Raw genomic sequence first — 72,089 nt, 5'->3', positions numbered from 1 at the left:
GGTTGATACCAAAGGTATCCCACATGAAACATTTTATGTCACTTTCCGAGTTAGGAGAATATGTGATGATCCCACCATTATTACCAGGTTTGAACTTTCCAATTATGATGCTGATGACGAGTCTACTCCAAAAAAGATTACATATTCTTATAATTATCCTTAGACTGTGTAAATTCATGTTTTATTCTTTGTTTCTTTTTATATTCTGTTTTGGTGAATTTTTCTTATGGTCTAATGTATCTTTAAACTCTTATGCAATGTGAATAGGAGCCTGATTTACACAAATCTGTCCCATTTAGAAAAGGGGATATTGGTATTAAGGAGGAGTCATCAAAGACTTGTATGAAAACTGAAAAAGTTGCTGGTGAGTGTTGTGGGATTTTATCTAAATCCCCAGTTCTTATAGATTTTCTTGCTAAAAAATAGCCTACTGTTTCTGGAGGGTCTGAGTTTGCTACCTTAATTAATGGTGATGATGGAAAAGATGAGAAAACACCCACCAATGATACTGTTAGTGATGATCTTTCTGCTGAACTGGATATATTGCTTAGCTCACCAGAAAAGGAAACTCAGGTTCTGTTATATAAATTTTTTTTGTCCTTCCTATGTATGCTGTTTCTAAATGGATTTTGAAATCTTGAGTGACTTTCATAGGTTTTATTATTTTGTTTGTCATAGGAGGTGTTGTCCCATGTTCTCCATGCACGTTGCCAATATGGAGAAAAGCTTACTCATGACAAAGATGTTGTCACCTCCAAGGGCAAGAGAAATTTGAATCCCCAATTTGAAGAAGAGGCTACTGTTGCAGATGGGCGTGGGTCCAAGGTTGCCAAGGTTAATGGAGTGTGATTGAAGGTGTCGAATTGAGCTGCTGTGTGTAGGTGTAGGTATTTTATATAGTATATTTACAAGTGATTAAGAAGGCTTATGATTCCAAATAGATCAAAATGTAATCATGCTGGCTGGATGCTGTTTTGATTTGACTTTTTTGGATTGTGTCTAACAAATAGGATTGTCAGATATAGGGGTTTTCCTTTTGTGTTGGGTCCGGTTATGTGTCAAGTATGTGTATTCTCAACCCCTTTTTTTGTAATAGTGACTTTGCTAGGGATTGGACACATTTTTAATGTTGTAGCCTGTTTAGGTTACATACTAGGATAGGTTGTCAGATGTTGGGATCCTCCTTATCATAGGAGAGATAGCCATATGTAATTGTTCATATCACTATCAATATTTTCATGAAATGCAGCAGTTTTTAATTTTTATTTGTTCATCGTTGTATAACTTTATCTTTTCATGTCAATTAGTTATTGGTGTTGATTAGAATACTTTATTTTGTTTGCTTTTCTCCCTTATCAAAGCTGTGTATGGTTATGTAAGTTCTTTCTTTGTGTGTTTAGCTTTTATAAAGTTAACTTCAACACTTATTCCCCCCAAAAAAGATAGAAAATTTGTCGGTGAATAGATTGACAATTTGTTTTTCTATCGACCCCCTTTTTTTAATACATGTTTTCTCATGGTACTTAACAATGTTGATGCCTTTTTTGCAATGAATTAGGGGTAGTTTTTGTGGTTTGTGTTTCAAACTCTTTTTTTTAAGTACGTGTAACAAAGATGTCTCAGAATTCTGTTTTTGCTAGAGAATATAAGAGAAATTCTTTGAAAATAAAGCGAACAGAAAGTCACAATCGAAATGCAAGAGGTCGGTATTGATTTTACTTTTGTGATATTTTTATTATTTTGGTTGAATTTTCAATGATTTTATAGGCATTGGAGTCTTTGTAGTTTTGTTCCTTTTCTAATGTTTTAGAGGTGCTCCATTTCGCGACGCCTGTTGTTTCTTTGAATGATTATTCGGGTAATTTTTGTTGCTTTATCTATATTTTTGCAGTTAATCCTTATGTTTGTAATAATTTATCTGTTTATTTTATATGTTTCCAATGTTTTGTGTTCATTTTTATATTTTAGAAAATTTAGTTGACGTGTCCCAGAATGTTTACCAGAGTTCAACTTTTATTTTGTCAGGTACAATAATATCTTTAAGTATTCTATCCCTGTCCAATTTTGTTTTTGTTAAATTATATTTTAAGGTCTTTTGGTTTATATGTAATAACACATTCGTTTGTTGATTTACTATTGTTTTTTTGCAGTTTTATACCTCATTATCCATCTCGATTTCTCGGTTTTGGATAGCAGATGTTGTCAACGCGGTTCAAGAGATATATGTGGGCTATGGTTCCATTCTACCCCTGTTCAATCTATTTCTTGATTCCTTCTCCAGTTTCAATTTCTTTTTTTTTTTTTTGTTAATTGTTGCTATTTTCTGGATTTATCATTTAATTTTGGGTTGTTTGGTTTCTGATTTAATCATGGTGATTGTTACTTTTTTTGGTAAATCAATGGTTCTCTCCTATGTTTGTGTTGTTGGTGTTTCTGTGAAATAATTTACTTCTTGGGGAGGGGGGTTTGCTAATTATAAATTATATAATTTTCTTTCTGCTGTTGGACTGAAGTTAACTGTAGTGTTTGGTATAGTTGACTGATGAAATTCTCTTTTTGCTTTATTGTGAATTGTCAAATCAACTATATGTGGTAGGTATTTGGTAATTTGCAACAGGTCTCTTCCCATATTGTTTTTGCTCTTTTCCCATGAGTATTTGGTAACTTGTGATATCTTCCTAAATGATGTGTGTAGCCATATCAATCTATATATGCCTATTAGTCTATCTCTGTCCTATATGTGAAGCTTACATTGTAAGGTTTAGTTTTTCTTAAATTTGGGAGTTTATAACTCCAACTCATGTGTTTATCTTCTCATCTTAGTTCTGAGTTCTTCTGTGTATATTTTCTAATTTTGGTGTTCTTATCTTTCATATTTTGGGAATGAATAACCGTGTTGATCTGGTGGACAAAATCACTCCGTGGAGAGAATCATGGAAAGTGCATGTTAAAGTTGTGAAGTTGTGGTACCACATGAATCCTGCTTTGGATCCTTCTCAAAATCTGTTGCATATGGTCTTAATGGATGAGAATGTGAGTTTTATTTTATGTTAGCATTTCCTTAGGTTGTTGCAAGTTTTTTTTTTAATATGCAGAAGGGAAGATTGGAAACAGATATGTTTTTGTTATTTTATTTTTTTTAATCAAGTGTTGTTATGCTGTTTTGGACACCTAAATAAATTAATAAATTCAAAATATGAATAATTTTTTTCAACTGCAGTTACACAAGATCCAGGCCACCATTAAAGATCAGCTTATATCAAAATTTGCCTTCTCTCTAAATGAAGGTGATGTGTACTTGATGACCCATTTTACAGTTGTACCGAACACCGGTTTGAACAGAGTGACAAAATATCGATTCAGACTTTTGTTCCAATACAACACCTCTGTTGTTTCTGTGGTATCTCCAAGGATACCTCGTTCCGGTCTGTGTTTAGCATCAATAGATGAAATTGATCAAATGACAAAGGACCATAATTTCCTCATTGGTTCGTACAAGTTTCTTGCTCTTCCCTTTTACTATCATAGTATTATGTTTTAACATGTGTGGTTTCTGATTCAAATTTGTATATGTTTCAATCTAATTATTAGACTTTGTTGGGATTATTACTGGTGTTCGAAAAGAAAGAGATGTGGCATCAGATGGGAAGCTGGTCAAAGCAGTGGTGCTAGAAGTCTTTGCTGATGGGTAATATCTCTCTCACTATCTCCTATATCAGTAGTTATCTTTTATTAATTCTATTTTTTTTCTTCCAGTCTTTATGTTTATAAGAATAAATATATAGTTTGATCATTTTGATCTTTTGAAACTTATCTGTTCAGCAAAAGGGTACAATACAATGTGTTTGGAGATGCTTGTGATCTGTTAGAATATGATAAGTTACAAAAATATGCAAGATCTCCCCTGGTTGTCCTCGAGTCTTTTAAAATCAAAGCAATTGAAGGTTAGTTTCACTCATATTCAGCGAATTTTTACTCTAACATTTAGCTTTCTGTTTTTTTAGCTTCTAATATAAATATGGTTTGAGGCTAATAGAATAGGATTGTTGCATGCAGTTGGGGTAATCCTATAGAATGTGATAAATGTCTCTAGGTTATTCATTAATCCTGACATTCCTGAGTCTGTTGAGTTCTTAAGCAGGTTGGTTGTGTTAAAAATATTGAAAACCTAGAAGCTACCATGCTTATTTTGTTGGTGTTCATGTATATGTTTTGTGTTATTAAGATTAGTTATTGTATGTTGTGTGTAGATTTTGTGTAGCCAGTTATGGATTCTCAAGACTTGTGACCAATGACCTTGGATACTTAGTTTCTAAAGTTGATGGTGATTATTTCAATCCCAAAGAGATCAGTAATATTCAAGATTTTCATTCAGATAATGGGGTACTATTTTAGATTGGCAAACTCTTCGTTTAATACTTAAACTTGAAATTCTTAAACATGTGTCTTGAGTTTTGTAATCTGGTTTGTTAATTATTATTGTATAGTATATCATTGTTTTTAAAATTTTACAGGATTCTCATTACTTTGTTATTGGGACAATTAAGGAAGTCATGGATGAACCAGATTGGTGGTACTACACATGTGTGTGTGGTCATGCCGTTGTTGAGCATGAGGATCTCTACCTTTTTGATGCTTGTGGTTCATGTGTTGAGCATGTTATGGTCAAGTGAGCTTCATATGTAACTTTATTTTGGAATACATTAATTAATAATCTTATGGATTTTTTGTTACTTCTTTGTTATGCGCCACTCTATGTGTTGTTAAGCAGATTTCTTGGTTTTAGTTATGATTCTTGGTTGTTAATTGTGTTAGATATGGGATTCGGGTAAAGATTCAGGCTGCTCGGTGTACTGTTTTGTTTATTTTGCTTGATAATGCGGCAACAAAACTATTTGGAAGAACCTGTTCTGAAGCATTTCTCATGATAGAAGAAGAGTTTCCTATTGATCCTAGTGTGCTTGCAGTATGAACTCTTTCATACTGAACCTTATTTAATCTTTATTATTTATATTTTGTGTTTAAGTTTATTGATTCTTTTATATTAAACTCCTAAGGTTTGTTGGTCATATTCTCCACAAATGTTTGATCATGCTGTTGGAGATGAGAAAGTTTTTAAGGTTGAAATTGATTCTGCAGTTGATTCAGAATACTCCAGTTGCTTTAAAATTGTAAACGTCTTTAGTCATAATCCGGAACCAGTTGCAGCCGATGATTATATCAATGTATGATTCCTCACATTATGTTACAACATGTTCATGCAATTGTTTTTTCTGAATCAATGGATTGCATACTTATTCTAACCAACTTATCCCAGGCAATGCTTCATGGTCCCATTTTTCCACCAATCTATGATAGCTACTTGTAGTATGCAACTGGCGAAGATTACAAGACTCAAGTAGTGTGTGATAATGCTATTCAATCAGAAACTATTGAAGATATTATCACTGATCTTATTTCACCGAACCGCTGTTATTCTGATGCTGAGAACTTTTTTTTTCCTCATTTGCAATAAAATCTCTTAGATCATTTATTTTTGTTAGTCTTGTTATATCATAGCTCGAAAAGTTAGTAAATAATAGTTTTGTAAATTATTTGAAATTTTAAATGCTGTAATCCTTTCTTCTTTGCTGTAGGGTGGTTTTGTTTTTATTCTGGGAACTATATCATCTGTCTTAAAGAATCATAAATGGTGGTTCTCAACTTGTTTATGTGGTTCGCTTATGTCAACTAATAAAAATATTTTATCATGTGATCTATGTCAGCTTTAATGCATTGATGCTGTCCGAAGGTGTTTTGTTCTTTCATTTTATTCTGTTTTCGTAACTATTTATTATTTCAATGTTAACTCAAATTTTCGTTGTTTTGTTATGCTTTGGAAGGTTCTGCTTGAAGGTTGTAGTGTCTCATTCAAATGGGAACAATATATTTGTTCTTAAAGATCGTGAAGTCGTCCAAATAATAAAGACAAGATGCTCGAGCTTTTTGGATAATCACCCAGAATTGAGTCAGGTTGTCATCCAATTGTTGTTTTAATTAGTAAAGAGATATAGATATAGTAACTTTGTTTCTTTTGAAATTACTAGAGAAAACATAAATTATTATTGACGTATTTGTTAAGTATTTTGTTTTGTTTTGTTTTGTTTTGGGTTTTTAGGGATCTTATTGCAAAGTTGTTCCATTGAAACTCATTTCAAGTCTTTTGCACAAAAAAGTTGTATTCATGGTTGATGCTAGGCCTGTGGGTTATGAGATGAATCGATCCGTGTATATTGTTCAACAAATCTGGGATGATGCCTCTGTTATTAATGTTTTTGAGGCTGCTGCTGAGATGAATGACCATAAGGTTTGTTGTATATTTTTTATAATTTGTTCAATTATTAATGTTTAAAAATATCAATAACTAAGAGGATTTCAATTTTCTTCAGATTCATGTTCTGGTTGATTCTATGCCTGAAGTTGAAGATGCTTTCAGCCAATGTAGAAGCGATCATGAGGTTGTGGAGGATCTGCATGCTTTTTAATTTAATGTGTTCACATACTACGTTGAATTGTTGTTTGATTTGTGATACTTAGTGTCTGTTGAATTCTAATATGGATATAATTGTGATATTTATGTATTTAATGAAAGTTCTTTTTAATTACAAGAAAAGAAAATCTTTGTTTATTTGTTCAATTTCAAATGAACTGGCTCAATAATTAATTAATTATTACCGTGTTTATAAAAAGAAGAAAAAATTATAATCGGCCAAAAAGATATAGACGTTGGTTAATAAAATATTTTACATTTACATTTTTAAATGTATTCAAGCTAAAGTTAAATTTAATTGTTATTAAAAAATATATATCTTGTCTTCATTTAAAAATGAGATAATACTCAATTTGGTCCCTGAACTTATATGTAAGTCTCAATTTAGTTCTTGAAGTTTCAATTGTCTCTATTTAGTCCCCAAACTTTGCGAACATAACTCATATTAGTTCTTGAAACAATTTTCAACGTACAAATGTTAACGGAACACTGTCGTGACAATCGAATGCCACAGTAAACTTTGTAAAATGATGTCGTTTTGGTTTTGGCACTCAAATAACCCAAAAACAACATCCTAAATGGTGTTTATTAAAATTTTACCTAACAAAATAAGTAATAGGATGCTGTTTTTGAGCTATTTAAATGTCAAAACCAAAACTGCATTATTTTACAAGTTTTAACGTGACATGTGATAGTCTACAACAGCGCTCTATTAACGTTTTTATGCTAAAAGTGGTCTCAGGGACTAATATGAGGCACGTTTATAAACTTCGGGGATTAAATAGAGGCAATTGAAACCTCAAGGACTAAATTGAGACTCATGTGTAAGTTTAGGGACCAAATTGGATATTATCTCTTTAAAAATTTATAACATTTCAAATTGAAATATAAATATGGAAGCCGGTTAACTCCAAATACAGAATTGATTTTGTAGAAGAACTCTGGTGTTCATGAAAGGATTTTTTTGTTGATAACGCAGTCAAAAGACAAAAATATATTGTAGTTACAACAAGTTTATTAAATTTTATTTTAAATTATCCTTAACGTGTATGTAATAGCATTAAAAATTAAAATACATTTATATTTAAAGAATTATTTGTATTTTTTTGTCAATTTATTAAAAAAATAATTAAACTTTAAATTTATTGGTGTACTCTTTTCATGCTCACCTAAAAGATCTTATATAATGTTTATTGAATTGTGGTGTAAATTTTTTTTCCATGGTATTTGAACGAAAAAAAAAAAAGAAAATCTTATTTTAATAAAAAAACTCATAATATATCTTTAAAACAAAATAATAAATTTTAAATATTTTTTTATAATAATATATAAATCTAATTAGTATACATATATATACAATTTTAATTAATTTGCTTAGTGAGGTGAACGTCATATCGTTATCATAGGGTAGCGGTGTCAGTGGCGTGGTCGTGATGGTAGGGTGTTTTTGCATCAGCCGTCTCATCAATCATTAAAGCTATAACACAAAATAATATATATTTTAAATATTCTTTTATATAACATAAAAACTTCTATTATTGTATTTACATTTAATATTATAATTTTATTTTAGACAAAATAAAATTTATTTAAATTTTCATATTATATACCTAATATATATTTAATATTAATTTTTTATTAAGATTCTAATATCTCTTTCTTTCATAATTTAGTACGTATATTTTCAACTTTTCTTTCGTATATTATTTATTTTATTTTTAAAGACCAGTAATTTCTTTTATTGTATAGATATGTTAATTTTAATATTTCTATAGTATTTTATTTTTGTTTTGGAGCTCAAGCTAATATCTAAAATTTATAAAAGAATTTAAAACATAAAAAAATGGTCCATCTAATTAACAAGTTAGGTTTTTAAACCCATACCATTCAAATAAGATATAATAAATAAATAGTTCAGACTTAACAAATTAACAAAATAGACAGCACTCCATACTTAACAAGGAGTGTTTAAGAATGAACTTTCATTGTAACTCATTTTATTTGCTTTTAATTACAATAGTATTGGATTAATAAAACAGCATTATAATAATCTTCCAATGTTTAGTATTGGTTTATTTTGGTTTCATTTCTTTGTTCGGTGCTCAATGGGTTGGAACATCAATAGTCATCTTCCTCATAACTCTCCTTCCTTACCGAGACCTCAGCCCTAGCTTTCTCTTTTCTTCTTTTGCTAGCTGTTGCCACTCTCGCGTTCCTGCATTTTCCTTCTCTGTGGTTGTTCTGACCCCGATTGGTTGCTCAGCATCCTCAACCCATTTTCTTTATCCCCATGTGGTTCGTGTTTCTAGGTCGTTTATTGGATTATCCGAGTTTTCTCTCCGTCGGAAAACTGTGCATCAAGGTTACCCACTTCGGTCGATATTTACGGTCCCAAAGTTCCCGTGGGAACAGTATTCCTATGATCATCGTGCTCTATGTGATTTGTTTCCTTTTGTTTAAAATAGAATTCTAATTTCCTAATTTTTATATTGTAATCTCTTGGTAGATGAAGATGTATAAGAGATGAATTGAGAATGGAGGTGGTTTTGGATTTGAAATTGCAACCGGGTTCCACTGAAAATGGAGATGGGGTCTGAAAATTTGCAACAAAGTTAAGTTAAATAATTTTTATTCTGAGCTATTTGTGTAGAAACTATGTTCATTTGTGATCGTTTTTTTTATTTTTCTTACCAGCTGTTTTGGGTCATTTGTTTTCTTTGTGAGTGTGTTCAGGTATTGAACGACAAAAAGGATTCAAGTGGGAAGCATGCAAGGGAGTATACCGTTTATACAGGGGTTGTTGGGACAATATACTTCTTTTCATTTGTAGGATTTTTTTCGTGTTTGATCTCAGGAAAATGGTGTCCTTAAAATCTATGGTGATAAGAATCAAACTAGGATGTCAACATTTATTCAATTGAAATTTCTCCAAACCCTTTTGTTATTGGTAACTCTACTATATTTAAAAGATAACATTTTGAAAAAGGGATATTGTTTTTTAAGTTCAATTTTGTTTCAGGTTAAAAACAAAATTATCGACCACAAAACAAGTGATTTGTTGATTTTGAATTAGTCTGGGTTGGTTTGAAATTTATCTTTTTTTGGGTGTAGTTTTTACTTTCTTTTTCAGTTCTCTTGGAGTTTCAGCTGAACTGTTGGGCATGGTTGATAAAAGTTTGTAGCTTTTATTTTATTGTTATTTGGGTGAATCTTGAGCATGTGTTCTATCTCACCACTCATATTGGTGGGGAACAGTATAATTATATAGTCAAAGATATCATGAATCAATATGTATGGTTAGTTTATAGATAGTAGATAGATAGATAGATGTTTATAGATTCATAGATAGGTTGATATGACATAGCTATATATAGAGGAATGAGTATATGTAATTTAATTAAGTATGGACACATTGAAAGTCATATGTCAATCAATCAATCAATCTATGCAAGGACTTCAACAGAAACGTATTCTACAAGCTTTGCGTTACAGGGTTGCTCATTTCTTTACTATAAGTAGTGATGAGCTGATGGAGTATTGTGCTGATCTCTCAGAAGGTATCACTTGTTCCTTACTTGGTTTTCTTCTCTTGCATTCCCTTCCATTGAGATAAGACTCAGATCCGACACAGTTTTCTCTTGCCAACATTTTGCTTTCTATTTTTTTATCTACATTCTTTCATCTCTACTATTTATAAGATAAGATGAGTGTTGCTATTGATGCTCTTGGAAAAATCACTCCATGGAAGGAAGCATGGAGTATTGAGGCTAAGATCTTGACCATTTGGGAAGATGCTACGATTGTTAATGAAAATATGCAGAAACTCTTACACATGGTCTTGATGGATAAGCAGGTGAATATGTGTGTGTGTGTGTGTGTGTGTGTGTGTGTGTGTGTGTGTGCGTGTGCACGCCCGTATGTTCTATCAAAAACTCATGTTTTAGTTAACTAAATTCTGTTTTTTAAAATTCTATATGTGATAATTTTTAGCATCTAATGTCTGATGGTATAATATTCATAAAGGCTGAGTTTTTTTTCCTATTTTTTTTCAGCACCACAAAATCCAAGCAACTGTTGAGGATGATATGATTGCAAGTTTTATTGATCAGTTAAAAGAAGGAGAAGTGTTCATTATTTCCGATTTCAAAGTGATACCTAATCGTGGATTGGTCAGGGTTACAAGACATCGATTTCGCATCCTTTTCAAGTGTAGTACCTCTGTTGTTGCTGCTGCTAGTACAGTCATACCCAACCCTGGTTTAAGTGTAACTTCTATGGACCAGATTCTTCAGAAGTGCGTTGATTATGAGTACTTAGTAGGTAAGTTTCACTTTTTGGAATAGGAACAATTATAAAGGTGTTTTAAACTGAAATTAATAAAAATTCAAATAAATGGCTCATGGTATTCTATCTGATGGTTTAATATTGTCTTCTATAATGTTACTAAACAGATTTTGTTGGGGTCCTTTGTGGATTGAAAAAGAGAAGGGATGTTGAGTGTAATGGAAAGATATTGAAAGTTCTGACCCTTGAAGTTTTTGCTGATGGGTATCGATTGTGTTTATGTTTCTCATCCTTTTTTTTAAATTACCTTGTGTTTGTTTTTCTTGTTTTTTTACTCCTCTTGAATTATTCTATTCTTGTCCATCCTTTCTTATAATCATTACCCAGGAAGAAAATCTCCTGCAATTTTGTTGGTGATTGTCCTACTCTTATAGACATGAATAGTTTAAAAAGTTACCAGAGACCACCTGTTGTAATTCTGTAATCTTTCAAGATCAAAGTCAATAGAGGTGAAGAGTTGTCCATGTTGCACATGTCACAGTTTGATTTGTTTAAATATTTTTTTTTATACCAATGAATACTTTCTTTATGAATTAATTTCTTCTTATTGACTTTTCTGATTTGTAGATAAAGTCAGTCTCCAAAATGTCATCAATATTTCCCGAGTTTTGATCAACCTTGATATGCAGGAAACTGTGAATTTTCTGAATCAGTTAGTTTTATTCAGTTCTCTTTAAGTTTTGCCTCTCTAAACTCGAACTTTGTGCCTCTCTCTCTATCACTCACTCTCTCTCTATCTCTTTCTGTTTCTCTCTTTCTCTTTGTGTCACTCTATAACTCTCTTCTTGAAATTCTTTTATCCTAATATTAATTTTTTTTTCATTTTAAATAGATATGGTATTGCGAGTAACCATTTCAGTAGACTCTATAGTAATGAGGTTGGGGATTTAGTATGTGTAATTGATGATGAATCTTTTGATTGGAAGCTAATACGCACTATTGATAATCTTAAGGCAAACAATGAGGTGCGCACTATTACTTTTTTAACATGTTTTAGTGTTATTTAAGAAGTACTCATGTTAATTGATTTTTGAAAATTGTAGACATCCCTTTCCGATTCAATTCATAATTTTTTTTTCTAATAGGATGGACAATTCTTTGTGGTTGGAAAAATTAAGGAGATTGTTGAAGATCCAGAGTGGTGGTTTTTTTTCTTGTGTTTGCGGTCATCCTATTGTAGGTGATGATAATGTGTTCCATTGTCAGTTGTGTAGCAGAGAGGTTCATCATTTTATGATAAGGTAAATTCAGGTTATGATTTATAAATTTGCTTTCATGTTTTTTGATTCAATAATATAACTTCCCTTCATGTATCAGCCTCTTCTTGGACTCAGAAATAGGTTAATCTCATATTTACTTTCTTTGTTATAGTTACAGGATTAAGATACTTGTTGAAGACGATACTTCTTCTGGAATGTTTGTCTTGTTGGACAACCCAGCCACTAAGCTATTAGGGAGAACATGTTCTGATGTGTTTTTGTTGTTAGAAGATGAAATCGATGTATAGTTTATCCACTTATATTTTATTACTATATACTCTATGAAGAAGTATTTCTTATATTTTATTTTTGTCCAATAATTAGTGATCACTTTTCAATATCTATGATAGAGAATTGAGCACCGATACTGTCCACGGTTTTTTCATAAACTCCTTGGAAAAGAAATTATTTTCAAAGTTCAAGCAAAGAGGATTACCACTCAGGGTTATTGTGGCACCTTTAAAGTCATCAATGTCATTAGTGATGCACAATTTTTCAACAAACTTCAGGCTGATCAGTGCGTCAAGGTTAGTGCTCTTTGTTTATGTTAGATATGGATGAATTGGAGGAATCATTTTTATATATAGTTTGTCGATCCCCATTTTCTAATTATTTGGCTCTTGTTTTGAATGGTTTCCTTTACATGCCAATATGATTATGCCTCATACTTTATAAAATTGGTTGTGTTTAATAATTAATGTTTTCTTTCCAAATTTTAAGGATGTTAGTTCTGATTCGGCCTTTAGCCCAATATTTGAAGACTTCTCTCGGTATGGACAGCTTAGACGTTATGAGAACCAACTCATATCTGGTGTTCCAATACAACTGCATAGCATTAAAGAGATGCTTGCTGACATTCTTTGTGCTAAGATATATTCTTCTGCATCAAAAAATGTTAGTATTTATGTTTTTGTTTTCAACCATCTGAACTGTGTTTCAAAATGTGTAGTATGATAAAAAAAATGTATCATAATATACCAATTATTGTTTCTCTATAGGATCAGATTTGTTTTTTAATTGGTGAGATTATTGATGTGCTGAAACATCAGAAGCTGTGGTACTACTGTTGTTTGTGTAATGTACCTATTTCTCATGTTGGGAATATATTTTATTGTTATTTGTGTAGAGTTGAGTGTGTTGATGCCATAGGAAGGTATCTATTTTTTCTCTCAAAGTTCTTGGTACCAGTTTTCTTTTTGCTTTATTGCATCTTCTGCACATGTTTCTAACCGTAAATTTTTTTCCTTTACATTATTTAGGCATTGGATAAAAATTATTGTTTCCCATTCAAATGGTAGCAATGTTTTCATACTTGAGGATGATGAGGTGATGCAAGTACTCAAATAGAGTTGTTTAGACTTTTTGATAGACGAAAGAAAATCCTCCCAAGTAATCATTTTGGTTTTAATTTAATTTAGTTGTCCTTCTTTTCGGTTTAGTATTTATGGTTCAGGTATGTTGTACTTCTCTTTTTTTTTCTTAGTCAACCGATGATTACACTGTTTCGAATGGGATAATTTCTCAGTTGATGAACAAGAAAATTGTGTTCATAATGGATCCTAGACCTGTTGGATATGAATTGAACACATCTCTTCACGTTGTTCATGCAGTATGTGATGATGTTGAAATTGTGAAGTTTTTGGAGGACTCTAGCCATGATAATCAACAGCAGGTGATAAGATTGTTAAGTGATTCTGATGTTGAGTTACTCATTTTTTTTTCTAATCAGCTCAACCTGAATTGGCTATATTGTTCTGTGTTTTTCATGTGTCATGTGTTAATAATTACTTATGTTATTCCTTTGTTCTTCAATTTAGAAATTTGATCTGGATCCTTTTGTTCCTCATTTTCCTTTCAAATTTAAGAATCCAGTTCAGTTTCACTCTAATGCAAGCATTCAGTGTTCATCGAGCTCAAGTCCTACAGTGGGTCAGGCTTCACCCATTTCTATTCTCAACTGGAATTGTTGGGTATTTATTGACCTAATTCACTTTGATTCTTTATCTCTTTTTAAACTATTTGAACAGTGATAGATATATTCCTACATATGTATCGCTTAAATTTTTTTACTTTATTTGTTTAATATTTGTTTTATTACTCTTTAAAGTTTCATCATACCTGGTTTCTTTCTCATCTTTTTTTGTTTTTTATTTTTTATTTTTTTGTGGCTTCTTCATTCGTTGTTCTTATATTTTGTTGTGTTATTGTAGACTGTTAACCATGATTTTTATGCAAGAATCTCATCCTCACAAGGTTCGAATTTATTTGGGAATCATCAGCCTCTCACTATTAGGGAAGAGTTTCGGAGTGCTTTTGGACAATGTAAAAATACTGTTGAGGCTGTTGAAAGGATGGATGAGTGTAGTGGCTAATTATTTGTTACATTAGAATATATATAGATATCTATAATATAATTCCAACTCTGTAAATAATTGTCGGAACTTTGCTTAGTTGTGTTAAGTAGTTAGAAAATTGGTAAAATCTGTTGTCAACATATCTATTTTGGTATGTAATATCAAGTCATTTCTGGAGTTGTGATGTTTATGAAACTTATTGTTCCCTTTCATATATTTAAATTTCTATGTGTGGGTATGTTTCTCTGTGTTGTGGAATAAACCATGGTTATTATATACAGACATGTGGTTTGTTTGGTATATATATCCTTTTATATATTATATATATTATATATATATATATATATATATATATATATATATATATATATATGATATATTTTTTTCTTCTTATAAGTTATTTAAATGTATGCAATAATATAAATAATGAACCCCAAAATCATTGAAAAAATGTATTTCTTTTCAATTGTGTTATAATTTGTACTTATTTCTACTTCCCTTTTTTATACAGAGAAATTCTTTTTTTCTGTTAATAGAATGAAAATTGAAACATTCTAAATAACTATCACTCTTACATAAATTATTTTACTGAGTTTTAAAAAAGAAAAAAAATTATATCTATCAAAATATATGTGTGTGTTTTCTTGTTATTGTGACATATTCTTTTTATGATTTCTTTCTTCCTTTTTTTATTGAAAAAAATACATTTCCTCTTAATGTATAAATAATTAGTGAAAAAAATATTACTTTGTGCATTTATAAAGAACAAATATATATATATATATATATATATATATATATATATATATATATATATATATATATGCATACATATTAAAAAAATAATGAGTCAAATATATGTTAAACAAAATAGAGACACAATAAAAAAAATAAAAAATTAAAAGAAAGAAGAAGAAGGAAAAAGAGAAAAAAGATTTATAAAAAAATTAAAAAAAGGGATTTGAAACATTAAATTGTAAATTTAGTAATATACATCCCATTAATTTTTTTCATAAATTAAAAAATCATTTAACTTTTTTAATTTGGTCAAATTTAAAAAATGTGAAAAGTTTATATGTGAACAATCCTTTCTATTCCATTATACAAACTTTTTCGGTCATATATAATTTTTTCATACTCACATTAATGGATTACATACTCATATATAATCTTTTCACACTTTTTAAATTTGAACAACTTAAAAAGGTTAAATGATTTTTGAATTTATTAAAAAAAATTCATGGGATGTATATTATTAAATTTACAATTTACTGTTTCTCATACTTTTTTTATTTTTTATAAATCTTTTTTCTCTTTTTTCTTCTTCTTCTTTCTTTTAATTTTTTATTTTTTTATTCTATCTCTATTTTGTTTAACATACATTTGACTCATTATTTTTTTAATATGTATGCATTTTATTATATATATATATTTTTTTTTTATTTATAGATGCATAAAGTAATATTAGATGCATATTCCCTTTTTTTCTTTTTGTTTAACATATTTCCCTTTTTGAAACCCTAAGGCTTTGGCTCCTCGACACTCTTCGGCTGGGGGGATCAGTCTCGAGCTTCAATCGAGCTACCTCAATGTCACTGTGAGTTCATGCTCTTTCTCTCTCTGTATCAAAAGCCTAGCCTTTCTCTCTCTAGGAATCTTTTATTATGCCCCTTCTTTCATGTCTGGTTTTTTATTTTCTTTGGAAATCTATGGTTGATTTTCTCGCGTTCTACGTTGGGCTCGATTTTGGCAGCTTGTGCAATCGTTTGTGTATGGTGTGGTGAATTTGGATACTGATTTTTAGGTGGAATTGTGCCGCATTTTCGATCTTCTGCGTTTTGGGGGTAAATTTGAGATTTACGAGTGATTTTAGGTTTTTGGGATGAGGTTAATTGAGGGGTAAGTTGGGGGAAGGAGGTAGTAATTGAGGGGTTCTTTTATCTGTTCTGTTTCGTCTCATTTTGGTTAGAAGTAGGATATTTTATAAGAGTTAAGTGAAATCGTGCATAATGTTAGATCCTTGGGTTTCGTTGTGGTTTCTTCTTCTATGTCTGTTAGTGCTTCATTAGGTGTCTCTTAGGTATAACTTTGTGCTTTTTGGGTTTCTGATGTAGATGGATGAGGGTTTAAATTATTGCCATTCCGGTTTAAGTTAAGCTTGAGCACTTTCATATAACTATAACTTCCATATGCACTGTAAACGAAATGAAGGAGAAAGCTTTTTTAGTACAGATGTTTTAAAGTTAGTAGATTATAATGTTATGTGTAATTAGTAGGTATTTTCTTCTCTTTAAATTTTATTTTCTGTGAATATGGATCCCTTGGAACAAATGGTGGGTTTTGATTATTATGTGTTTACAATCTTTGATGCTTTTATCTTCTGATTGTTAATTAATCATGTGTTTTCAGAATCAGATCTCCAATCAATCAATTAGGTACACTCTTCTGGTTCCTTTAGTTCCAAACCTGTTTTGCTCTTCATCTTTCTTCTTTTCCTTCACTATATTTCTTTGTGATCGAATTTGGTATGTTTTATACGTTATTTCAGATTTCAATGTCTAGGGTTTGTGAATCTGCTATTTTGCAAATTGTCTATCTGTTTTAGTGGTTTTCTGGTTCGTGTTCTTCACTTCATTCTTTGGAATTTGTTGCGAATTTGATTATAGTTTTTGATTAGGGTTCATCTTCTTCGTTTCATTCTTTGGAATTTGATGTTAATTTGATTATGGTTTCTCTTTTTGCTAGCTGTTGAATTGTTTGTTCATGTGGTTTGTGCATTTTATAATTTTTTTGGATATTTTAATAATTATAAAGATGAAATTTCTACTTATGTTTTCTTTTATGGATGATGGATTTGGTTGTATGAATCATTGTCAAGTATGGGGTTTGTACCTAATCTACTTCCTGAGTGGTGATGTGAAACATGTGATTAGCAGAGTTTCTCGAGCAATCTGAGTTTATAGACTCAGCCTATGCTATTCAAGTTTTGCATTCCCATTTCCATTTTTATTCACATTGGAATTTGTGCTTGGCTAATAATTTCTTTTTGAATGACAGGACCCAACCTAGAGAGTTCTCTAAATAGCTATGTTGTAGCAGGTTAGAATGATAAGGAATGTTGAAACAATTTAAACCCCCAATACTTGTAAACCCCGGTTAAATTAGTAGATAATTAGTCAATAAGTTAGTTTTTAATAAGGAGGATTAAAAATATGAATATTATATCAAAATAGGGTAGAGCTCATCGAAACAAGAATTTTGACACTAATTTCGAAGAAAACGGTCCAAAATTGGACCAAACGGGCCGAACCAGTTGAATCAGATCCAAACTGGGCTGTCGGTTCAACCGGACCAGCCCTATTAAATGAACCCAGCTTTGTCTTCTCCCTCATTACTGCAGCAACAAAGCCTTCAGCTTCCAGGGAGAAGAGAAACGAGAAATATCCCGTAACCCTTACGTTAATTTCCAACTCCCATAACTTCTCCGTCCGAGCTCCGATTGCCGCACCGTTTGTGGCCACGCGTTCACCGCGTCGAGCTCTATATTTCTACTGGAACAATTTTATAGGTAACTTGTTATTTCATCACAGTCTCCTCTTTTCCCCAATTTTCTAATTTTGAATGGGAAGATTGAATTTCTTTGATTTCTGATGTTTTAGGATCCAATTAGCTTGAGAAAAACGTTCACTCTTGCTTATGTGAAACTTGGGTAAGGTGAGGATATGATATTCAATTTTAATTTCATTAAATTTGAGCTTTGAGTATTAAATTGGATATATATGTGTTATAAATGTGTATTAGGTTGTGAATAAATAATTGGAGCTTGAAATTGTGAATATTGGAACTTGGAAGAAGCTAATTAGTTGAATTTTGAAGGGGCTGCCTTGGTTTTAAATAATTTGCTTTGGTCGTTACGTGAAAATCGGCCAAGGTATGGTTTAGGTTTCTTGCATTTAATATATAATGTTCTGTGAAAACTTAGGCTAGATGACCATAGATTAAGTTGGAATGCAGGTGTATGTTTAATGTTTAGTAATTTGTCGATGAATATATTTGGTTGAAGTTTATTGGATAATTAGTTATTAATTTTGGATGGTGAATGTTGTTATGTTAATTTGGAGAGAATGATGGTTGAATGTTATTGTTGATGAACATAGTTGGTTAGGTACTTGTTGATTAACTAATAATTTGGTGAATTATTGATTTGAGGTATTTTGTGTTAGAAGCCTAGGATTAGTGAACTATGATCCTTAGTTGAAGTTTGGTTGTTGGATTTGAATATTGTATGAGTATAATTGTTGATTTGAGGTAGATTTATTGTGGTGACTGTTATGATGATGAGGAAGGGTATGTTGAATTAAAAAGAAAGCAGGTTTGGACCCGAAAAGGGTGGCAAAGTCCGAGTTTTAGAGGAGATGCTGCCGGAATTTTATAAAAAATTAGAGATTTTATTTATATGATTATTTAAAAAGATTTAGATTCAAGGGTCATATGATTTGATTTAGAGTTATTAAGAAAATGAGCATGTTTTAAATTTGATTTATTTAGAAAAGAATAAATTATGTTTTGAATTGGAATTATTGATGGACGGAATGGGAGGTGTGATAATGAAGGATAAGGATTGAATATGATTGACGTATAATGATGAATGAAATGCGATTGAGAATGATGTGGATGTTGATGAATTATAATTGAATTATTTATATGGCTTATGAATTTGAATAATCTGAGATACGAGATTCCCTGGATCAAATGCCGTGGCTTGCCACCACGTGTACCAGGTTGAAAACTCGATACTCTGTTGACCCTACAACGTAAGTGTGACCGGGCACTATATAAATTCCCGGGAATGTTACCCCCATTGAGCAATATTGATTATTTGAGAAAAAGCTATGCATAGACTCTTGGGGATGCACGTCGGGGGACAGTCTAAGGACAATTCAGACTTGTCGGGTTGGCTGGATAACCGATAGATGAGCCTCATCAGCCATAGGACAGGCATGCATCATATGCATATTACTTGAATTACTTGCTTGTGTATTAACTGGGTGTGCCTAAATGTACTTGCCATGTTAAATGTATATTTGTTATATGCAGTACTTGTAACCTTCTTGTGCTTGCCTTTGTCTGTTTAGTTGTCTGTGAAAATGCATGATGGAGTTGGAGGTAAGGAGGAATGGCAGAATGAGATTTATATTTAAAGTTAAGTTAAGTTAGGTTTAAATATCCTTAGTAAACCACCTTTTATGGCTTCTGTTTAATACTTTAAGCTCTACAATCTGAGTGTCGGCGTTCTAGGATTGCCTCTAGCATTTCCAGGACCTTATATATTATGTGTGTGGCACCTTTACCATACTATGTTGTTATTTTTCAGATGCAGGTCAAGAGGCATCTCGTTAGGCGTCTGGACTCTTGAAGCGAAGTGGTTACTGGGTTATTTTGTTATGCTATGATGTATATATATGTACTTAGCTTTCTCTCCACATAACTTATTCTTTTTGATCCTCCTAGAGGTGTATGGAGAGGCAGGATTTTGTTTATGTATATTTGGGTTTTGGATATGTATATATATGTATATATGTGTGTATATTCTCCGGCCAGTCTTGACTTCGCAGGCTGAGTCAGGAGCTCATTATTTTGTATCTTTGACTCTTTGTTCCTGTTTTGGGTTACTTTACACTTGACAGCTGTAGCTTTCTTAGCACGCAAGTTAACTCATTTCTCAAGTGTTGCGCTTTTATATTCGCGATTTTTATTTCCTCTATTCTTCAAGGCTCCTAGCGTAATATAATTCTTCTGCTATTATATGTTCTCATTTTATTTTAGAGGTCATAATACCACACCACCTCTGTTTTACGACTTAAGCGTAAAGCTTAGTGTGGTAGGGTGTTACAATACTAAACCTTTTTAATTAGGTGTTATATTGTTTAATTTCATTTTTATATTGTTTAAATAAAAACTATTTCGATAAAAATATATTCTTTTTCTGCAGACATATTTATGTTCTGCCATATATTCTTCATTGAATTTAAAGCTGTTAGATATTTAGGTTTACTTGGTCTGTGTCTTATTTCGTGATTTTTGCAAAGAGTTGGTATTTTTCTGTTTGTGAATCTTCTCGACTGTTGGGATTTACTTCCATTTATGTTTTGCTATGGTTTTGAAAAAATCCCAAACAAATGTTACAAAATTTCCTAGTGGAGCTTGAGCTCAGATTTGGTCAAAATTTGCAATGGTTTCACTTCATTTTTTTTCAATTTAAGCTAGATGGCTTCGATTTCTTTTTTTTTTTTATAAGAAATAAAATAAATTTTGTTTGGGTTTTGGGATTTTTTAAAAGTTTGTGTTTTTGGGGTTTTGTTAACTTATGAGGGGTGTATGTCTGACTTTCGTGGCATATGATATTATTAGGTGGAGGCGGCGTCAACAAATCAGGTGGCTGAGCAAGACATGCCTGTGTACCATCTTCCTTCGAAGATCCTTTGTCGGGTCATCAATGTGCAGCTCAAGGTAGTGTTCTTTGATCCATGTTATATGCTATGCTAATTTTTTGGTCATTGGAAATAAAAATAAATAAAAAAGAATTCATGTTCTTTTTGAAGCTTATGAGGAATGTCATGTTATGTTTGCTTGTTTCAGGCAGATCCCGACACGGATGAGGTGCTTGCCCAGATTACCTTGCTTTCGGAGCAAATTGTATCTTTTCTCAGCTTTGTTGTTTAGTTTTGGAAAATTATGGAATATCATTCTTTTGTTTTTCTTGTTTTGGTTTTGGTTTTGAATGTTGTGTTGTGATGGCAGCAAGATGAGAACGTGGTCGAGAAAGAGCCTCCACTGCCACCCCGGTGATGCCCTTTCCTGCACTCTGTGTCTGCAACTAGATAAATGGAGTCTCAGGTAAATTAATTACGAATCTTATTTCTTTTTTTTCATCTGGTTATTTGTTACTGGCTGATTTTTTGTTATGACTATTTGTTGTTGGCTCTGATGAGTTTTTTATCTGATTTTTTTGCACTTGCTGATGTTTGTTTATTTGTTCTTGCTATTTTTCAACATGGAGGGTCCGCTTCCACTGTTATAGGAGATATTGTTATTTTATGTTTGCCTTTTCTTTATTAGCTTTGCCTAGTAGAAACCCTAGCTCATTTAAATTTCTGTTCTGTTTTGTTGTTTTAATGGAACAATGGAAGTGTTTCTTCATAAAATTCTCTCAATACCCAATTAAAGGTCCTGTTGAGAGGCAAGCTAAGAAAAATATTGATTTTAATTTCAGGAAGTTAGTAAAGTGATAAAGTAAGACTTTAATCAACCTCCTTAATGATTTTCTAATCTAGGTTCACGTTGAAAGAAAATTATCCATCAGAAAAAAAAGTGATTAGTTGGTTTTGAATTGGTGTGGGTTCCTCTCAAATTTGTCTTTTTTTTTTTGGGCTTTGCTTTTAATTTGTTTTTCAAATCTATGGAAGTTTCAGCTGAACTCTTTTGCATGAGTGATCAAAGCTTCTCTTTTTTATTTTATTTTCATTTGGGCCAATCTTCATAATTGATGTGTTTAAATGAATTTTCTAGATATAACATTCTGATTTATTTCCAAATTGGGTTCTCGAATATTATGCTCTTCCTAGATCTATTTCCTATTAGTGTGATTTTGAAATTTGTGAGGCTTCATTTGGTTTGAAGCATGATATATTTTGCAGTGTGGTTCTTATTGTTTTTATTTTCCATTATTTGTAGATTGCATTATAAAATCCAATTTTCATCAGTATTGAAGTTTCAAAAGTAAGGAAAGATCTGATTGTATGCTTATTAGTTTGTAGGAATTCATCATTAACATTAATTAAACCTATGTTAGTATGTTTTTTAACTTCTTGTTTTAATTATGTAGGAAGGTGTTTTCCCTCTGTGATATTAAACATCACAGGTCAATTGGTTTTCTCATGCACTAAGAATCATGATTTTTATCTGATTCTTTGTGTAATCGGGTCTTATGTTCTGATGGAGGCAGCAGTGTTGCTCACAGCGCCGATGATAATATTTTCTCTCTCTCTTTCGTGTTTCCTTTAGTAATAAATGTTATCTTATCTTTGTTATGGTAGGACAAAAATCCACTTATCTTCATATGTTTTCAGGAAGTTGGTAAAGTTTTAAAGTAAGACTTTAATGAATATCCTTAATGATTTTCTAATCTAGGTTTAGGTTGAAAGAAAATTATCGATGAGAAAAAAGTGGTTAGTTGATTTCAATTGTTATGGGTTGGTCTCAAATTTGTCCTTTTTTTGGGTGTAGGATTTATTTTGTTTTTCAAATGTTTTGAAGTTTCAGCTGACCTCTTTTGCATGATTGATAAAAGTTTGTGTTTTTTATTTGATTTTCATCTCGGTCAATCTTCATAATTGATGGGTTTAAATTAATTTTCTAGAGAAAACTTTCCAATTTATTTGTGAATTGGCTTCTCGAAAATTATGCTCTTGCTGGATCCATTACCTATTAGTGTGATTTTGCCATTTGTGGGCCTTCGTTCGGTTTGCAGCATCATATATTTGGAAGTGTGGTCCTTATTGTTTTCATTTCCCATTATTTGCAGATTGCATTATATAAAATTCATTTTTTCATAGGTATTGGAGTTTCATTCTGGTTTTACTTATGTGGTGGAAAACGATTCCTAGGATTTTACCTTTGCTTTGATACTCTGATTATAAGTTGGTAACATGGTATTGACATAGACATCTCTTGAGAAAGATTCCTAGGATGTTAACTTTGCTTTGATAAGGTCTATTCATAAGTAAAGAAAGATCTAATTGTTGGTGATTTTGGGTAATAAATTTTAGGTAAAATACTTTTCTATGTGGTCTATAGATTTCATTTGAATCATTAAGAAGTAAGTGTTGATTTTTTCAAGGTATAATTATGATGAATATTAGTTGGTTCTAATTATCTTTGAGGTGATTAAAATTTTATAAAAATATGTTAATCTTATTTTATTCAAGATTATATCAAAACAATATCTAATTAAAAAAGAGACAAGTTGAGAATAGAAAAAGTCAATTTTTTATTACTTGAACTCAAGATTATCAATTAAGTCTTATTAAAAAGAATTTTAATACCAAAATTAGTAATAATGATCATTTTTTTTTTACATGTATCGTATATTCTTACAGAGCAGTTTGCTATTGGTTCAAGGTTGAGGCACGTTTAATTTTTTTAGAAAAGTTTTACATGAACACAAAAATATCTGTTCAACAGTGAAGAAAGAACTGATTGTTGGTGATTTTAGTCATAATTTTTAAGTAAAATATTTTTCATTCTGGTCTATAAATTTCATTTGAATCATTAAAAAGTAAATATTAATTTTTCAAACCATAATTATGGTGAATATTAGTTGGTTTTATTTTTCTTTGAGTTGATTAAAATTTTATAAAAATGTCTTATTGGTATTCTACTACAACATTATATAAAAAATATCTAATTAAAAAGAGATTAGAAGTTGAGAATAGAAAAGGTCAGTTTTTTATTACTTGAATTTACGATCATTATCATTAATTAAGTCCTATTAAAAATACTTTTAGTACCAAATTTGTTAAGAATAATCATCTGTTTGTTTTAACATCTATCATATTTTAGAAGTAGCAAATATCTTTTAAAATATATATATATATATATATATATATATATATATATATATATATCCGTAATTATTTTTTTATTTAATTTTCATAATTTGTATCTTAATGACTTTTGTGTCACGTAAATTTTTTATTAATATTTTAGTTTTTTATCGTTTTTTTATATTTTGTGATTTTTCGTCATTTTTATGCACATTAACATTAGAAAAAACAATTGAAAAAAATGTGAACATTACTTAAAGTTTAGGATACATCAAATTTATTAATATAAAAATCTCAAAAATAAATAAAGAAAATAATTCATGATAGATTTTTTTCAAGATTTAACCCTTCTTTTTAATTGTGATAAATACTAAAAAAATAAGTTCTTCTTAAGAATTCGAATATTAAAATTTTTATGATCATTAGTAATTAATTATTCATAATGGTCCAGTATACTCTTTTTTTTTTAAATTAACTATCTTTTATTCTTGTGTTCTTTTAATTTTTTCTTAGGTATAAGAAGATCAACAATGTAATCAGTAGCAAAGAGTAAAAACCCAAAGGGCACGACCCACTCTTTCCACCTTTCCCGCAGCGAAAAAAAAAGGAAAGAAACGCGATAACAACATACTTACTGAACCTCCTTCGTCTTTCTCTGTATCCTTTCACCTCGCTCAACCCGCAAAGTCTACCACCGGACTTTTCCATGTTCAAACACTCATATCCTCCTACAAGGTACCAACCTGTCCTCATTTGCGGTGCCTTCCAGTGCTTCCAATCCGTGCGACGAACCAGTGTTGCTCGGTGACTCGACGGATAATTCATTATCTTCAGGTTTTGACAGATCGAGACACTAAACTTCAGCCAAGTAACAACGGAGGTGCTGTTAAGGTAAATCCTTTAAAAACTGAAAATCAAGCATCAATTTCAGCTTTTGCCCTAATGGTTTCACTGGTAACTAGGTATTCTGTTTTGTATTTTTTCCTTTTCGTTTTCTTTTCAGTTTTGCTAGCTTTCTTTGCCTTTAAACTTTTATTTTTTTTTTTGGACACGCATGTATTATTCAGTGAAAGTTTATCTGCAAATTTAAAGGAAAAGAAAGAAACAGTTGATTTTCAACACATGACATGTCTCATACTTCCTTGAGCGCAACATCTGATTCTTATAAAGTTGTTTTTGTTCAGTCTTTCTGTTAGCATGATTTTAATCTTACATTGAATTTTTTTTTTTTGTTCTCTCTAGAAGGATCAGTTATTTTGGAAAGTACCCCAACTATTAATCCCAAATTCATATTCTCGGGTATGGCTTTATTCTTTTAGGTTTTGTAAACTCTTCCTCAGCTTAAAAAATACAATCATTGTTTAGATTATTTTATCGATTATTTTAAAATATAAAAAGATTTATTTGAAATCAGTTTTATCATATTTATAATTTTTTAATATTGATTCTGGTCTTTTATATTTTAATATTGATCTAATTTTTGTATATTTTCTATTTTTCATATCGTTTGTAATGCATATTCTAATTAACGAATTCATAATTCATGATTGTTTCATTAAATTATTATTAGTAGTAGTGGTTAGCTTTCTGAAAGTTCTCAACATTATAATTAGGGTTAGTAGAAATTTAATTTACTAGAATTAATAACAATATTTTTGTTCATCTATTTCTTCCTTTGTTTATGAATGGTTGCTGTTCTTTCTTTATGTTTATTCTTTATGTCTCTTTTTTCAATTTTATCAGCTGTTTTTGTTGAATTTGTTGAAATCTCCTATTAAGGTTTACTTTATTGTAATGCTCTCTTTTGCAGTAAGAGATATGATCTGTTCTTTCTTCTTGAATCTTTATACGAAGCCTCTCTATTTGATAAGTCTGAATGGCCATGGATGCCAATAGAGAAGATCCAAACAGGTATGGTGCTGAGCATTAGAGAAGATATTTTCTTTGCTGCATTTTCAATTCGATTGAAGTCTCATTTACTTTTCCATTCAATATATTTCATATTAACTTTTGAAAATTTTAATGTCAATTAAATATCGATGTTATGCCATCTATAGTTTTTTTTTTTAATTCTTACTCAGATATTTTTCATGTTGTAATTTAATTTTATTGGCTTCTCATTTATATGTGGGCCAGATTTCAGAAGTTGTTGTAATTTATAAAATATGTTGTGTAGTAGTTTTCTAACGTGGTCTCTTGGGTATTTTTCATTAATGTACTTTTAGTTTGTTACTATTTTTTTTGTATACTTAGTTAGTTGTTTTCTTGGTTAAAAGTCTCACTCTTAAATTCTAATCGTGCCATTATGTGTTAATAGGAGGTTTTTAGATTTCACGATTTCAGTCAGCAGGTAACGAAATATAATGGCCAATGTGCAGTTTTGGCCAGTAGTATCAATCTCAGTTAATTAGATTCCTGATTTGACTTGATGTTCTTTAATTTGTTATTTTCTACTATTTTCTGCATGTGTGAGAGTGATTGCTTTGCCCCTTTGTCCCTTTTCTATGGATATTTTGTTTAAATTCATTGAGCTATTTACTGAACTAAAATCTTCTCAATTATTTATTCTAAAGCTTTCTTCTCATTATAATGTTAGTTCATTTACGTGATTATTGTTCTCTTGTGTTGCTCAATTGGTAATAATGGTGGATTTAAAATACCTCTATTTGCTAAATAATTAGGTAAAATTATGTGAAGCTTTTTTAGCATGTTTTGTTACACGAGTTAACTTTGGAAAGAAAATTGAATATAGGGTGATAGAGCTCTTCCCCCAAATTTTGTTTCAACTCATGGGGAAGGATTAGGGCCAATATTATATGTCATTGACGAGTTAGATAACTGTTTATCGCCAGAGGTGATCAGAAAGGATGATCAGTTGCTCATAACTGAGTACTCATTTTAACTGATTAGAACTTTCTATCTTATCAATAGAGCGGCATCTGTTCAATTTAGGTATGTTGGTTTTGGAATTTTTTTATTTCATTGTGCGATAAGGACAACCAACCCATCCAAGTTCACCTTGATCCTGATTGCTATGTTCCTGAGCTAATGGACCCAGAGACACTTGATAATGTATCAAGAGTCTTCCACATAAAATATACCAGGATGGAAGAGTAGCTGATGTGATTGTTCTATCTGGGTCTGAACCATCGGATGATCAGTTTTCATCAGATGGTGATGAAGACAATGATCAAGATGGGCCACTGGTAGGGGATAATCCACATAATCCGATAGATTTGTCTAGTGGCAGCAGTTTATCATTGGAAGTTGATGAACACATTAACGCGTCAAATGAATTGGCTGATCCTAGGTAATGCTAGATGTAACTTCTTTCCTTGTGTTTTGGATTTTAATATCATGGGATAGCTTGCTATTTTTTACTGTGGTGACTAATATTCATATTATCCTGAATTAGATATGCTCCAAAGGTTTCTTATGAAAAGAAGATCACAGCTTCGGATCTCAGACAATTTAGATTGGTAACTTGATCTTAAAAGAGTGTTTTCTTTTTTTCCTGCAAGCTTATTGGATGTTCTTCCTAAATTTGTTATTCATTGTGTATGAAAATATTATGTTTATGTTAACTATGAATTGTTCGTTGCAGTATTTGGCTTCAAAATTTGATGTGTATCTTAAAACATCTGGAGATGGTTCGATTTGGACGATCACCGATCCAAATTCCAATATAGAGAAGAATGTGTTCTTTTTTCACTTACTGAATAGTGGAGGAAGAGGTACAGAATGGAAATTTGGGGTCGGGTGGAGTGAATGTTGTAGAATATACAATTTAAAGGAGGGTGATAGTATTACTTTGAAACTCAGCTCGATAGCTAACCGCCAGATAGAGTTATCGATTCAGCGACGTTAGGCATCCTATGTATAAATCTATTTGATGGATATTTTGAATTATATGTTAAGTTGGCTTGGACATATTTTATTTTTTGTTTAATGAACAAATTTATATATGTTGTATATTTTTGTTTTGCTATCAGTAAGTATCTTGACGTTATGTGTTCTTAACATAATACGTAATAGTAAACTACATCTCTGTTGGACTTTTTTTTCTATTTTTTTAGTGTCTACCAATTGTTTAAATATTTTATTATCTTTTATTATCTTACAAAATATGTTATACTATTTATTGACATATTGAATAATTGTTGTAATCTATTTTTTTATTTTAGTGTAATGATAATTTTGTAATTATCCAAAATTAATACAACATATCTATTTTTATAGAATACATTTTAGCTATATTCTTAGTATTTTTCTTTTAAAAAGTTTTAAATTTCGTGAAGCCCGTGCATTGCACGGGTTATCACGCTAGTTTGTAATTATAATTAATCAACACTAATTATTTATTTTACCCAAAAATAATGTTTGTCATTACTAATTAATTTAGTTAATTTCTTAACTCAATAGAAGCTTATTCAACAAGAAGATGGTCTGAATTTGCACGAATTCTAAATGTCCAAACTTATGATGTTTCAGTTGGTTGTTGTTACGAGAATGACTTTAATTTATACATGTCTAAGGACTAGAATAGATTAAATATTATTTAAGAAATTTAGTTCTAATATTGGTATTTGATTAAATTTGTTTTACATTAATTTAAATTTAAATTTAAATTGTTGTTTTAATTTATATATTACGACTATTTTTATTGAATACGTTATTTTTAAATGTTTTAATATAAGATTTTTTTCTGATATTTAAGTTTATTTTTTTTCTTGGATATATGTATCACCTTTTTTTTCTCTTTTGTATTTTAGATTAGTAATGCAATTCTTAATAAGAGTGTACTTAAAACAAAAAAAAAAAAGTTAAAATATTACTATTTAAAGGAAAAAGAAAAAATACGTGAAAGAAAATAAAACGAAAAATTAAAATTGCTCTATTAAAAAAAATTATATACAGTTTGCGTATGAATGAGGCTGGAATTGGAGACCATATATAGATATCAAACATAAAAGTTTATTGCAGGCATTAATACATGTGATTTAAATATTTTTATGTATAATTAATATACATGTATGTATAAATAAAAAATTTTTTAGAATTATTTAACAAAATTAATACATACGTATACATAAATAAAAAAATTACTGTAATTTATGAAGATTATACATGATTTTTTTCAAATGAATTTGTTTTAATTATATTACAATTAGCTCATGAATAATGTATAATTATATTATTTTATGAAAATATTTTTATTATAATTATATCAAATCAATATTCAATGCATTATTAAACTAATTATCAATTATCGATATTTTTATTCATTCTAATCATATTAATTGATATAGTTCTAATTCTCATTTATGTGCAATAGTTTTATTAGTAGATAGTTATATTTACAATAATTAGTTGTATCCACAATTTTATTAGTAGATAGTTATATCCACAATAATTCACGCTATAATTTTAACTCATTCTAATAATGGTTCGTTAATTATATAGTTCTTTATCTTCTGCTTTAATTAGTGGATAATAATAATAATAATAATAATAATAATAATAATATTGTATAGACACAAGATTAATTAGTTAACAAATTGAATTTTAATTATTATGCTTTATTTTTTACTCATATATTTATTCATTAGTTATTTTATTTTTTATATTTACAGTAAATATTGAATATAAAAAAGGAAAAATAATATTGATTGTTATCTATTTTATTTATTTAGAGTCATAATTAAATTTGATATAATTATAGCAAGTATCTATAATTAATAATAATATGATACTATAACTTTAAGTTGTATAATATAATAAAAAAGAACGTAGCAATTTATATCTGCTTCCTATAAAGCAACAATATTATATATATTTATATATCTCTTCTTTTAGTTCTTTCTTAAAAATATTGGCATATAATTAATGTAGATAATATATATACTGAGCAAGTATCTCCATTGAATTAATCATAAAGCACTACAAGATAGGCGGAGGATAGCGACAAAAAAATTCTGGCCATTTATCTAACCGCCGCAAATATCAGAGATTGCAGCAATTGACATAATGTGCTGTAAACTCTGATTGATTAGCGGCTATTTCTTGAACAACCGTCGCTAATCAGGACCTTGATCCTATTATTATTATTATTATTATTATTATTATTATTATTATTATTATTATTATTATTATTATTATTATTATTATTAAAATACTAACACCACAGATATGCTACTCCCCCTTCCAAAAGTACTCACCGCGCTCTTCTCCTTCATTATACACTCCCCACCAGCCTAACCCTCAGCCCTGACTCCCTATGCCTTCCAACCGTGAAGCACTCGTCTTTGGAAGCTCTCACCTTAAGCAGCCCTCGCCGTCGAAGGTCTGCGCATCTCCTAGCGTCGCCAGAAGGTCGTTTCGGAATTGCTAGTCGCGATGTCGTCTCTTCCCTCTTCGTCAAGCCCAGACCTCCTCGTTATCATCGTCGGTTTGGACCTGCTGCTGGCTCGTCTTCTCGTCTCTGGTAAGTGCTCATCCCTAATTCTTCAGTTGTATTTTTTCTTTCCTATTTTCTTGGTGCGAACAAGAACGGGAGCAAAGGCGCGAAACAAATCTCCAATTGTGAATCTTTGCCGCCGTGTAGCCCCGCCTTGCATGGTGCTTAACCCTGCTAGTGGGTCCACCGCCGATCTGCTCTCTCCTCCCTCTGGTCCCGATCCTAGTTATGCCCATACTCTTGGTTCAGATTGTTGGGATCTGAAAAATCCCCCTTCCAATTTGGTCTCAAATTTTAATTTTGGTTCACATTATACCTTTTCTTCTTGATTTGGTTTCAATTTAGTCTTTTATTTTGGTTTTGGTCTTGCCATGAACAGAGGACAAAAGGGGGTGAAGCAAAATCTTAACTTGCAAGATGCACCAGTATCTCCGTGAAATGTTGCCGTCGCAACGCCAGGCATGTTCTTCTTCTCTTTTAGTATGCACAAGCCAAAATAATGTAAAATCATGCAGATTGCTAATAATTCTCACCTTCTGGAAAGGTCAAGTATGAAGTTTGCTCCCCTGAGGCATTGAATAAACTATTGGTAAAGTTTGGGGTGACTCAACCAGCAACGGACACTGCCTAATTTGCTTTGCACTTCCATTTCTGATGCAGGTTTAATTAAGGACAATGCTTTTATTTTTGTAATGCGAGTGACATTGTATTTGCTACACCTATAGTTGATTTTCAACACAGATTTATGATATTTGCTTTCTTGTTGACCTATGATGATTTGTTGAACTTTCAATTATTTTAGTTATTGTGTTGTATGACTTTAGTGTATCAATTTGTGAAATTAAATTTGTTTCGATATTTTAGTGCATATTACTGGTTGAAAATAAGATAGAACTTTTTTAGTACACGGACTATGACTAAGATAGGTTGGTTTTTTAACTAGTTTAAAAACCAAAAAACCAACCAAACCAATTCCTTTCAATACGGTTTGGTCTGGTTTGGTCTGGTTTGGTTGGCTTTAAATCAAAAATCGAACCAAACCAATCTAATTGAATTCTATACGATTGGATCGGATTGTTTTTCCTATCAAAACCAAACTAAAGCGCACCACAGACACCAGTAGTAACATGCAGATGAACCACAATAAACTGAAAGGTTAGTGAATAATTATTCTTATCATATTGTTTGCATTTTTCAATTTCTTAGCAATCAATTTGGGAATTTCATAACCTTAGGTTTGCTATTTGGCATTCACTCTAAGGTTATGTATCTGTCTAAGATACCAAGAGTCAGTTAGTGGCCACTGAATTAAGTTGTCACTTGTCAGTGTCCTTATGGATTCTTTCAGTCAAACAAAACAAATAATCAAAAGCTTACAACAGTATTACCTATGGTAGATTATGTAATGAAAAAGTTTGAAAAATAAAGGCAAAAGTAACGAATAAAGATGGTCTGTGAGTGCTGTTACAAGATCACGGACACTTGGAAGATAACTGCACGATGAATGTAGTATATAGAAAAGTTTTTGAGAGCTTAAAATGAAAAGATAATAACGAAATCTCTTAATTAAATTTATTAATTTATTAAAATTTATTACTATCAATTTAAAAAATTGACAAATTCTAGGTACTAATGGATAATGCATTCTTATTGTACATTTATAGCTTGAAAATATTAGAATTATCATAAAAATCCGTATTATTTTATTTTTCTGATAAACAATTTTATAATTACATTAATCATATAATTTTGTATACTAACATTGATATAGTATTGTTTCAGGTGTATATTTTACAGGCATCAAAGGATAGTATTGAGTTGTTATTTAGTGGATTTAAATTATTTATTGTTTATTGGAGAACTTTCTGCATTAAAATTCTCTAATTTGTTGTTCATTTTCAGCTAATTTTGATATGTTCTTACACATACAACAATTTGTTGGTGTTTTTAGGTATTACTAAATTATTTACGGTCACATTCAGTATATATATCTGATTTATTGAAAAAAGTAGATTACTAAAACCGGTTAATAACTATTTTAGAGTTAATACAATTAACACTAAATTAAGAAAAAACAAACAATGCATAACTCATTACTTTTTTATTAGTCAAATTATTATAATTCAAATTAATTATAACAAAACAACTTATACTATGATCAAATTACAAAACTATCACAGATACAACATCAAATATCAACACAACAATGAATCAAAATAAAAAACAAAATAACAATAAATCGTTGAATCAATAACAAGTTAAAAGCAAAAAATTACAACAGCCATCAGACCAGTAATACAAGTAGACTTGTTCATTGTACTCTTTGCAGCATATTAAAGGTTCCAAAAACATATTTAAAATTTGTCCCTCCTAGATGTTGACTTGGTAAAACAGGATTTTATTTCGTCTTTTTGAAATATTTTGAATTATATGCATATATATAATTATATTCTAGTCGGCCTTTGCTTCGCAAGTCGAGTCTGGTACTTGCTATTTGTATCTTTGGTATTCTATATCATATGTATATTATCCTTTTATGTGTTGTTATCTATTTCCCTTTTACGCTTAACCGTTTCATGTATGACGCGTTTTTTGCTTGTCTTGTTCAACGTTTTCTTCAAGACTCCTAGTTAAACTTCTTTCCTTATATACCTATGTACGCATTTTATTTTTAGAGGTCGTAATACTCTACCACCTCTGATTTACGAACTTAAGCATAAAATTCTGTATGGTTGAGTATTACACAACGGCTATTTATTTTCAATCTCATCACTCCACCAATTCACCAAAACCACACAAATATCACCAAAATCACATTTGGAGTCTCCACTTTTCAAATTAACATATTAACAAATTCAAATTAAAATCAATTAGCAACTGCAATAATAAGAATAAACAATTAACAATAACAATTAATAGTAGCAGCAACAATAACAATTAACAATTAACAAATTTAAATTAGTAACAATTAAAAATAAAAAAAACAAATAACAATAGCAGCAGCCAGAAAAAATTAAAAGAAGAGAGAACAATAAATTAAGAAGTAAAAAATCAATAAAAGAACAAAAAAAATAAAAAACAAAAAATAGCAAGAGACTGAATCAGAAGTAGAAGAATCAACCTGACTCAGACTCCATTCTTATTGAGTTGTTGATGTAGACAAAGTGATAGAGCATAGGAAAGATGACGGAAAGAGAGACGCTACAAGGACGACGACGTGTTGCTGTGGCCTGTGTGGAGTCATAAAGGACAACGGCGTGCTATGTGGAGCCGTGCTGGGAAGGACGACGGAGAGAGAACGACACTACGAAAAAGTGAGAGAAAGAGGACAGGATCGCAGGACGCGAGTCAGGAAAAGGTGGCACCAGTGGCAAAATGCGGAGCAAAGGGATGACCATAAGGGATTGTCATTGAGAGAGAGAAAGAGAGAAACAACTTTTTCGATACCGAAGAGGAGTGAGGACTAAAGAACTAGAGTTTATTAGGGTTAGATCATTTAAGGAATTAAATTTAGAGTTTGATTATTAAATCAGTTCGATTTAATTTGTATTTTTTTTTATTAGAAGTAAAAATCGAACCGATCTATAAAAAAAACTACAAAACATCTTATTTTCAATTATTTTAGTTCAGTTATTTTGATTTTTTATTTTTTTAGTTTAGTTGATCAATTTTGTTTGAATCGAATTGATTTTAAACACTCCTATTAACTTGTTAGGTGCCTACGATCTACCAAGCAATAATTTAAGACTTAAGAGGATGCTTCCGCAGCTTAATTGCTCAATTATGATAGTAGCATGCAGTGGGCTAATAAGTCTAGGTAAAGTACCAGGTAATATCCACATATGTACATTATACATGTATGAATGATGAGCCTCTTTTGGCCCAAACCTACAAGGACACTAGATGTGTATATATAATTATGAAAAAATATAGGGAGACAATAAAAATATTAAATAATATAAATAATAGATATATCAAATATTTATTTTATTAAATGTATAGATAATTAATTTAATATTAAAATTTAAATAAATAATTTAAAAATATAATATATTTTTATTTAATTAATAATCATTTATATTATTTAAAATGATTATTATTTATCTAACACTCCATATAATTATATGTGTACCAAGCTACGATGATTCAATGTTTAGGTGAAGAGATTTTGAGGGATATCAATGTCCTTTGCGCATCCGTTGTTACCTGCCACTGTTCGTTTTCACTTGCAGATTCTCTTTTTAATCAATAATAATATAATAAAAATTTACGTACATTTGTTTTTATATAAAGTTATTGATTAAGATAGTTAGATAATAATTTCGTCAAATATATTAAATTATTTAATAATTTTTAATTAATAATTTTATCCAAAAATAATAAATGTGAATTTTTACCTAATAATATAAGATAAATGTTATGGTACTTAAATTATAGTGTTTAACTTATTAAAAAAAGTAAAAAAATAATATTTAATAAATTTTTAATATTTTATTTTTATTTTATATATTTTATTTTTTATCTATAAAAATAAATTAGGTAATTTAGGTACAACAATAAAAAGCATCATAAAATTCATTATAATATAATAGGAGACTAGAAATAATACTAATAATAAGATAAAAATGAAGACTTACATACAATTATTTTTATATAAAATTGATGGTTAAAATTGTTAAATAATAATTTAATTAATCTCATTAAATCATTTAATAATTCTTTTAAATATCAACTTCGCATAAAAATAACTTTACGTGAATTTTCACCTAAAATAAAACATGCAAAATAATTGTAATGAGTAATACTACATATACACTAGAATTAGCCACTAAAATTAACTATCAATATAAAATATATGTTAAAATATAAATACACATTAAAAACAAATTAAACCATGCATATATTTATATTCAAATACATTGGTAGCTGAGATTAATTTTAATCTACAAATAATATTTTTGAATTGTAATAAAACCCCTTTTTGGACCACGGAGGAGTTCCCCACATAATAATTACAATGGCAGCAGAATTACGGAACACCACAGGAAATCAATGGTTTGACTATCACTTACTGACTAAAGCAAGAATAAAATCAGGGTAAAAGATATTATTATCCCCCCAACAATCACAATAGCAGCAATAATAATGTCTACAGCCTCTACCTCATCAGAAAAGCAGCAAGCCTTTGTAGCTTCTTTTGCGGATCACGAGTACTTGCATTCTTTTTCACTCACACATGCACTTGACTTCACTAGCAAGAACCAACTTAAATTTCAACTTTAATTAGAAGCAAAATAATTCAGTATCTCCAATTTCCATGAAAATGCGCTGTCAGCAAGGTGTCACGCACTATCTATTTGTCAAATTCCAGAAACTCATCTATATCATACCACCTCCAATCACCATCACCGCAAAAGTTGCGTCACCTCACCTCATAATTACCTCATTGTCCTAATAATTGGAGATAAGGAGAAACATTCTACAAAACTATCATCCTTTTGTTTTCATTATACTATAATTTTTTCATTATGCATGGTACAAATTACGTGGGAGAAAACTACAAGGGAAACAACACTTCCAGATCATATATATTCATCCATTAATATCGCCAGCGACTATTTGACAAACGTTTAATTACACATCAACATGAGTGGGACCAATTTCCTAACTACTCCAATCATGATTCCACGTACCGCGTGGGAGTGTGCTAACCTGCTGCTTATTCACGACGAGGACGGTGGGGCTGCAGCTGGTTGGGCCTACTCGTGCCCTTGTCAATAGCCGTCGGCCCATGCGAGTCACAAACATGAGTCTTGAATTTACAACCAAATTTCCTTCCCAGGGCAAACGGGTCCCACCAGACCCCCTCTTCCTGTAGGCCGGCCTGGCCCATCTTCTCGATCGTCTTTCTCATGGAGGAACACTCGCGCTCCAGCTGATGCACTCGCGTCCGCATGCTATCCATGTCCAAGCGCAGCACCTGATTGTCCCTCACAGCCACGCGCCACGTGTCACTCCCCACACGATTTCCCTCACCTGCTTCTTCCACCCCACCAAAACTACCTCTCTCCACCAATGCGGCGGCCGCCACCGAGGGCCTCCCTGGCTCCGCCGTCGCCATCAGAGTGCCGGCGATTGCTTGCCGCAGCTGGAGCTGCTCGAAGAAGAGAACCTGAACCACCGCTCGCAGCGGAAGCCTCTCGTTCTGCGCGGCGTGCGTGCATGCCTCTAGAGTCAGCTTCCGACAGTCCAGCACTCCGCAAATCTTCTCTCTCTCCTGTTCCGAAACCCACGGATGCGCCTGCAGTTAACGAAACCCGCAAAGCAACCTTCAGTAACGGATATTATAATAATAACATAATTTTGTGACGGAATCGGATACCTTTAGATAGACGTCAACGGCACGGTAGAGACCGTCGTCGAAGAGTCTCGCTTCGTCGGGAAGCGAGATTGCAAGGTTGTAGAATTTTGAGGCCTTGAGATTCGAATCGGAAGCGATCTCGGAAAGATAGCCGTCAATGAGTTTTCCTACGAGCATGAGCGCCGGTGATCTAGGAACGCTGTCGCCTCCATCGATTTCCGAAGCGCTTCGGTGTTCGATACCGTCCAAGAAGTGCCCTAGAATCCTCTCTACGCAATCCACGTCGTATAGCGTTTCGTTGAGGTAGGAGTAGCTGGGAATGAGAAGGTCGTCGAGCGTGGCTTCTTCGAGCTGTGATCCTATCTTCTTTTCCAATACGTCTCTGCAATCTTCCGAAGCATTAAGAATGTTGGCGGTTCGTAACAGACCGAAAAGGAACCTCGTGGCGGTTGAAGGCTTAGAACTCTTCTCGAGCGGAAGGTTTGAGACTATAGTCTCTAGCAGATCTTTCTGTTCTGCTTCGGTAGCTAACGACGAAGAGGAAGACGAAGACGATGGCAATGGTTTCCGGATAGACCTTGAAACGCCGGGAATGTGTTTCTTTGCGTAATGCATGAGGCAGCTCTCCGTTATCTCTGAATTCATCTCAGCCTCCTTCATTGCGAGAATCAGTTGCTTGAAGAGAGGCATACCTAGAAGCGAGATCTCCTCAAACCATGAATATCCACCACTGCCGCTGCCGCCAGCACCACCACCGGTGACTCCTCCTCCTCTAATCACGCCATTTCTTCTTCTTCTTGCTGCAGTTTCAATTCCATTCCACATGGCCTGCTTTGACGCAGAGCCACTAGCCGCGGCTATGCTGTCGGCTCCGGCATCGTTCACCGGCCAGCCGAACAATGCCGGATCAGCCGAAGAGGCTCTGGAGACGATGGAATCAATACACCTGCTCGCGATGCCTAATTCCTCTGCCATAGGCATTAAACGCTCGCAGGATTTCAACGTTGTAATGGAGTCCTTGATGCTGTTGAGAACGGAGCTAGAGAGGAACCTTTCTGTCTTGGAGATGAGGTTGTCTTCGGAGTACTCCTCCGTCATCTCTAGAAACTCTCCGGCGCAGCGAAGAGAAGCCACGTTGGAAGGGGACAAGTCGATTTTGACACCGTAGCAGAACTTCGCAGCCAATTCAAAGGCCTCGGAACCGCCGGGGAACTCTGTAAACGTTAACTGAAAGTGTTGTTCTAAGATTTGATCTTCTTCTTCGTCCTCTGATTGCGCTTCTTCGGGCCTTGCGGCAGAGGAATGTTTGGCTTCTTGCTCCGTTATGAGTTGGTGGAGCTTCCTACTTTTTGACATGAGAGGGAACTGAAAAAAAAAAGAAGAAAAAAACGTGACAGCTAACTTTCAGTGAATGTGAATGAAGGTATGAAGTAGCATGGTTGATAGGGTACGCATAATGTTAACCTTGTGAAGATGGAAGTTCATGTCATCAACTTCAACAACAATATCACTCGGCAATCCCGTTGTACAGAACCTGCAGAGAGAGGAAAATGTATGAATTTTTTTTATGGATATCTCATTCTCATGAGAGAGATAGAGATTCATCTAACCATGCTTGCCCTTTTGAGGAGAGTTTTTTCTCTGTCGCCATTTTCGTTTTTCTCAGCAAAGTTTGCTAATACTCTCTTAGAAGTCCTGGTACGGGCTTAGTAGGTAGTTAGATCCATGAAAATCATCAGAATAATAGTAGTAACTTCAGTTGAAATGGAATCTAGAGAGACTGAAAAGTTTGTGGATATGAGAGATTAGAGTGATTCAAATGTTAGGGGAGAAAAATAGAGGTTTTAGGTCACCCGAAAATAATTGTAGGTGTGTGATGCAAAGGATGAAGCAGACTTGACTAGAATAGCCAATTGCATAAAATGGAAGACGGGAATGAAAAGAAATTGTCTTGTTGCACTTTATGTAGGTAAAGAACAGATTAAAATTCATCAAAAGAAAAAAAAAGATAGAAAGGAAAAGATGAAGAGTAGGGTGTAAACAGTATGGAATCCACAAACTCAAAGCGGACAAATGGGGCTTTGAGCAAATTCCTATAAAGGGGATCATAAAGGGTTGTTTCCTTCCTTTATCAACACTTCCTTTCTTCTTTTTCTTCTCTTTTATTTTTCTTTTATTTTTTCCTGTTTGCTGAATTGGATCAGAATATCACTCTCTAGTCTCACCTACTGAATCGGACTCAGCAAAAGAGAGCTGCCTTTGATGAGTTTTCCTCCTAGAGCCCTTGAAAAAGATTTAATCAGGCATTACCTCATATAAGCATTGCTTGCCAACTAGGTGAATATCGCTTTTGCGTAACTGATGGATGAATATTTTATGAGTGAACTTCTTATTTGATCTCCTATTGACTTGGTTCCCTTGTTTTAACTTAATTAAATCATTCCAACATTATATTAGCAAATGCTAAAGGTGGACCTTTACATAGCCATGTTCCCACCAGCCTTACATTCCACAATGTCTTCAACTAGTTAATCAATGCAGTATAAATGATAATAGACCTCACAAAAGCATGGAATTCATTGAAGTCTTCTTATATGAAATTAATTTCTGTCATCCATAACGTAAGTTTATTTTTTTGTCTGTATTGTTGAAGACTTAAGAAATGTAGCATTGGTCAAAAAGCAGATAAACATATGTAGTTAACTTAAAAATGTTATATGACTATGCATTAGATAGTTGATTTTGATTATCTCTGGGGTATAAATAAATGCAAATTGCGAGTCATGTATACCGAGTGGTACGGTACATTAATTATACAATTCAGAGTCAAGACATAAACGCTGCTCCAACTCCTCTACTCTCAAACCAAATAATAATTAAAATAAAGAAATGGAAAAGGACAAAAGAAGCCAACATCTGCATTTATGTTGCCATATCTACCATCTCATAGTTCCTACCTTAGAATTTATGGCTGCCTTTAATGATTAGACAAGAATTGTAAGATACGTTACTCCATTGCAACTTCAAAATGCTGGGGTGTATTTTAAAGAGCTCAGACAGATTTCAAATGCCCTCAAGTTTTTTAAATATTTATTTTTTTTAAATATTGTTGTTAATAAAATAGTTAATGAAAGACAGATCACAAATACGAGAATGTGGCAAATAGGTTTGAGAATATCTATGTTACTCCTTTTTCACACTATTGGGCATGGGCTATTGGCGACTCTCTCTCAGACGATATAAGAGGAACTGTGCCAAAATTGTCAATAACATAACCTTGTCACTAATTGTGATTGGGCAGTCTTCATTGAAAAAAGTGAGTAGTGAGGACTATAAAGACAAACCACCAAAAACCAAAATTCCTCCAATTCAGAAATAATAGTGGATTATTAGCAGACGCAATTGGTGGATAGCTTTCGTTGATTTGGGTTATGGCAACGTTAGTCATACTTAACAGCTGGTAATTTTAGCATTATTTTATCCTAAACATCAAATATCCTAGGGCTCGAGGACACAAAAATTTACAAAGTATTATGGGCAAAATATGGCAGCACATAAACCACGGCAAATATTAATAAAAGAAAATCCACAACAGAGCCATTTAAATAGCTAGCACAAGAGCAGAGGAATTTATTCTTTATTTTTTATTAATAGACCCATTAACATAGAGAAGAATTTAGAATAATCTGAGTCACAAGCTCATGACTAGTCGAAGATTACATTTATTAATAAAATATAAGCGACCTTAACCATTTGTTTATTGCAAGGCACGATGGCATCCGACAATATCCATCTCTATCCCTCTGCATCCCACCCTCACGCTAAAATAATCACAGCAGATCAGCATCCGAGGCTGCTTCAAGAATTTTGAGGGTTATTATTGCCTGCAAAAAAGCAACAATCATATTATAATAGTCAACGTTGTGTGCGTGTGTTATTCCTCTTTATGGATTATATTGAAAAAACATAATAATTGGTTCGGACCTTGAGAGGGGTTTGCAGATTGCGGCGGTGCTGGTTGAGAGGGTGTGACAGCAACACCAGGCCAGGGACGGCAGTCGCAGCGCTTTTGCTCATCGATGGTGTTGTAGAGAGAGTTCAAATGCCTGCCACAACCCCCCCATGTGTACTTCCCACAGGTTTTACAGTCCACCCGATAACACATCCTCCTCCAAATCTGAGAGTAAACCTCGTGATGTTTGTCTTACACAATGAGGCAGTACATACCCCATTTTATCATTCCATTCTCACATCGGTTTCGCCAACCGTTCTTTGTTTGTCTCGTCTCTTGTCAAATCCGAACCACAGATAGCGCCTAGCAATTAAATCGGCAACCACCAATTATTAATGGATATCAGTATTCCCTTGTCCCCTACGATTACAATTGGCGCGTAGGTCGTAACAATCGTTCGAGACCCAAAAAACAAGGTCTTGTTACGCGCTCTATGCCTCAATGCCCATCTTCTCTATGCAAGGTTACAAAAACAGAGCAAGTATCTTATAGCGACATGTTTGGATTAAAGTTTGCAAACTTTTTTATAAAATTGATTTTTTAAATTTGATTTTGATAAGAAGTGGGTTGGTATTAATATGATTTATATTTCATAATTTTGTATTAAAATAGATTATAATAAAATAAATATTAGTTGGACTACATTATTTAAAATTATATTTAGATAAAAATTACTAAAAAAGATATATATTTATATCATTTAAAATTATATTATTTTAATTTTCTATGATTATAATTTCTTTTGAAAAAAATTTAAATTAGTACATTTTTTATTATAATTTTTAGTACTCTTTTTGTATTTAATTATATCTTTTTAATAAAATTTATATTATAAAATTAATAATAATAAATAAAATATATACTAATTTAAGAATACATAGTAAAAAATATACAAAGTCAAATAAAAAAATAAGGTTCTATAAAAAATATGTATTAATAAAAATTATTTAAAAAATCTATATAAACAATGAATACTAAAAATTTTATTACAAAAATACAAAAAAAATTCTAAAAAAAATTCATACTATTAACAAAAAAAATAAAATTGATAAAAAATAAAAAATTTAACAAAAATACTAACAATAATATTAAAAAAATATTTATTTGCAAAGCATAGCCATGAAAAAAATTCAAAAACACTGTGATGATTATGGGGAACGGAAATTTAAATCCAGAATTATATTCGCATTTAGAGAAAAAAAAGTTACCAAACAAAAAATTATAACATTCAAGAAAATTGAATATGCTTCTTATTCTTATAACGTATTTGTCAAACACAACCTAAAATTTTAAAATAGTCAAAGCAAAACAACTGTTTTATCCATTTTCTTCACTTTGAGAATTGAGATAGACTCTGACCAGGTTAACAATATAATCCAAAAAATTTCTAATAGTTTCAGGTTTCAGGTTTTGGAAGGTATGGCCTCGGCCAGCCCCCCATTGGCATTGGATTCATATCCACCCTGGACTGGGTATCATCTAAGACATTGTTTGGGGCTTGTTTTTTGTTCCGGGATAAAAATGATTTAGAAACTTACATAGATGAGCTCGCTTCGTAATTTCACAAATCAAACTCATCCATGAATTTTGACTTAACCATCCACAGAACTAGCATAATATAGTTCGGCTTTCACGATTTTGTATAAGTAACATCTAAACCTTTTTAAACTTGAGATAACGTCAATTAAATGCACGGGGCATACAATAGCAATATAAGGAATCACATAACACTCCCTACAAACGATTCTTTTAGTCGCCAGAAAGTATGATAGCATTACAAGTTCAAGTTAAACTCTCCATATGAAAGACCAAGACCTAGATATATCAAGATTTGTCGCCATCACCTTTGCCATCAGTTGATTCTAGTGATGGTTTTTTTGGTGCGCTGGCTTCTGGTACACTGGAATTTGATGGACGCTTAACTCCCCTACCTACCACACCAAGATGTGTGACTCCGGTGGATCCATTGGTGTGAGCAGTGGAAATGGTTGGAGAGTCAAAACCTGCACTGCTGTCAGCAGTAGCCATCTGTGAGGAGCTCACTTTTCCTGGAGATGATTCCTTCGCACCTGCCTTGGCAGCTGCTATTCCCAGGATCTCGGAAAGAATTGATTTTGGATTCAAAACCAGCTGCTGCAGATCTTCAAGCTGCAAATCCATATATTCCAATCAATAACAAAATAACAAACGAACAAAGATATAACTTGCAAGATTTTCTCCAGCCTACCTTCTTTTCCAATTCACTTGAGAGACCTTTGAGAGTTTCAATCTCTGCCTGTTTATCTGAAACCGAGTTTTCAAACTCAGATGTTTGTACATTCTGTTGTGACTCGGAAACAGAGGATGTTGAGTCCAAAATCCTCTTTACTTCTTCTGTCAGCCGATGTAACCTTGCTTTACAAACAGATGTAGCCTTTTCACAATAAGGAATTGCTTCTTGAGGTCTAGAACCAACCTCCAAACACAAACATATACGGAAATTTCTTAATTCAAAAGTTAAGGGCATCTAGCAGTGTAAGAGAACATAAACGGTCATCCTAAATTTAAGAGCTAGCTGTCAGCAACTTCATTAATTCATTGAACGTTATTTAGTCATCTCTTGTCTCAATTTTTTGCTACCAATTTAAACTGGCAGAAGATTACACGCATCAGTAATATCATGGATCTAGATAAAGAAATTTGAAGAGGATACAAGTCAGCAATTTTCCTATCATCTGGTTCAACCAGCTGTTCTAAAATGGATAGTGCCTTCTGGTAATCAGAGAGAGAAGTTTCAAAATCCTCTGCACAAAACAAAGATAGGACAAATCCATTTAATAAATCCTCTACTCTTGTGAATCTGTGTGTGCTTGGGAAAAGAAAGCTCAGTTGAATTAAAATTATATAAAAGATCACAGGAGGACCTCTTTCCAATGCAACATCTGCCAATGCTGATAATATGTCCACTTGTTCTATTGTATTGACAGAGTGCTTTTCAACAATGGCTCTAGCTATATCAAGCATTTTCCATGCCAAGTCCAGGTCAGACTCATCTTCATCAGCTTCTGCCAAGTCCTCAGCATCACTATCCTCCTCATCTTCTTCCTGGTCATTCTTAGCAGACTCTGTTACATATTTTAAAAAATAAAACAATGAGATAGATCTGAAAACTATGGAAGAGTGACAATGTTCTTTCACAAAGTGAAAGTGTCAATTCCTAAAAACTTCACGAGGCTTACATATTAGTATTCACAACCCTACCCAATATGAGCCAATCACAAGCTTTCTTATCCCACCAACCATCAACAAGTGACAACTAGCTTTCTAAGAACATTTTTACTTCTATCTTCAATTAAACAGTTTAGTAATGATTGATCTGGTAACCTTCAATAGAAGATAAAATTCTATGCACTCCTTCATATGGCAAATTCCATAAAACAATCTCCCTTATTCGCAATGACTTGTGAAGGAAAGGATAATGCGGAACAGAACAACACATTCAAATGAAAACATGACAGAACATTCTTGAACATGAACTTATTTCTAAATTTAGTAGTAATAATCAATTTACACTAGAAACAATTCACTAACCATCATCTACTGCTGGACCCTGGTCAGTTGAAGTTACATCCTGCTCAATGTTGCTTGAAAAAGATGCAGTAGAAGATTCAGCATTTACAGAACTCTTCATAGATCCATCTTTTGTGGAGCCATGTTGAGATCCATCCTCCTTCTTGGGCACATCAGCCAAAGGATCAGCTTCCTCCTGAGCCTTGTATAACAGTGCGCAGCCATATTTGTAGTAGGTGTGTACACACTCGGGAGCAAGTTCACCATAGCGGGAAACTCTATTTTGAATAAAATTGTCTCTCAGAACATTAAATATATTAAAACGAATCATAGAAATGCAAAGGGAGATATGACATGGTAAACCTATATTCAGTTAATCAATTTGTACCAATAAGAGTGCAACAAGTGGTTTGGACAAAAATGAACTTGGTGGAACTAAAATCTGAAAATATCATCATAATTTTCTCAGTCCGGGCACAAACTACTTTAAGAGCTTATATGGGTGCCATTAAGTTGTTAGAAGATCTTTTTTTTTTTTAGGGTGTTTGGCAAAATTTTAGTAGTAAAAGTACTAGGGAAAAAAGGATCTTTTCTTAAAAGTTACAATTTACATCTTTTAAAAAAAAGATCTTTTTTACTAAAAAAATGTTTCTAACACAATAAATTAACAAAAAAGTACTTTTATATTGTTGTACATAAGCATAATTGTTAGATAAAAAGATATTTTCACATGAGAACAAACATATAATTACTTTTACTTTTCTAAAATGATCTTTTAAAACAAATCACTTAAAAAAAGATATTTTCGTAGGAGCTTTACCCAAACAAGCACTGAAACATCACTTGTACCCAAAGTTTTCCAAGATATATGCTATGTTTAGGTGAAAATTTTAGACGAAAATGCATACATTAAACTTATTGACATGTGTATAATGTAAGAAATGAGAACTAACGTGATTTCATTTCATCTATCAATATTCTCGACTAATAAAGCAGAGATTTTAAACCCGAACTGGATAACTACATGTTCCTTTTGGGATGGAGCATGTATGATGGTGACGCATCTAAGTCTCTAACTATTGCATTCATGCAAATCAAACAATTGCTACCATGGAATTTCTGAGTGTTAGCTACCATCTTGGTCATGCATCCATCCGATTTGCAACCTAATACTATTAACGTGCACTTCCAAGATAAAATATCTCTTACCTATTTGCCTATTTCTCTATCTTTTTACAGAAAAGATCAAAGTCAAAATGAAGCGCCAGCGAGAAGCAAAAGACAAACCTGATCTCAAGAGCGCGGCTGAAGTTATCAGCTGCCTCTCCAAAATCGTTCTCTTTCATGGCTGTGTTCCCCTTCTCCGTTAGCTCATCCGCGAACTCCAAGGACTTCTGAGGATCACTACCGGAAGCTTCTCCGGCGTTGTCGCCGTTGGAAACCGAAACCGACTCCGCTCCGCCTTGCGCTGTGGATTCCACGGTAGCATCCACAGTGATTCCGCTCTTTTCATGCTCGGTAGGGTTTACGGTTCCAACAACAGCAACAGTTTCCGCTGGCTGAGCCACTGTGGCAGAGGTTTCAGATGCAGCAGCTTCTTCCGCCATTGTCATCTAATAGAGAGAGAGAGAGAGACAGAAGGGAGAGAGGTTTGAGTTAGGGTTTGATATTCTGGCGCAAAATACGAAAAAATGAAAAGGAAAGCGCAAAATAGAACCCGAACCGGAACCGGAAATAAGCAATTCAACCCGCACCGTTTGGTTTTTACACGTGTCAAGGTAATAGTGATACATAAATTGGGGAAATTTTCGAAATTAAATGTTAACAATTTGCAAAAAGCGAGTGGCCACAAGCTGAGGATCACTGGTCAGCGAGTGAGTGATTGAGTGTTGTGGTGACGGAAGCTATGGTTTGTGCAATTTCACCACCGTTTTCAGCTCTCTCTCTTCAACGTCTCAGCGTGCGCAATGCGACATCGTACTCAAGTAAGCCGCAGAAGATAACTAACAAGCCAGTAACGGCCTTACCGGGTGCCGTTCCCTCGGGGCGGAGGAAGCTGCTTTTGTTACTGACGGCGTCTGCGGGATTGGCGGCAAAGGAAGCGGTTGCGGAGGATATTCCACTGTTCGGGATACGGAAGAGTTTGAAGAGGGTGGAGGAAGAGGCCGAGGAGATCGTGAGGGAAGGATTTGAAGCCGCGGACAAGGGCCTCGAGTCAGCAGAGAAGGGGCTGGAGACGGCGGAGAGAGGGCTAGAGGCGGCGGAGAAGGGGATAGAGACGGCGGAGAGGGAGATAACGTCTGCAGTGAGCTTTGGGAATTTGGCGCAGGCGGGAGTGGTGGCCGGAGCGGAGTTTTTGGGGGTTTTGGTTGCGACGGCAGTGGTGAACGGTATTCTTGGGCCTGAAGCTCAAAAATCATCGTGACTCGTTGGTGCGAATTGGCGTTATAATTGCTGGATATATTTGTCTTGTGTTAATACTTAATATTGTCATTATTGATGTATATCATGTTTGTTTTTTAATTTTAATCATTGTTGTAGCATCTGATCGTATTTTTTGGAGATATCGGCGTTATAAGATATATCCGAGAAACTATTTATACTCACTGCTTGTTTGTAACGTATAATCCCATCAGAAATTTAGAATGGAGAGTTAAATGACTGTTCCTGTCAACCAAAATAAAGTGCGTGGTGCTGTTGAAGTAGGTTACCAAATCTGTGTGAAATTTCAGTACATTTATGGGTTTTGGTGGAAAGTGTCACGGTGAAGAGGGCAATGTAGTAGGTAAGGCTTTCATGCATTTCATGGTTCTTGTATTATGAACATTGTGCAACTCAAAGTAGATATGAATAACAATTATTAGCTCAAACATCACGGTAGTCATTTTGTCTATTTTTATATGAAGCTATTAAATTATACCCAAAGGTACATGTTATTTCCAGCTGTAATTGTACATTGTACATATTCCTATATGCATGTTGAATTTTGTATATTGTTTACTGATGAAAAGAGTCCTGGAGGTCGTCAGAATCCTATTGCCAATCATACACAAAATTAACTATAACAATTAACTGCTAAAAAGAAAAGAAAACTGTTATATGCCTCGAGTATTCACATTGCTGAGATGATTTTGTCAATGAACTGCATTGTCCAACAAACTGTTTGTTGAAGGTGAGCTGTGTCCACTTGACCAAGGATCCTGCACTGATACAGGAGAGCTGTCCTTTGCCTCCATTGATTTCAAAAAGCTTCCGGTCTTCTGCGTAACGATCAATATCTCATTCCCTTGCCCTGCTTTATTTAACTTAATACCGCCCAGTGACTTGTCACTTCCTCTGCGAGGAGATGAGTTTCCAGACCCAACTGATGAAGCTAGACACATATTTTCCTCGGTGGATGCCCATCCACTGCGCTTGATGTGTTCTAGCTCCTCTGCCACTTCCATCATACTAGGCCTCATGTCGCTATGGAAAGCAAGACACCTAAATGCAAGCTCAGCCACCTTATGAATTGAATAGAGTGTCCAAGCATCTTGATGTGGTTCAAGGAAGGGATCTATGATCTCATCTATGGCACCCCTCCTAATCCTATCAACAGCAAGTGCTGCTAAATTGACCTCACTTTGCTGTCGACCGAAATCAACCACTTTCAAGGCAGTTATTATCTCTACCAAAACCACTCCAAAGCTGTAGACATCACTTTTATCAGAAAGATGGAAGTTCTGGTGGTATTGGGGATCAACATAACCCGGAGTCCCTTGTGGAGCAGTTGAGATATGTGATGTTTCTGTCATGCCAAGCCTAGAAAGCCCAAAATCGGCAACTTTAGATTTGAAGCTGTAATCCAAGAGTATATTACTGGATTTGATGTCTCTGTGGTAAATTGGTGGATGAATTGCTGAATGAAGATATGCGATTGCTTTAGCAGTTTCAGTTGCAATAGTAAGTCTTATTGTCCATGGAAGACCTTTACCCCTCTCTCTTTGCAGATGCTGAGAAAGTGTTCCATTAGGCATATATTCGTAAACAAGGATCTGCTCTCCCTCCTCTATGCAGCAACCAAGAAGGCGAACTAGATTAGCATGACTCACAGAAGAAAGGAGCTTGATCTCATTCATGACTTGGTCAACGCCGTTGGTATCTCTGTGCCTTATCTTTTTTATAGCAACCCACTCATCATTGTGAAGTTTTCCAGCATAAACTGTACCAAAAGCCCCAGTTCCCAGCCTTTGCTTGTCAGAGAACGAATTTGTTGCTCTTTCAATTTCTTTGTAAGGGTAGAAAGGTACACTGGAGTTGCCTGCAGCTTCACGCAAGAGGCGCTTTGCTGTTGTATGTTTGCTCAACCAAGCAGAACGGCGCCTGGCACAGTAGCATACAAGAGACAGAAGAACAGCCACGGCCAAAACTCCAGTTGTGATCACTGTCAAGTGTGAACAATAACGTTATGATTAATCAAAATATTTTTCTGTTGCATGTTGTGTTTGGAAAATAGAAGAGAAGAAAAACAGGTATTGGAAGCTAAGGAATCATGCATATTGAATGATAGCATAGTGATTAGTGAATGAATGATTAACTCGTCAACATGGACAATCCTATGAAATTCATTACTTCATCCGGTAGCCCAGAAATAAAACTATGCAATATGCTATGATATATAAGATCATACTCTAACAGTAATTAGTACAAAAGGAAGCTAATTGCGTAAAGATGTAGAGTATGGTTGTACCTCCAACAATAACACCTATTTTGGTTGTTTTTCCACATCCACCCGATGTTACTGTTGATGCACTGCAACTTAAAACTGAATCAATTGATCACAAGGGAGCAACAAGCAAAGTATCAGAAATGAGAAATGACTATTTAAAAAAAGTTAAGTTTAGTCTCCAACTGAAAAATAATAAACTCATTTTTCCACAACTGAAAAGAATAAATGTTTACTCTAAGTCAAACTTACGGGTCTTTTAATTTATACAAATCGCTAGACCCTATTGGATATTAACATTTTGTTCATTAAACCCAATGGGGTGCCACGATTTATAAGCAAACCAAAGACACCCCATATGTCCTGGGAGGTGTAGGGTATAAATCGATGGTTTTAACTTTTAAGAACAACGAATATTTGTAACCAAATTATGTTAAGACAACTTAGTCACACTCCATTTTCTTTTAAGTAAAAGGCCCACAATCTTAACTACCTGAACTATTTAAGTATTTATAGGTTCCATCAAATCAGGTAATTCAAAAAGAAAATCCTCAAATAGCAGGTAACGCACCATTTACTAGTTGTTAATAGGAAAAGCAAAAAACGTTTTAACTTTCACCTTTGTTTCTGATTTAAGACATCTACTAGAAATTAGAAACTGTGACTCACATTACACTCAATATCCATTGTCAAGAAAACGTGAATAAACAAATTATGGGTGATGTTGAGAAGCTTTGACCATCCACCCTAAAAGAAAGAAAGTTTCAAATCAAATCTATCCAACCAGACATGTGCAGCCAGAACATGTTGACTTTGGATCTGGAAGGATTCTTTATCTGGTATATTACCATTCAAACCAAATATGTACACCAAATAGAAAAATAACTTAAAAGAAAAAAAAAATCAAAACAGATCCACTGTTTATTTCCCATGACAATTAATTCATCAGGAGCATCAAAATTAGTATGCATAAAATTCAAACAGGAGTAAAACTCCCATGTAATGAACATTTGCTTCACTTCCATTTCCACATCACTGCAACATCAAGGGACGTATGAGGGCCCTCATGGTCCGCGAGATTACAGGAATCAAAATAATGAACCTTATCTCATAGGAAAAGTCGATGTGCCTCATGCCCTCATGTGCTCCCAACAAAATAAATCTTTGTTGATATTGTCCCTTAATAAAGCAATAACCAATCTTTTGACCATTCCAAAACAAAAGAATCCCACCACCCCCCACCCCCCCCCAAAAAAAAAAGGAAATTCTGGTCTTAACTTTACATCTTTCATGAGACATATCAAAGATGATAATTCAACAAAGAACGAGGCTTGCAAGTCTTTTGCAGAGATGATAAGATTGCGTGAAAAATGTCATGGTTCAAATTATCTTATTCAGTGCTCCAGCTGGGAGTATAATTAAACTACCTTATTCTTAAACAGTTTAAGGTCACATCTTAGAAAGAAAATCTTTCTTGAAAAAAATTATTCAAAACCAAACATGTATCTAATCCATTGAACTACAACACACCAATTTTCCACGAAACAGAAACTAAGGTGGCGCAACATGGTTGCTCAGCACAAAAAGCCACAACCAGGTGTTACATTCCCGATTGACCCTTCAAACCCCACATGGCCACGGCCATAAGAATCAAAAGCATAACAATTATTATAATAATAACCAAAAATAGATGGCACTTGCAAGGAATAATAAAATGATGACTATTAAAAAATTCTAAATATCAAAATTCTCAATCAAAATGGGCTGAAGAGAAAACACACCTCTCCGGCAACCGGTACCGTTGATGAAACCATCTCCCTGGAAGCCATGAAGGCACTGGCAGCGAAACCCTGAACTATTTTTCACCTGAGGATTTGTTACCTCTGTACAGGTAGCGTTTTGAGAACAACCAGAATCATGACAAGAACCCTGAATCCACCACCCCAACTCAACCACCTGAAACTGCAGAAATAATAGCTCCTTGCTCTGCCCAAGAGCAACCGAAGAGAACAAGAACTTGCAACGAGTGTTTTTCAATTCATCATAACTCAAAACATCGCCAACAACAACGTTGTTTCTCTGTTTCTGGCTCTGCGGGGTGAAACAACTGATGTTACCGCTGCTGCTGTCGCAGCTCTCCACCTCAGCCTGGCCGCCTGTGAAGGTGGAGGCGGGGATAACGCAGCCACCTTGCTCCTCCGTGCAGTTCTGCACGAGGAAGCTGTTGTTCCACGTGGGGGCAAAATTGTCATTGAAGAGTGGCTTAATAGATCCCATGGTGCGGTTGCATTTCGCGGGTAGGCTGATGAAAATGGTGCTAGCTGTGATGTTCTGAACCAGAAAGCCGCCAACTTTGACTTGGTCTTCGGTACAGTTCAGTTTCACTTCGCAGCCTTCTGAGAACCCAAAAGGGTAGTTCAGGGTTTTCCCTCCGCAATGGCGATCGCAGTTCGTCAAGTTTTGTGCTCTCGTCAAAGCCATCAAGATTGTGAGCACGATAAAGAAGCTTGTGTGGTGGTGATGAAGAAGAAACATCTTTGAATTGGAATTGAACGAAACGGCGTAATCATCACCCTTCTGAAATAAAAGAGAAGCACGGAGTCAGCTTAGGTTTAATTTTATGCTCAAATTAAAACAAAGTTTTGATTTTTCTTATTAAAAGCATCATTTGGCGGATTATACGGGAAATTATAAGTATGCGATGTAAACAGTTGGGATAGTCATCTATCTCAATAAATGCCGCCTCATATGGAAGAGAACCACTGAATCATAATTAATGGAGTCTTGATTTTGATACTAATTGTTGTGAGAGACGCACCTTCAAGATTGTGCAATGGATGAGCTGAAATGAATGGATGTAGCAGTTGTAGAAGCAAACGATGGAATAGAGATAATAAATTTCTGATTGAAGGAATGAAGAAGCAGCAGCAGCAGAAGCAGAAGCAGCAACTCTTGGGAGGTATTAACGTCGTTGGCGTCGTTCACACTAGTTGTGTGAGTTGCGTGTGGGTCTTTTGTCGTGTGAGGGAGAGAACTTAAACCCGGTCCACATCCACATCGTTTTCTTCGTTACCCTTTCACTTATTTAAGGGAAGTTTTTATTGAGTGCCATATATACCCTTCCATTTTTGTTGTCTGCACCAAAAAGCCCTTGGTCTCTGGATGAAATTGCATGCACTGCACTTATTATACCATGTTTGACTAACTGGGGAGAGTTTAATTATCCGGTGAATCAATGAAGGAATACAGAATGATTTTGTTCGCTTTTCAAATTGTCCACTCCACCGTGTATGCTCTTCTAGGTTCTCACTGCTAACCTTCCATCATTACATCATAGCAATATTTTTCACTCCATTTGGTCCGATATTGTGCGGAAGGTCCAATCCAAATCTTTTCATTTCTACAAAGAGGTTAATACTAAATCTAAACAATAGTACATGACAAAAAATTCATAAAATAATTGAATTAATTAAAAAAATAATAATAAATTAATATCTTAATTTTTTTGAAAAAATGTGCGTACACATTTTTTTTGTTTTTAACGTTGATAGTTGTATAATTATAAATTGCATATTTGTTCTTATATTAAATAAAATTTAAATATTATTTATATAAAAATATATATCCAACTAAAAAAAATAAAAAAATACAATTAATAACAAAGAGATACTAATTAATTAAACAGTATCTAATCATCTTAATTTATTAACAAATTTTTTATACACAACATTAATTGTGCAATTCTTAAAGATCTCTTCATGATTCTCAATTAAAAACCTTTATTCCTTATTTGCTATTAATTTTTAGAAGTGCCACATATGATTGTCTGTATGTAAAAATTGATCTTAGTAAGTACAGACTTATAATTTTCAACGTCTATTCTTAAACTTTGTTGATTGTCACACCAAAAAACACTATTAATGGAAATTATTTTTTCTGAAACTTGATTGGAAAGCTGTCATTATTTGGAACCATATTCATTATTAGGATTAATGCAATTCCTTCTACTTTAGTCCCTATTAGTATTCATATTCAACCAAGTGATTTCTAAGTCTCCTAATCTGTAGTCGTGTATCATTGCATAGGCTATTTGATTGGTCTATGTTCATAAGTAACATCATTAGAACACCAATTTTAAGTGTGAGTTTATGAGGTAAAAAACTAAAATAATTAAAAGCATTTAATACTTCTGGACCAAAGAATTCCAAGTGTCTTTTCATATTACTTTTCTCGACACAAAGATTGTCTGAACTAATATATAACTTTTTTATCACTAGGAATAATGAATAGTAGTTAATTGTTTATTTTGTCAATGTCTAAGGTCGGTGCTAATATTGTTTGATCATTAAAGTAATTGCTTAACAGATGGCTATGCACTCAAACCTGGAAAGACAAAGTCAATTAACTCATCAAATGCCTGTTCGAAATCTAAAACTATCATATTCATAGGAATCTTAATTTATGACTCTCCATCTAGGTTATCTCCTATTAGTCCATCACCAACTTTTAACAACTAATAACTAAATTTCTTGATTTTTTATTTGTTTTTATTTTTGCATCTTATAGTTAGCCTTATGTTCCTTACAGTCATAGAACTTTAGCAGACTCTCAAAGGTACGAAGAATTTATGGTTGCATGTACCATATCTTTTCCAGATCCTCTTGTTAATTATAGCCAATATTTGTCTAAAATCTCTTCCGAGTACAACTGCCTTCCCCTCGAATGGATGCTCGCCATTAGCAATTGATACCTGCCTCATAATATCCCTCAAACATCTATCAAATGCCTCATAACAATACCTGCTAAGCATAGGTGCCTCATTCTAAATTATTAAATATGTCCTTATCAACAATTTAGCAAGGGGTGAGTCTTGTCGGATATTGCACGTAGAATATTCATCTATAATTAAAAGGTATATTGAATCTAGAGTGTGCAGTCTTATCGTTTGGTAGGAGAAGTGAGGCTATTCCACTAAAAGTCAAATTAAGCACTATTTTATCCCCTCACCTAACTTTTGCTGGCATCAAATTGTAAAGGAATATTTTACCGCAACCACCATGACCATAACAAAAAAAAAGTCCTCCCTCGAATTCGTTCACAACCCTTATAACTCTGTCATAAGCTTCTTTCTGTTCCATAGTCATCATGCACAACATCAAAGATGTTAAGGTCTCTAATTGATGTCTGTCATACTTGAATTTCTCTATTATTAGTCGCTCATCTTGCAATGAGTAGTTACTACCAGAAGGAATTGGTATTGGAAGATATTCTTACAAACTTCTTCCATAAGAATCCATGATATCTTCTCTGTATGACAATGCAATATTCTTGATATCTCATCAGACAATATTAAATTATCACAATTTAAAAAAAATTTAGGTCAATAAATTTTATATAATTATAAAATATTATTTGAAGTTCTATAATACACAAATAAGATAGTAAGATTATACCATTTATATTCAAATACCTTCGATATCTACGTAGAACATCATCTTAAAGTTGTGGCCAATAATTCTCCTAGACAAAGTCAATTATTGAAAGACTATTTGATACTAATAAAATTACAAATAGCCTCCTCACATATGATACAGATGCCAAAATTTCTGCTTCATTTAAGACATTTATGAACTCCTTATCATCTTACAATAACCCAAGAGCAAAGTAGACATCCTTAAAAGTATCATAAGTTACACGATTCACTACCCTTATGTCTTTAAAGCTAGTGCAATTCTTTTTTAATATTTAGTAGAAGACAAAGATAATAATCTTCTCCACTTCCTGTAGGAACATGTGTCAATCTACTAATAAAAATTTTTCTTTTTTTTAGTGTTCATATTTTTCTATCTTTTTGCCAGACAAACTTTATAGAAAACTCAGAATATGTCACGGTGACTCTCTATGCATATTCCTTGTTAGCATTCATCTAAGCAAAAAAACATAGTATTTTGGACCTCTGCCTTGTTAACAACGTCCTCTACACATTCTATGTAACAGCCCAGATCATCCGCTAGCACGATATTGTCCGCTTTGGCACACAAGGCCTCACGGTTTTACCTTTGACGATAGGGATAATAGCAGAAACCCCTCACACTCACTCGTCAAAAATGCATCATACTAGGGAGAGGTATCCACGCCCTTATAAAGCATGCTTCGTTCCCCTCCCCAACCGATGTGGAACCTTACAATCCACCCCCTAAGGGAGCCCAGCGTCCTCGCTGGCACATCGATCCGGGCTCCAACTCTGATACCATCTGTAACAGCCCAGACCACATGCTAGTACGATATTGTCCGCTTTGGCACACAAGGACTCACAGTTTTACCTTTGAGGATAGGAATAACAGCCGAAGCCCCCCATACTCACTCGTCAAAATGTGTCATGTTAGGGAGAGATATCCACATCATTATAGGCATGTTTCGTTCCCCTCCCCAACCGATGTGGGACCTTACATTCTAAGTCCTGATAGATAACAGATTGTTCATTAGGTAGATGAAATGGTAGATGAATGACAGTAGACTCCTTAACTTGAATTTCATAATCAAATAACTTTCAAGCAACCTCACATGCTAATATATATCTATAATCATAGTAGCTTCGAATCTCATCCACAACTTGTATGCTTTGGTTAGATTCTAGCTCATAAATGGTTATAAATTATAGACAATTAATATGATTATAGACAATTAATTGTGATGAATTATTATGATTATAGACAATTAATAAAATAAAAAAAATTATAAAAAAGAATTAAATAAAATATAAAAAGCAGAGTAACAATTTGTTTTGAAATCAAAATTTATCAATTATGTTAAAAAATTTTAAGAGTTTGTATATTATAAAACATGTATAAACAATTTTGTTATTTATTTTAATTTTATAGATACTTTGTACCCAAAAAAGTATATAATGTCATACATATTTTTTAAAAAAATAGAATTCTTTAAATACACGGTATAATGTATAATTTAAGAATAATGAAATAAAAAATTTTAAAATTTTATAATGATATTTAAAAATTTCAATAACAATAATACAAAGAATTTAAATTTATTGAAATAAATTTTATCTAATAATAGTTTTCTTTTGCATATCTTATTTGAATTTAAATTTTAATTAAAATTTAATTTATATATATTTTTTCTAATATATATTATTTTTGGCAAAAGAATAGGAAAAATAAATCTATTAGACCAAAAGAATTTATCAAATAATATTATAAAAAAATTTATAATTGGGAAAGAAAATAATAAAAGTATTAATAATAATAAAACATAAGAAATGAAGCTCATATTAAAAAATATTAAAAAAATAATAAAATTTTATTAATAATAATAATGTTTAGAAATGATGTTATTCTTTTAGCCTCCCAACTTTTGTTTCTGACCAACGTGTTTTTTCTCTTTTTCCTTGCTTTTTTCTTTCGATTGTCAAGTCATAAAAAATTAAAGAATAATTCAAGAAAACGAAAACAATGATGCTAATAGTAATTATACAAATTAAAATACATAAGAGAAAAATAGATTATTATATGACAGAATTAACATGAATATATTTTATTATTAGATAAATAAAGTTAAAGTAAAACAAAGTTACACATAAAGAATACTATATTTTATTATTAGATAACTTTATTTTTTACAAAGTTTACAAAGTTATAACTATACCCCTCATCACTCCTGCTTAGTACTCATTGTGTCGTCACCCCTCGCTGTCTCATTGTCTCTGATCGCGGCGTCTTTATTCCTTTTCACCGCAGCGTGACTGTGTCCTTGTATGTTGTAATAATATTTTTTTATTTTTTATTAGAACTTTTGCATAAATGATCAATATATAAAGATGGAGGATGGGGTCTCGTGAAAAATGAGAATCTGCAAATAATAGAGATGGGATAATATTCTCCATGGTGAAGATTGAGACGAGAACGAATAGCAAATCTAGGAGCGGAAATGAAAAACGAGAAGGTATTTTCCGCCTCCTTCCTGTTCCGCTCCATTCCGTCCCGTTGCTATCCTACGTACGTAAATCATATGATTTGTGTGTGAGATAAATAATATCTAATACTAATATAATACAATAACAATATAATAATAATAATTAATAACAACATTATTTCATAATTAATATTATTATAAATTCATTATTTTATACCAGAGACAATAATTTTTTTAACTAAATTAATCTGTATTTATTGTATTTAATTAAAATAACTAAATAAGTAATAAATCATCTATTTTATTATACACCTTATAAATTAATGAATCAAAATAATTGATATAATGAATTATAATTTATTGATTGATATAAATTATAATAATTATGTGATATTTAAATATCTAATCAAATCAATTAGTTAACATAATTAATTTATCGTAATGAATTGTATTTAATGAGTTAAAAGAAAGAGTAAACTACCATTTCTACTCATGAAAATTTAACACGCTGACATATCTACCCATAGAAGACAGAAATTACCATTTGTACCCATAAAAAATGATTTTTACAAGCAAAATTATGCAAATCCTAAAAAATTAAATAAAATTCCTAAACTACTATTCTCTTCACCACTACTACCATTGTCTCCTCTCTCTCTCTCTCTCTCTCTCTCTCTCTCTCTCTCTCTCTCTCTCTCTCTCTCTCTCTCTCTCTCTCTCTCAATGTTCTCAGCGACCCAATCCCAACATCGATCACATCGCCGCTCAGTACCACCGTCTCACTCTCCTCCTCAACCGTCACCCTAAACCCTTCGCTGCACACTCCTCCATCGGTGTCGGTCGTGACTCAACAGCACCAGCACCACCATAACAAGCATAATCATCTAACGCAAGCTTAGCGAGCATTGTGAGTGATCCGTTGGGATGACTAAACCATCACTACTGTTTACTTCATCATTCTCGCCATCTTCCATCATCATCAAGCTTAACTATCTGGCCTCGAAATTCAACACCCTAACGGAATCCATAAAGTGTGTGAAAAGGCTTCTACATTATGCATCTTTACTTCCACTATTCAATGATTCGGATCGGATTTCAGAGAACTAGATTGGGTTTTCTCTACACACACTCAAAGGCTGCGACTTTTTCAAGGATTGATCGAAAAATGGTGTTTGGGAATGATCCAGTTGAGTTCTTCTTCAATTTCATTTAGGTTGTGAAGGAATCGTTGTCCCCTTTAGAAGTGAGTATTCGAAAAAAGTTACAAAGGATCTTGAGAATTACTTCCTGTTAAGGCACAAGAATAAGGGCAAGAAAGGTGTTTGTTTGATTGCCCAGGTGAAGCAAGATGCATGATGAATTTCAGATCTACGATGTGAGAAAGAAGATAGGATTGTCAATGAAGGTTTTCTTGAATATTTTCTCACAGAAATCGGTGGGTGGTAATGAGAATATGAATGTGAATGGTGATGAGGTGGATAAGAAGGGTGATGGATCTTCTTCTTACACCAATTGTTTAAAGTTTGCAGTGACTTAGTCTTTGCTGGTTAATATTTTCCTTCAAACTCTTCCAGCTCCTTTCAAAGCTGGTAGGGGAGAAGATGGGTTTGGAGTTTTGGAAGAGGTGGAAGGTGAGGGGGAAGTGGAGCCTGTGGTTGAGATCAGAGTCGAAGAGGTGGAGGGAGGAGGAAGGATGGTGATGGCGGTGGTGGTGATGGTAATGATAGTAGTGATGGTGGTAGTTAGGGAGGAGAGTAGTGGTAGAATTTGGGATTAGAATAGCTGAGAACATTGAGAGAGCGAGAGAGGGGGGAGAGACGATGGTAATAGTGGTGGAGAGAAGGGTAGTTTAGGAATTTTATTTAATTTTTTAGTGTTTGGATAAGTTTGCTTGCAAAAATCATTTTTTATGGGTACAAATGGTAATTTCCGTCTTCTACGGGTAGATATGTCAGCGTTTTCAATTTTTATGGGTATAAATGATAATTTACTACAACAAATCAAAAAATACTATTAAAAACATGACATATCAGTTTTATCATTAAATACAAAAATTCAATTTTTATATAACAGAATAGATTGATTAGATACTTATTCATTGAATAGTACTAGTATATATGTCTGGTCCATACAAGGAATAATATATAAATTTTTCAATTTTTTAATTAAAATATATATAGTAACGTTTCTTATAAAAATTTTATAAAATTAATTAAATTTAAAATTTAACTATTTTTATTAAAAATAATAAAATCAATAAGTAATACATTTATTTGTGGCTCAATTTTATTGATATGGAAGGGGTGTGCGTGTCATTCCCGGACATGGCATCATGGGGTTCTATACCAATATGTGGGGCAGCCTTTTTTCTGGTGTCAAGTCCATGAAGTCGGACCCTGCGACATGTTTGTTTCTCAGTTTTGGTCCAACAAATCGGTTGGTCCGATTTGAAAAGGATGGAATTTTTAATGTTCTGATAGTAGTAATCGGACCATCCGAGTTGCTAGTGGAGTGTATTTTTTTTAATTCGTTTAATCAAATCGGAGGGTACGATTAGGATATTTTAATATTTTTTTGAATGAAGCATACCTAATTGGAGGGTCTGACTTGTTGGTGACTCTAAACAAAAGTGTCTGATTGCTGGGGAGGACCTACTCGCGTCTTCTTTCTTCTCCTTCTTCAATGGTTCTTTCCTCTGGTTTTCTTTTCTCTGTTTCTTCTTTACTTAGCATAATAGTTACAGATATAGTTCTCAAGTTTTTTATTTTGTTTATGTGATTAAGAGTAATGAGTGACAGAGTTTTATTGAAGGTGTATTATTTTGGTCAGATTTTATTACAAACATCTGAAGGAGTAACATTTGTTTGTGAAAATCCGTTAGATGTTGTGATTCCTTTCACAATCTCATTTGAAGAGCTCAAAGGTGTGTTCTGTGAAAAAATTCATCCTGAGAGGACAAGAAGAGTAGCCTATATTCTATATAGATATCCTATACAAGTGTTTGGTGGATTCGTCCAGTTTCAAACCAAATATGTAACAGACGAAGCGAGCATGCAAGAGATGTTTTCAATGTAGATTGAAAATCGGAGTCAACTCACGTTCATCGAGTTGTATGTTGAGTTTGAGCAATCTGAGGCCGACCGGAATATTCTACGGGAAGATTACAATAGTGACAGCGAAGAAGAGTTCGAAAGCAACTACGAAGTTGTTGGTCCAGATGGAGATGAAGATCAAGGTGACGGACCTATGGCTCCGAATGTGTCAGATGTGGCAAATGCACTGGCAAATGAAGTGCCGTTTGAGGAGCTATCATTCATGCGAGTTTTGGATTTGGAAGCCATGCATGTTCCGGAGTTTTCGAATCATACCAGTGCAGATACGTAATTCTCTATATTTATAAAATGTATTAGAAATTTTTAATAATTTATCTTGATAGTTGGACCAACTAGCTAAGTAAAATGTGAAAATATACTGGATTAGTATTTAATGTTGTTTACCTGTTTGTGTATTTAAGTTTAAGAAAGTTATTTTTTTAGCAAGTGACTGAATTAGTTGAACATAAATTAGAAATTATATAAAAATTAGTAAATCAGTTAAATATCAATTAGGATTTATGAGTCAAGTTAGCAAACTTTAGTAAATATATAAATTTGTATTTATTAGTGAATTAGTAAATTAGATTAATATAAATTAGTATTTATTAGTAAAATAGTAAACCAGTGAATTAGTTAAATAGAAATTAATATCTGTTAGTAAATTAGTTGAAAATAAATTTGCAGTCATTGTAAATAAGTCAATTAGTTAAATATAAATAAATTGGAGTTATGTCATAATTGATGCAGTAAAAAATTGTTTACATTCATTTTCGATGTTACAATATTTGTTTTTTAAATATGTTTTGTATGGCTGTCGTTGTGGCAGAAATTCTTTTTATCGCAGATGGTGAATTTGCCGTTGGGATGGAATTCAGTTCCAGGGAAGCTGTTATTAAGGCGATAAAAGAGTATACCATACGAAGAAGCGTAGACTACCGGGTGTATGAGTCTGAGTCGTTGACATTTTATGCTAAGTGTACACAGTATGAGTCAGTGTGTGATTGGCATATGCGGGTTAGCATGATCAGCCGGAAGTACTGTTGGGTTATAAGGAGGTATAATGGTAGTCACACATGTACCAGAGCAACAATTTTTCAGGATCATTCAAAGTTGGATTCGAATACAATTGCAGAAGCAATAAAGCCGTTGGTTGAGGCTGACCCCGCCTTAAAGGTAAAATTGGTTTTAGCAGAGGTGCAATCGAAGTTCAACTACACCGTTAGTTATCGAAAAGCATGGTTGGCTAAGCAAAAGGCAGTGAAAAAAATATTTGGAAGCTGGAAAGCATCGTACGAAGCCTTGCCTATATGGTTTGAGGCCATGTGTCATAAGGAGCCATCAGCTGTTGTTCATTTTGAGACTATGCCAGCATATCAAGGTGATGACTTGGTGACTGATATTCGGGTATTGCATCGGGTCTTTTGGAGTTATTACCTCTGCATTAGAGCATTCAGACATTGTAAGCCAGTTGTCCAGGTGGATGGGATACACTTGTACGGAAAGTACAAGGGTTGTCTACTAGTGGCAGTTTCACAAGATGGCAACAACAATATCGTCCCAATTGCGTTTGCTATTGTGGAGGGAGAGACTTCTGATGCATGGTACTTTTTCCTTAGTAACATTCGTCAGCATGTTGTAACTCGGGATGGTATGGGACTGATATCCGACCGTCATGAATCCATAAATGCCGCTGTGGAAAGGAGTAACGGTGCTTGATCACCTCCAAGAGCTTTCCATATGTTTTGCATCAGGCATATAGAATCGAAGTTTTTGAGAAAATTCAAGGCGCCGTACTTGCAGAAATTGGTCGTCAATTTAGGTAACGCTCAACAAATCTAATTAATTTACTAACAGATTTACCTTCTATAAGTGTGTTAACATATTTATTTTCGTTTGTATATTTTTATCATACAAGATATTCGAGGACGGTGCGGGAGTATGAAGTACGATACCAGCGTTTACGAGAATGGGGTGAGGCCTACACTAACTGGTTAAACCAAATCCCCTGCGAACAGTACGCGTTGGCTTTTGATGGTGGATAACGATGGGGTCATATGACGACGAATCTAGTGGAATGAATCAACTCAGTATTGAAGGGTGCTCGAAATCTACTCGTAACTGCCCTTGTGAAGGCAACATTTTATAGGCTTAACGAGTTCTTCACATGAAAAAGAGCAGAGGCGGAAGCTCGGATTAATGCTGGGCATGTGTTTTCTGATGTCGTGACCTCGAAGTTGCATGCAAACCAACTTGCATCACGAAACATACATGTTAGTTGCTTTAACCGACAGAATGAGGTGTTTGAGGTGCATGAGATGCCAAGTGGACTGGAGTTTGCAGTCGACCTTCGAGGCCTTCGATGTGATTGTAGTGAGTTCCAGGTGGATAGAATCCCTTGTCGACATGTGTTCGCATGTTGTGCCAACCAGCGACTAGACTGGCAACTGTACGTACATGATGTGTATAAGATGGACTAAGTTCGGCGGGTGTACCGAGCAAGGTTTAGGCCACTTGGTAATCCTACTACATGACCTGCTTACAATGGACCTCGGTTCATGCCAAATCCGTTCCTGAGACAAGTGACGAAAGGTCGCCCCAGAATGACGCGCTTCTTGAATGAGATGGACACGCATATGTTACGTCGGCCTAGGCGATGTAGGCTGTGTGGAGTTGAGGGACACAGCCGTAGCAGATGCCGTCAGTCCGGTGGTGTAAATGTCGGCAGAGATTATCAGTAGGTTCACATTCTAAGATGATAATACATATGTTGCATTATATAATATGACATGTGTTGTCCATCTTAGTTAATAAATTATTTTATGTGACATGACCTGCTCTATGTAGCGTTATAAAGTATGACAATCTAGTTTATTCTCCATCTGTAATATTATATAATATGACATCAATTGTCCAAAATGACTTAATTTGATATGCCATTTGTAGTAATATATTCAAAACTTTGAAACACTAATACATAATCCAGGACCTTAATACATAAATAAGTTCATTAACACTAAAATATTATGAACATACAAAGTAATGTTACCACAGTCCAGGTCATTAATACATAATGTCCAACACATATAAAGTACTCTAAACATAGTCCACATCATTAATACACAAATAAGTTAATTACACCACAGCTACTTTCTCATTGACCACTTTACATCCTTGACAAAGTTCTTGCATTTTTTAGCGGCCTTTTTGAACACTGATGGAGTGAACCGATTAGCGCTACGACGCGGCGGATCAATCCTCAGATTGTAACCTTTGACTTTGTCATCAGGAGTGTGACAATGACCTGCATACAATTTAATAAAAACAATTAAATTTATGGTTTTAGGTAATCAAAACAAGAGAGTTACCACATGTCATTTACTCAATATCATTTACACAATTTATGGTTTTATGAACACAAAATGAGTCACTAATAAAACATGTGAAGCAAAATACACATAATAAATATTACCATCATTACGCGATTCCTCATCCTCATCGAACTCCTCTATCTCATCCTCTTCATCATCATCCTCATCATCCGGTTCATCTACTAGATAAACATTGGTGTCCTCTTCGAGTGTGTTTGCATCTTCTTCAAGAGGTACCATGGAAACACGGTTAGAATTTTGACTATTAAGAACTCCACGTCCACCTTCACTTCTACTAGAGTCAACAGACACGAATCCTCCAGAAGCAACCGATGAGGTATGACATGGAATCCTCGCATCCAACGAATACCTACCTGCCATGAAATCAGACTGATTGCGATATTGTGAATGTCCAGCATCTGCAGCCATGAACCCAAGCAATTGGCTAAAAGAACCTCCTTCTCCTGTTTCAAACTGTGACATACCCCAATATTGTTGATGCATTGGAAAAGACTGGGTGAAATGTGTCTGAGGTACATATTGGCCTGAGGATTGTGGTTGCTCTTGTGGAATCGGATTTGGAGGTGGTGGTGGCGGCGATTGGGGCTCCTGTTCCTCATTGTCATCATCCGCATCCTGACTACCCTCATCCATGTCCTTATTACCCTCGTCATTCTCTTCTACAATAAGGTTCGATAAGTACAAGCGGTCCCCAAATTTTGATCGGTACCAGTCCATGTAATACTCCAATGGATATTGTGAGGGCATCGGAACCTCAGAAAGAACGTGATTATACCTATTTGTCCAATGCATCACCCAGTATGAATGAGTCGGTGTCGTGGCCCAGTTAAGATTCTTAGGATCAGTCAGGACTTCTCCATGCGCCTTGTCCAGATTCTGTTCCTGATTAGGTACTCCCTGGACGAAACTGAACTGTCGCCTAATCCTATCGGTAGCATGCCACTCGATGCATTCGAAGGACACCAACGGCACTGTTGCGCTCCAGATAACTGATTGCATGTAGATTTCAGGAGGAATTATATTCGGATCCACGCGATCCACAGAATAAGCAGCCCACACAAACTGCCAATCATAAATAAAACTCATAATTACAACCCACATCACAGTTACAATACCAATGCTTCATCATATTTAGCTAAACACTAAATCCGAAAGTATTACATCTTTAATGAAAACTAACCTGGCCTTCCTGAAGTTCATCAAAGGCCTTCCTAAAGTGACTTAGCGTCAGATATCTATATCGTCGGTCACCGCGCTCCCAGTTACGCCACCTAATATGATATATTTATTTAGTGCAACTGAATTCTAAATATCAAGAAACAGATACATTATAACATAATATTACCTGTTTGCTAGCGAAAAACTGCGGGGTTCCCTAGGAAGCGGCGATAGATAAGGCAGTCGGATCCAAGCCCATCCGAGCAGAAGTGTTAATGGTCCATCGATTTTCTTGCAGTTAAAGCGAGATGCCCTGCATAATGGCCTGTAGAGGTGTGCTAAGCATGCTGATCCCCAGCTGTACTGTCCAATACTGCCGAAATCACGAAGCAATGGTAGAAACTTCCAATGCACAGCTGCCCCAGATTTATCCCCAAACAAGATCGTCCCGATCAACAACATAATGTGGCACTTCACATACCTACGTATACTAATCTCATCTGTCAACTGTAAATTTTCTTTTAGATCGCGCAGCCACGTCAGTTTTATGCAGCATCCTCTACACTCTTCCTTACACGGTGCAACTCCAAATTGATCCAAACACTCAGCCTGCAATGCTTCGAAACTACTCATTGTCATCCCTGTGACTAGAAGACCATCCGTTGGAAGACCAAGAATTAAAGCCACGTCTTCAAGAGTTACGGCACATTCACCGATGGGAAGGTGAAATGTATGTGTATCTGGGTGCCATCGTTCGATTAGAGCATTCACAAGTGCTTTCTGGCACTGTACTACACCAATCTGAGATGCATGATAAAACCCAATAACTCGTAAATACTCCTCCACCCTATCGTCGTACCGATCAGGAGGAACTGGATGATCACAGGTCAACATTCTTAATTTCTACAAAAAACATAAAAAATTATTAGTCAACTAATTAACAATTACTAACTTACTACTAGGAGGCAAAAAACTTTTAAGTAAAACAAATCATTAACAAAATTTGCACAACTAACTCAACAACACATATTAGTCGAAGCCACATTCATAAATTATTTGACTAAGTCAAAGTAAAACAAATATTTACAACTTCTAAATTATCCTTGGAATTTCTCAAAACTAACTACTAATGACATCAACTAATAAATACATTCCTAATCAATTCTCAGGAATATTACAACATTAGATTACATTAGACATGCTGGTTATTTATTTATTTCGGGTAGATTCCAATTTTTTTTAATATATAACATTATAATTTGTATTTTTTATTATCTATTAACTATTACTTAAATAAAGTTAAACACATATATGTAAATTTTAAAAAATACTAATAATCATTCTTATTATCTTCCTAAATTCATTTTCTAATAACAATAATGAATAATTAATTTCCTAACAATTATGATTATAATTAACGAAGTCAAACTAAATATTTGTAAAAAATTAATACTAACCATTCATTTTTTATTCTTACATTCAATTACTGACGACCACAATAATATTTATTTTTCTAACAATTATAACTAGAAATAATTAAAAAAATTTCAAAAAAAAAAACGTTCTACAAAAAATTTTATTAATAATCCAGTTTACATTTTATAATTTATTTCCTAAATACTAACATTCACTTCACTTCCTAACACTAATAAATATATTAAAAAAAATTAAACAAATTTTAAAAAAATAACTGTGTTTGTTTTACATAAATATAACATCATGCTAACTACATTTTCAGATTCTATGTTACAACAATAATAAAAATTCAGACCATAACAATAACAATTTTCAAAAATAAATAATAAAAAAAATTCAGCAAAAAAATAAAAACAATTTAAAAAATAGTTATAGCCATTCTATGTATATTTCTAAGTTCATATCCTAACAACAACAGGAACAACTAAATTTTAAGAACAATATTTATAATTATAAAAATTTAACAAAATATTAAATACACTTACATAATCAGAATGGCTGAGATAGTGTCTAATATGAAGCTCAGGGCGATCAACATCTTTTATTTTATATTTTTTTGGCATTTTCTTTATTTTTTCAGCAAACACACCCACTTCCAACAGAGGAATGAAGAAGAAGAATGGAATTTGGAGGTTGAGAGTGAATGGTGAGAGTGAGATATCGGATAGTGAGAGTCTCTCATACATGCACTATGTTGGTAATAAGGGCACCGTTTGGGAAGTGAGGGTTGCACGACGCGTGTCTACATAGCAACAAAACAGACCATCCGTGTTGTGAGCTACATATCGCTGGGTCCGAGTTGGGATGTAGCTGCATGTCGCACCCTCTGAGTTGCACACACCTACTCGCACGGTCCGATTTCCTTCTCAACTGACACCACCCCTTTGTAATGCACCCCCTCCTTCCAATAACCAGGTTCAACCCCAGCCTTCCTTCCATATAGAAATTAAAAAGTGTTTATTTGTTTTCAAAGTATAATAATTAGTCATTAATAGTTGTATATAGTTTGTAATTAAATTGAATATTTATATTAGAATCTTATTTTTAAATTTTTAAAAAATATTTGTAATTAAATTAGTAGATATTGTTTATAATTTATGAGTAAAACTTTTAAATTCTATTATTTTATGTTAAAACTAATTTGAATAAATACAATATACCATGAGATAAAAATTGTCAATGAATTAGTACTATATTCATTCTTAGAATTAAAGTAATATGCAAGGTTGCGAGAACCAAACCAATCAATAAACCAGTGAAATAGCTGGTTTAACGATTCAAAAATTCAATCGGGATTCAACGACTTTACCTATATATAAAATAAAACTATTAAAAATTTAATATAAAATTTTAAATATTTAAATTTAATGATTTTTAAATTAATAAAATTCAAAATTTTGTAATTTTACATAGTAACTTGTTTATATTTTATCATTAAAAATTCATAAAATAAAATTTTTTTAAATAACTTCTAAGTTCTAATAAAGTCATCATTAATCAAGTAATTAGCAAAAATATTCATCACATCAATAACAAAAACTTAGAATAAAAAAAATTTTAACAATAATTTCTAATAATCAAATAGTCAGCAATAATGAAAAAAAAAACAAACTTATTGAAAAACTCAAACCATCAGCAACATAATTCAAAATCACAACAAATTTTAATAAAGACTTCTAATCAAGTATTCAACAACAAAAGCTAAATCTAAAAACAGACAAGTCAACATCCAAAGCCAAGAGAATTCAAAAACAAAAAAATTAAACAAAAAAAATCCAAACTCAACATCTAAACTAAATTCAGAATCATATTAGCAACAAACTCGACCTTAGAATACAAAATTAACAAAATTAAAAACAACAATCACATCGACCATAAACCCCAACTCATAACTCTATCAACAAAATTAACTCAATAAAAAAAAATTAACAGAATCATTCAAATCAACTATTAACCATTATTTCAAAAAAACACTTATAAAATAATGGTTACCCTTTTTCTCAGAAAACCAACAACAACACAAACTGAAGCAACAATGCTTATCGACAATGAGGGAGAAAGGGAAGTGACGACAAAGAAAGAAGGATATATGACCTCGAGCAGAGAGAGAAGGGACTCAAAGATAGAGGCTTGTCAAGAGGATAGTGACGACAATTTCATGGCCAATGATGACGACGACGGGGACTGGCTTGATGATAATGACAGAGACTGCGACGCCAATAGCTCCGAACACAAATTCTAGCGACGTCGAGGAGAAGATGAGGGCTGAGTAGACCTTTGAGAGACGACAATGGCAACCGCTGATTGTCACTGCTTGCGGCGATAGTAGTGGCAGCGGCTGCAGCTCTGATAGGTTTAGCTAGAGATGGCAAAGGGGTCTAAACCTGCCGAGCTGGCCCATGTAACACGCTAAAAAAGACGGGTTAGACTGAAAAATTGAGACCACCACACATCAAAAGCCCGCCTAACCCGCATTGCTTAAACCGTGGACTTTGGCTTGGTGGTGCGGGGCGGGGCGGGCTTCTCCGCCGAACTTAGGGTTTTTTTGAAGATGTTCTAATTTAGTGTTTTGGATTATATTTTAGGTTTGATCGATTATGTTATAAACTTGTAGATGTTTAATTATATATTTTGGACAATATTTATTTTACTTTGAACAATGTTGGTTTTATTATTTTGTTTCAAAAAATTTGGTTTATGATTATGTTTATTACATATTTATAATTATAAATACTTTAATGTTTGTGAATTTAAATATTATAATTTTTTTATATCTTTAGAAATTATAAATTTATTAAAATGGTTGTGAAATTATATAGATTATTTAATACTTTTTTTGGTATTTTTTATTATTTAATACTTAATAGCAAAAAAATTAAAAAATAGAGATTTGGCGGACTTAACCCGTAAACTCGCTGTTAGGCAGCAGACTTTTGGCGGAACAGACTTTTCCACATTTATTTTCACCCCTAGGTTTAGCAAAGGGGGTACGTTTGGTTGTGAGTTGTGAGGAAGAGAGAAGGTGCGGCTGGATTTCTTTTTTTTTGTTTTTTTTTTAATTCAAAACCGAAAAATATTTTAAAAAAATTAACCGGTTCAATCGATTTATCAATTAACTGTTGGTTCTATCAGTTTTTTTTATCGATTTTTTGTAAGGGAGTTTTTCACTTTAATCAAATCGGTTATGATGTCGATTCTTAGAACATTGTTAATATGACTAATGTTGTTACTTATTAAAATTTGCCAACATATTTTATCTATTTTTGAGTTAAAGTACGTATATTTTTACTTAGAAATAGTTTCATGTTTAGTTTGTTTAAACAACTAACAAAATTGTTAAAGATAAGATAAATCTACAATTGAATATACAATATATTGTCACAATAATAACAAAATTATTGGTTCAAAGTAATTTACAATATTTTTTATATTTTAAGATAGATAATAAAAATTTTGCTAAAAAAAATAGGATACAATTTATATTTACTTTTTATGCACAAACTATTGTATATATAAAATATTATAATTATTTAGAATTCCTACAAAAGGGAAGTAAGTCAAAAAGACGAAGAAGAAAATGTACAACAATCTTCATTGATGTTATTTTATTACTCAATCTTTCAAATCAGAAATAAAATTAAACACGTAAGGAATATAATTTAAACATCGACAATACTCAACATATGAAGAGTTATGATAAATTAACTTATATGAGATAAAAGTAATAAAATTTATAATTAAAAATATAAAAATTTAAATAAATAGGAACAAAATAAAAGAAATATAAGAGATAGAGTATAATAATATTTTATAATAATCTATAATAAAACTCAAGAGTAAATAATGCATCATAGGAAAAAATATCATCCAATGAAATAGTAATTGATAATAAAATGAGATTTTCTTCTAGTATATATGACTTTTTACAGTAAATAAGTTAAGAAATGCAGAAATAGATAAAATAAAAAAGAAAGAAATGAAATTGTATTTTTTTAATAAGTTAAAAAAATATTCACAATCATATAATTGATGGTGGACATATAATCGTTAGACAATAAATTGCAAGAAAATACTAATAGAAATATTATATTTGATATTAAAATGAAAAAAAAACATGAACAAAAAAAAGAATAAAATTCTAAAATTTAAAATCAAAATATTTAAAATCAATGAAAAAAAAGAAAAATGTTTGATAAACAACGACTCAAACATTAGCGTAACAATAAATTAAATCAAATAATATATATTTAAATCAATTAAATTAAAAATTAATATAATAAATTAATTATAATTGTTTGTCTCAATAAAATAAGTTAAATAAATAAATAAATATCTTATAAATATATCATGTGAAATGTATAACACTTTAAAAAACTATTAATAAAATACATAAGGCAAAAAATGAATACAAATTAAAACAAAATCAATTTATTTATTTTAGTCAAATCAAATAATTAATATAATTGATTAGTTATAATTAATGTGGTTAAATAAAATATTAAATAATTTAATATCTATCTCAATTAAATTAAATAATGATAATTATGACACTCTTAAAATTATTAATTAAAATACATAAAATAAAAAACAATAATACGAACTAAAACACAATCAATTTATTTTTTAATTTAAATTAAATAATTAATATAATTGATTAATAGTTATAGTTATTGTGGTCAAACAAAATATTAAATAATTTGATATTTATATGAATTAAATTAGTTAATGTATTTAAATAAATTAAAAATATTTTTAAAAACATGACACATCAGTCATGCTATTAATTAAAAAAATATTTAATAATAGACAATAGATTTATCAGGTGCTATTATATGTAGATAAAGATTTTTTTCTTCTTTAGAATGAATCTAACAATTTTTTTTAGTTTATATGACAACATGATTAGATGTCACTACAATTTTTTTTCCATTTTATATAAATGAAATTATTTTGATTATTATATTTTAAAGGAATATAAAAGTATGACAAATCTTTTAATTAGTGTATTCTTTTTAGTCAACCCAAAGCAAATAAAATATAAACAAAAAATAAAAAGTCACTCTTTTCGTTTCTAAACCAATATATGAAGTGCTACATAACCTGGTGGCTTTGCTAGTTGTTTGTTAGCAACCTTGCACGAACAACATGTGACTAAATGAAAAACAAATAGAAGATTCAATTGGGAGCAGCCATGCATGTGAAGATATGGACTCTGATATTCTGCAGTGTTGCCGTGGCGGTGGTCGGTGGATTTTCGTTATAAGGTGGCGAAGTGTGGCAGAACAAAGACTAAGAGGAGCTGTTTGATTGATTAACGAATATGATTCATCATTAATTATTAATTATTAACTATTATTGGGTTTGTTTACCCACAGCCAAAATAGTTGACTATAATACGTGTGGATGTGTCGGATTCAATATTAGAGGAGGAGAATATTCTTCAATCTCATTATGCATTGATGTTTGTCTTTGTCGATATGTTTAAAATAAAACTTGTACAAATTAATTACAGTGGATAAATATGGTCAAAATACTATATAGCTAATTGGCAATGTCTATGCGCGCCTGTTTAAAGCGGATAAATTTGATTTTACCTGATGTTTATATTGTTTAAAAAAAATCATAAATTATCTAACATAACTCTTCTTGTTATGATCGATATTCCCTTATATAATAATTAACAATTATAACATGGACTGCAGTGACCAACATGGATCCCAGAAGAAGAGAAAATGGAGAGTACTTATTAGTAGTTAGTTAGTTACAAAATTCTGTGTGAACACAATCGTAAATGTCGTGGTAAACTGGTAATTAAATTAAATAATTAATTAATGCATATCTTTCACCATGGTATAATTAATAAA

At 32.7% G+C, this 72,089-nt stretch overlaps 6 protein-coding genes and 1 long non-coding RNA gene across 7 annotated transcripts; 3 read left to right on the top strand and 4 right to left on the bottom strand.

The window, feature by feature from the left end:
• Positions 1 to 2,883: 2,883 nt before the first annotated feature.
• Positions 2,884 to 6,524, top strand: LOC130980392 (uncharacterized). The gene is made up of 10 exons (XM_057904079.1): positions 2,884 to 3,033; positions 3,221 to 3,488; positions 3,592 to 3,688; positions 4,094 to 4,141; positions 4,251 to 4,383; positions 4,515 to 4,669; positions 4,816 to 4,966; positions 5,058 to 5,225; positions 6,158 to 6,346; positions 6,429 to 6,524. The coding sequence occupies exons 1-10, from the start codon at positions 2,884 to 2,886 to the stop codon at positions 6,522 to 6,524; spliced, it is 1,455 nt and encodes a 484-aa protein (XP_057760062.1).
• A 29,501-nt stretch (positions 6,525 to 36,025) lies between these two features.
• On the bottom strand, positions 36,026 to 39,397 carry LOC130982334 (BTB/POZ domain-containing protein At5g66560-like). Its single transcript, XM_057906304.1, has 4 exons — positions 38,520 to 39,397; positions 38,374 to 38,443; positions 36,931 to 38,274; positions 36,026 to 36,849 (listed from the first exon to the last, which is right to left on the bottom strand). Exons 1-4 carry the CDS (start codon positions 38,558 to 38,560, stop codon positions 36,268 to 36,270), a joined length of 2,037 nt encoding a protein of 678 aa, XP_057762287.1. The 5' UTR covers positions 38,561 to 39,397; the 3' UTR covers positions 36,026 to 36,267.
• A 1,141-nt stretch (positions 39,398 to 40,538) lies between these two features.
• On the bottom strand, positions 40,539 to 41,448 carry LOC130979763 (uncharacterized). Its single transcript, XR_009086724.1, has 2 exons — positions 40,894 to 41,448; positions 40,539 to 40,793 (listed from the first exon to the last, which is right to left on the bottom strand). It is a non-coding gene; the product is annotated as an uncharacterized LOC130979763 (long non-coding RNA).
• Positions 41,449 to 42,596: 1,148 nt separating this feature from the next.
• On the bottom strand, positions 42,597 to 46,152 carry LOC130980181 (uncharacterized). Its single transcript, XM_057903830.1, has 6 exons — positions 45,758 to 46,152; positions 44,492 to 44,748; positions 43,825 to 44,025; positions 43,614 to 43,704; positions 43,149 to 43,404; positions 42,597 to 43,069 (listed from the first exon to the last, which is right to left on the bottom strand). Exons 1-6 carry the CDS (start codon positions 46,081 to 46,083, stop codon positions 42,746 to 42,748), a joined length of 1,455 nt encoding a protein of 484 aa, XP_057759813.1. The 5' UTR covers positions 46,084 to 46,152; the 3' UTR covers positions 42,597 to 42,745.
• Positions 46,153 to 46,283: 131 nt separating this feature from the next.
• Positions 46,284 to 47,340, top strand: LOC130980182 (uncharacterized). Its single transcript, XM_057903831.1, has one exon. The coding sequence runs from the start codon at positions 46,377 to 46,379 to the stop codon at positions 46,893 to 46,895; it is 519 nt and encodes a 172-aa protein (XP_057759814.1). The 5' UTR covers positions 46,284 to 46,376; the 3' UTR covers positions 46,896 to 47,340.
• A 152-nt stretch (positions 47,341 to 47,492) lies between these two features.
• Positions 47,493 to 52,250, bottom strand: LOC130980180 (wall-associated receptor kinase-like 14). The gene is made up of 4 exons (XM_057903829.1): positions 51,994 to 52,250; positions 50,957 to 51,752; positions 49,200 to 49,274; positions 47,493 to 48,893 (listed from the first exon to the last, which is right to left on the bottom strand). Exons 2-4 carry the CDS (start codon positions 51,708 to 51,710, stop codon positions 47,605 to 47,607), a joined length of 2,118 nt encoding a protein of 705 aa, XP_057759812.1. The 5' UTR covers positions 51,711 to 51,752; positions 51,994 to 52,250; the 3' UTR covers positions 47,493 to 47,604.
• Positions 52,251 to 61,009: 8,759 nt separating this feature from the next.
• LOC130980391 (uncharacterized) lies at positions 61,010 to 61,918 on the top strand. The gene has a single exon (XM_057904078.1). The coding sequence runs from the start codon at positions 61,010 to 61,012 to the stop codon at positions 61,916 to 61,918; it is 909 nt and encodes a 302-aa protein (XP_057760061.1).
• Positions 61,919 to 72,089: the final 10,171 nt, after the last annotated feature.

Source organism: Arachis stenosperma, chromosome 5 (genome assembly GCF_014773155.1).
Source record: "Arachis stenosperma cultivar V10309 chromosome 5, arast.V10309.gnm1.PFL2, whole genome shotgun sequence".
Lineage (NCBI taxonomy): Eukaryota > Viridiplantae > Streptophyta > Magnoliopsida > Fabales > Fabaceae > Arachis > Arachis stenosperma.
This window is presented reverse-complemented; position numbering and strand designations above follow the sequence as displayed.

Coding starts and splice junctions, on each gene's coding strand:
- LOC130980392 (XM_057904079.1), top strand. CDS start 2,884: ATGAATAACCGTGTTGATCTGGTGGACAAAATCACTCCGTGGAGAGAA. Junction 4,384..4,514: donor ATTTTCATTCAGATAATGGG/GTACTATTTTAG, acceptor AAAATTTTACAG/GATTCTCATTACTTTGTTAT. Junction 6,347..6,428: donor CTGAGATGAATGACCATAAG/GTTTGTTGTATA, acceptor AATTTTCTTCAG/ATTCATGTTCTGGTTGATTC.
- LOC130982334 (XM_057906304.1), bottom strand. CDS start 38,560: ATGGCGACAGAGAAAAAACTCTCCTCAAAAGGGCAAGCATG. Junction 38,444..38,519: donor TCCTCAAAAGGGCAAGCATG/GTTAGATGAATC, acceptor CTCTCTCTGCAG/GTTCTGTACAACGGGATTGC. Junction 38,275..38,373: donor TGAACTTCCATCTTCACAAG/GTTAACATTATG, acceptor TTTTTTTTTCAG/TTCCCTCTCATGTCAAAAAG.
- LOC130980181 (XM_057903830.1), bottom strand. CDS start 46,083: ATGACAATGGCGGAAGAAGCTGCTGCATCTGAAACCTCTGCCACAGTG. Junction 44,026..44,491: donor GGGTCCAGCAGTAGATGATG/GTTAGTGAATTG, acceptor AATATGTAACAG/AGTCTGCTAAGAATGACCAG. Junction 43,705..43,824: donor AGATGTTGCATTGGAAAGAG/GTCCTCCTGTGA, acceptor TGTTTTGTGCAG/AGGATTTTGAAACTTCTCTC.
- LOC130980182 (XM_057903831.1), top strand. CDS start 46,377: ATGGTTTGTGCAATTTCACCACCGTTTTCAGCTCTCTCTCTTCAACGT.
- LOC130980180 (XM_057903829.1), bottom strand. CDS start 51,710: ATGTTTCTTCTTCATCACCACCACACAAGCTTCTTTATCGTGCTCACA. Junction 49,275..50,956: donor CGGTACCGGTTGCCGGAGAG/GTGTGTTTTCTC, acceptor CAATTGATTCAG/TTTTAAGTTGCAGTGCATCA. Junction 48,894..49,199: donor AATAGGTGTTATTGTTGGAG/GTACAACCATAC, acceptor CACACTTGACAG/TGATCACAACTGGAGTTTTG.
- LOC130980391 (XM_057904078.1), top strand. CDS start 61,010: ATGGCTGTCGTTGTGGCAGAAATTCTTTTTATCGCAGATGGTGAATTT.